We start from the raw sequence: 72,089 nt of genomic DNA, 5'->3' as shown, positions 1-72,089 counted from the left end.
TCATCATCTGAGGAAAGTGATTCCTTGGATTCTATTAGTGCAAAAGAATGTATATGACCTCTGCAAACTTCACAGGAGTCTCTGGAAACTTCCTGATCTCCTCAATATCAGCCAACTTCCCCAACTACAGAAGATACTACACACTCTTCCAAATATGCACAAAGTGTTGCCAGTCCTTCTTTATACCCACAAGCAGACCCAGAACATCTGCAAAATACCTCGACGGCTCTGGATTTTACCTTATCTTCTGAAGGGGCCTTGGAACCTGTTTTGTCTATCAAGCAGGCTAGGGAATCTGACACTTCTATTCGAGAGTCTCTTTCCATTTTTCCAGCAGATGAAATTTTTCTTGGAACTTCCCCAATTACACAACGATATCTAGAAACATCCTTATCTGCTCATGAGGCTCTCAGACATCTCACATATATCCATGATGCTCTAGGAGAGGTCACATCTTCAGTGGTAGCTCTAATACCTGACCCCCATTCTGATGTCAGTCAGGATTTCTACACATATACATGGTACATTAAGTCCTTCCTCATCTGACAAGGATGTCTTACAAAACATTTTTTTTTATATTTCCAAAGGTATGAAGGAAAGTCCACATCAAAAAAAAAATCATTTAGACTTTGTACCATTAGCCCAAGTATATCATAAAAATCCCTTGTCTTCTACAGTGTTTAAAAATCAATCTGACTCTAGCACTCTTCCTGGGAAACATTTACCATGAGCCATACAATCCCCAGACAATTGAAATCTAAAAAGGGGTATCTAGAAACTTTACCATCTGACAAAAGGTCTTTAGAATGTTCAGCAACTTCTCCATGAGCACAGTTAACCCATAAAAAAAGAGAACTAAAGCCAACTGCACAGGGTGTTTTCCCAAAATCCACATATTTCTTCTTTTTTTTTTTATGCCAAGACAGAAGGCCTGCTTCCTTCTCCCCATCTCTGATATCTTCATCCTCTTTGTTCTCCCTCCCAAATGGCTGTTTACTCTGAATAGAAGGCCTATTAGTAAACCCCAGTGGTACTAAAGGAATATCTGAGGTGCAGTTGCAGATATAACAACACTTGTGATATCACAGAAGAAGTTAGGGTTCTCCAGGATGCAAAAGATTTTTCAGGGAGGGCTTAATGATGATGTCACTGAGAATTGCCATGGACTACCTGCTGAACAGTTTTACTAACATTCAGGGGTGCAATTTACAGGAGTGTCTCCTGTGACACAGTGGAAAACTTACATACTACAACTCTCTAAAGCTAGGGAACTCTCTCTGCTTCATTAGTGATTACATGCTCTGAATGAACAAAGTTAGTCAGGGGCTTGTCATGGGTAGAAAAGACCTAGGAACAAGGAATGTAGGAGATTATTCTGGCTATTTATTTTATTCCCAGGTCCAATCCTGTGAAATACATTTCAAATCCCTAGGTTTTCTAAGTTTCCCATGTGGCGGTATTTTCCCGACAGACCTTTAATTGAGTGAATATTGTGTTACATTTTCTGATAGTACATTCATTGATAGGGGACATTATATATATTCCTGGATGTTTACACAAATATTTCATTTTCCAAAATCCATTTTTTGCAATGAATTCGGCAATAAACTTGGCCTAGCTATAGAGTGAATATAACAGTGTAAATATTGTGTACATACTTCAATCGATGAACTCCCAAATCCTATTTTATTTAAAAATTACCAGACATCTGTTAAGCAAAGACAACATGGACTGTAGAATGCAGTTCTGTAGTTCTATTAGATAACAGTTCTCTAATATCTACCTTCCTGTGTTCCCAGGGAAAGACATGAGGATTTTGGATGTTTTACCATGATTCTTTCTTCAGACCAAACATCAATTTAAGGGGGATGTGCAGTGAGAGGTATGGCTTGAGATCCAGTGCAACCTCAACTTCAACAGGTTCATAAGAACAAGAGGGAATCTGTTTGGCATTGTGGATCCTATATTCTTAACCTAGTTGCTCAGAATCCATGTAAATATTCCACAAAAATTCCTAGTTGTAGGAGCCACCAAAAGGGTGTGTGTGTGTGTGTGTGTGTGTGTGTGTGTGTGTGTGTGTGTGTATGTGTGTGCGTGTTTGTGTGTGTGTGTGTATAAAATCAGGCACCAAAACTAGATAAGATTGATGAGGCTAAGATGTGCATTCTGCCAATAAACGGTTGTAGATCTTGCACTAGAGACACAGCTAGAGCATGTCAAATATAGAAGTGAATGCTAGTGGCAAACCAGAGAACTCAAAACAGAACCTTTGTTTGTAGATTTTGAGAAAGGATTGCAAGTGCTGAATGGGCTTTCAACCCCATAAGAACCACACATTCAACTAACCAGAACTTTCTGGTGATAAACCAATATTGAAAGACTATATATGGACAGACCTATGGCTCCTTGTGCATATGGGGCAGAGGATGGCGATGTCGGGCAACAATGTTAGGATTTAGCCCTTGGTTCTCCCTAGTTTTTACTGCTAGTTCAAGGGAATGTCAAGGCACAGTTAAGGGGTTATAGAAGAAGGGTAAGGGGGCCACTTACGAATCTTATAGGCAGGAAATTGGGAAAGGAAATTATATTTGAAATGTAAATATAGAAATATCGAATTAAAAAAGCTATAAAATTTGCTAAAAAAAAGTAAAGAAAGAAAAGAAAAGAAAATTAGCAGCTAATCAGACCTATTGACTCAATAATCCAAAGGGTCCCTGTCAGCGAATTATAGTCGGAATAATACTAGTGAAAAAACTGAGATGATGAAGTCCAAATTTGAAACACTTCTCTCTCCCAGATATAAGTGTCAGACACAAACTCCATTATAGATATCCAAAGCATGGAAAAGTTTACTCAGAGATAGGGATACAATACTTGTCCTTCCTGTCTTCTTTAAGTCCTTTTTCTTCTTGTCAAAAAGAATAAAGGCCATGCACCCTCAGGAAAACAACTGTTCCCTTCCCATCACTTGGCTTTTGGAATAAAGAAATGAATGATATAAACTCTCTGACATCCAGGAAGCATAATATCGGGGAAGTCCAGATGCTTCTGAGAGGTTCCCAGCTCCTGATACCCATATGTGGAAGGCTCAGATCAATGCTATCAGTTCAATGATATCACTCAACCCTACCAAGGCCTCACTGAGATTTCCCAAGGACCACGAATTTTTTTTCCAATTTAAATACCAAACAGAAGGGAAGCTTCCTTATACCAATCTCTGATCTCTTCATTATCTTTGTTCTCTCTCAAAAATGGCTGTTTCCTCTGAATTAGATGCCAATTAGTAAACCTTCGAGGTACTGAAGGAATATCTGAGAGGGAGTTCCAGTCATTACAACACTTGTGACATCACAGAAGAAGCTAGGAATCTCCGGGTTACATGAGATCTTTCAGGGAGGGCTAAATGATGATGTCACTGAGACCTGCCATGGCCTACCTGCTGAACAGCTTTCCTTACATTGACCAGATTTGAGGGTGCCCTTTCCTGTATGTCTCCTGTGATTCAATGGAAACCTTTATGTACTCCATCTCTCTAAAGCTACAGACTTCTCTTTGCTCCATTAGTGGTTACATGCTTTGAATTGAAAAATGTATTCAAGGAATTGGAATGGGTAGAAAAGATCTTGTAACATGGAGTAGAGGAGAATAATTCTGGATAATAATTTTACTCTCAGGTACATTTCATGAAATACAGTTCAATTTTGTAGATTTTCTCTGTTTCCCAAAGGCCAGTATTTTCCCTACAGACCTTAAATTGAATGAATATTGTACTTCACTTTCTTACTGTAAATTTCATGATACAGGACATTATAAATCTTGCTGAATGAGTACTCAAAAATTCTGTTTTCAAATTTCATTTTCTGCAATGATTTTGGCAACAAATGTGGCCCAGCTATAGAGTGAATATAACAGTGTAAATATTGTGTACCTACTTGAAAATATAAAGTCTCAAATACATATTTTAGGTAAAAATTGCCATTCATCAGCAAAGCAAAGGACAGCATGGACTATAGAATTCAGTTCTTTTGTCCCATTTGATATCAGTTCTGCATTATCTACCTCACTGTGTTCCCAGGGCCAGACATAAGGGTTTTGGGTGTTTTACCATGATTCTTTATTTATGGAATAATAAGATATGAGAAAGGGCAGGGAGAGGAATTGCTTGAGGTGCAGTGAAACCTCACCTTCAGTATGTTCATAAGAACAGGAGGGAATCTTTGGCATGGTCATTTGTGGATTCTCCATTCTTGAATTTGTTCACAGAAACCATGTGAAAATTCCACCTATCCTCATTCCTCATAGCGGTAGGAGCCACCCGTGTGTGTGTGTTTGTGTGTGTGTGTGTGTGTGTGTGTGTGTGTGTGTGTGTGTATACATCACTCACCAAAACTATATAAGATTGATGAAGCTACGAAGAGCATTCTGTCAGGAACAAGGATATAGATATTTCTTGAGATACACAGCTAGAGCATATCAAATACAGAAGTGAATGTGTCATTGTAAAAATATAAAAAATAAAAAAGTAAAGTTGTCTTTTACCCTGCTAACTCTGGCACTGAAGTGTCTGAATTTCTCTGCTAGATATATTGGCAGAAACACATTCCCACTCCTCGGCTACCCAATGTTTCCTGTCGACCACCATTTCCTATACACAACCCTCACATAAAGAATGCACAACACAATAATCTTTGATACAGTTTATTAGATATAAAAGCCCACTTAAACATATAAAGCCTGGTACCATCTATCCCTTAGGAACATTAATAATGACATGTAAATACACAGAGCAGAATCTTAAATTCACCTACCATGGCTTCTCACTCTGTCATATTCCTTTCTCTCTTTTTTCCTCTAGTTTCCCCCTCTTCCTTCAAACTTCTCTCCCGCCCATTCTTCCTTCCCCTCCCATGCTAACCCTCCTTCTATCCTGTTCCTGCCACTCACATAAAGTTTACAAATTCAATAGTGAGGTGGTACTGGTGATGTCAACTGAGTTCTGAGTACAGTACTATGCAGCTGACCTTGGGGCAGTAGAATTAGCATCAAACACAGATAACTTCAGGGCAAACCACAACAAGAACTCTAGTGGAAAACCAGTGAACTGAAAAAGGGACTTCTTCTTGGAAGATTTTGAGAAAGGATTAGAAGAGGTGAAGGTGCTTTCAACCCCATAAGAACAACAATGCCAATGAAAGAGAGCTTCCTGGTAGTAGACCAATATTCAAAGACTGTACATGAATAGACCTATGGCTCCAACTGCATATGTTGAAGAGGATGGCCTTGTTGGTTAACAATGGAAGGAGAACCCTTGGTACAGCCTAGGTTTGACTCCCAGTTCAAATGAATGTCCAGGGACAGTAAGGGGTGTTGTAAGAGTAGTGTAAGGGGACTGGTAAGAGATCATATAGTCAGAAAAATGGGAAAGGAAATAATATTTTAAATGTAAATTTAGAAATTTCCAATTTAAAAAGCAATAATTTGTTAAAATTTTAAAAAAATGAAAGAAAGAAAAGAAAAGAAATCTGCCAGCTAATCACACCTATTGACTCAGAATTTAAGAGGTTACTATCGGGGAATAATAGTCAGAGTAATACTAGTGGAAAGACTGATATGATGAAGTCTCATCTAGAAGCACTTGTCCCTCCCAGATATCAGTGCCAGACACAAACTGCATTATTAGAATCCAATGCATGGAGGAGTTTATTCTGTGCTGATGACACAATACTTGCCTTTCTTTCTTCCTTAGGACCTTTTCCTTCTTGACAAAAGGATAAAAGCTATGAGCTCTCAGGAAAAACTATAGTGACCTTCCCAATACCTGGCTAATGGAATAAAGAAATGGATTTTATAAACTAACTTATTTCCAAGAAAAATAACAAGCAGGGAAGTGAGATACTACTGAGAGAATCACAGAAACTGATTCCCATATGTGGAAGGCTCAGATCAAGGCTATCACTTCAGTGAATCTACACAATCCCTACCCAAGACTCAAGGAGCTTTCCCATTGTCCACGTATTTCTTCCTTTTTTTATACCAAGACAGAAGACTAGCTTCCCACTCCCCATGTGTGATCTCTTCATCCTCTGTGTTCTCCCTCCCAAATGGCTGTTTACAATGCATTAGAGGCCAATTAGTAAACCCTAGAGGTACTGAAGGAATATCTGAGAGGCAGTTGCAGTCAGGTCAACACTTGTGACATCACAGAAGAATCTAGGGATCTCCAGGATACAACATATTTTTCAGGGATGCCTAATGATGATTTCACTGCCAACTGCCATTGCCTAACTGCTAAACAGCTTTCCTTACATTGACCAGATTTGAGGGTGCCCTTTCCAGGAGTGTCTCCTGTGACACAGTTTACACCTTTACACAGTACATCTCTCTAAAGCAAGAGACTTCACTTTTTTTCTTTTCTTGTTTTTTTTTTAAGTAAAATTTTTACTTCTTCTTTTCTGATCTGTGTCCCCTTGACCTCCTTTTGTTGTCTGATTGCTCTGGCTATAACTTTAAGTACTATATTGAATAAGTAGGGAGAGAGTGGGAAGCCTTGTCTAGTACCTGATTTTAGTGGGATTGCTTCAAATTTCTCCCCATTTAGTTTAATGTTAGCAACTAGCAAACTGCCATTTCTATGTGTGTGTGAAGATTTGAGTCTGAATATTGATGGGGATTGCATTGAATCTGAAGGTTGCTTTTTGCAAAATGGCCGTTTTTACAATATTAATTCTGCCAATACATGAACATTGGAGATCTTTCTAATTTCTAAGATCTTCAATTTATTTCTTCAGAGACTTGTGTTCTTTTCATATATATTTTCACTTGCTTGGTTAGAGTCACACTGAGGTATTTTATATGGTTTTCACTATTGTCAAGGGTGTCATTTCTGTAATTTCTTTCTCAGCCTGTTTCTCTTTTGTGTAGAGGAAGGCTACTGATTTTTTGAATTAATTTTATACTCTGCCATTCTGCTAAAGTGGTTTATCAGGCTTAGAAGCTCACTGGTGGAATTTGTCAGGTCACATCCTTTGCATATAGTGACATTTTGAATACTTCCTTTGCAATATGTATCCCTTTACCGCCAATTGTTTCTAATTAATTGGGCTACGACTTCGAATACTATATTGAAAAGGTAGGGAAGAGTGGGTATCCATTTCTACTTACTGATTTTAGTGGGAGTGCATTAAATTTCTCTCTATTTAGTCTGATGTTGGCTACTGGTTTGCTGTATATTGTTTTTACTGAGTTCAGTATGGTCCTTGAATTTATGATATTTCCAAGACTTTTAACATGAAGGGGTAGGTTCTATATAATGCTTTCTCAGCATCTAATGAGATGATTGGTTGTTTTGTTTTCTTTGAATTTGCTTTTATAATGGGCTTAGGTTGATTAATGATCAGGTTCTATGTATTGAACCATCCCTGTATCTCCAGAATGAAGCCAACTTGTTCATGATGGATCATTGTTTTGATGTGTCCTTGGATTTGGCTTGCAACAAATTTACTGAGAGTTTTTGCAGGGATATTCATGAATAAATTGGTCTGAAATACTCTTTCTTTGTTGGATCTTTGTTTGCTTTAGTTATAAGCATAACTGTGGCTTCAGAGAAGAAATTGTGTAGTGTTCCTTCTATTTCTAGTTTTTGGAATAATTTGGAGAATATTGGTACTAGGTATTCTATGAACATCTGAGAGAATTCTGTACTAAACCTTTCTGGTCCTGGGATCTTTTGGTTGGGAGACATTTAATGACTGCTTCTACTTCTTTAGGTTTTATGGGAGTATTTAGATGGTTTATCTGATCGTGATTCAACTTTGGAACCTTGTATCTGTCTAGAAACTTATCCATTTAATCCTTACTTTCCCATTTTGTTAAGTATAGGCTTTTATAGTAGGATCTGATAATTTTTGAGTTTCCTCATTTTCTATGGATATATCTCTATTTTACTTCTGATTTTTTTTTTAATTTGAATACTAAGAATTTACCTACCTTCTGGATTTTTCAAAGAACCAGCCAGCCCCTGGTTTTGTTGATTCTTTATATATTTCCTTTTGTTTCTACTTGGTTGATTTCAGTCCTGAGTTTGATTATATCATGTTGTCTAGCCATCTTGGTGTATTTGGATTTTAATGGTTCTAAGATTTCAGGTGTTCTGTCAAAGTACTAAGTACTAGTGTATCATAGCTCCAATTTCTCTGTGGAGGCTCTCAGAGCTATGAGTTTTCCTCTTAGCATTGCTTTTTTGTGTTCCCAAGTTATGCCTTCCTTTTCATTAAATTCTAAAAAGTCTTTAATTTTTTCCTTTATTTCATCTTTGAACAAGTTCTCATTGAGTAAATCATTCTTCAGCTACCATGTACATATGGGACTTTGGTTGTTCTTGTTGTTATTGAAGACCATTCTTAGTCTATAGTGATCATAGGATGCATGGGATTAATTCAATCTTCTTGTATCTCTTGAGGCCTGTTTTGTGATGGATAATATTGTCATTTTTGGAGAAGGTACCATGTGGGCCTGAGAAGAAAGTGTCAGGAGCCACAACAGGACAAGCTAATAACTAGCAGGTGATCATCCTCAGATGGACTGCCAAGGATTGTTGGGCCCTAAGTGGTTGTTACCCTGCCCCCTCATTGAGCCTTTTAGCCTGCTCTAGCAAGAAATTGTTTACACCCTTGGGAGCTGCTCTTAGTCCCTGATTTGGGGCTGGAATTTTCCATGGCAACCTTCCTCCCCACTGAGCCTTCCTGTTTGTTGTTGTCAAGAAGTTGTTTATGTACCTGATTGGGCCTGATCTTTAACCACATAGACTTTTCCTGTTTTCCTCTTTGGGGATTTTCACCTACCTTGTTGTTTTCCTTGGCTTTTGCCTGGGATATTGAAGGAGATCTCTGTAAATCCTTGGTGGCACTCGCTGAAATCGGATGACCTGTGTACATGATTTATTTCAATCCTGCAGACGTACGCCCGATATTCACATTCTGTTGATGCAGGCATCGACATCGGATTATTTTATAATCCACAAATGGTTCGCCCTTATTAAACAAGGCTGTAAGAGATTCATTTTCGGAAAGTTTCCTGCTATTGAAATGCTATTCTTGTTGTTAATATTAGACATATATAACAATTATTGAGTAATATCACACCCCTTTGGAGCAGACCTCTGCAGGCCTAAAAAGTTGTAGTGTCCTGTAGTGATGCTATACAGACAAATAGATGGATTCTTTAGTCTTAATAATGATCCTACAATAATTCCTAAAATTATATGAATGGTTAGTAAGATCTTTTATAGTGGGACTGCTATAAGTCTCTTCATAATAATCAAAATTGCAGCCTCCCACCAGTCTCCCAGGTGGCACCAGATAATTGTTCTGAGATAGTAAACAGACTTTCTCCTACTCAGAACACATTCCAAGATGTTGTAAAACAGTTATCAAGAGTCATAAAAAGAGAGCAAACAATTTGTAACAGGTGCAAGGACAGAGGATAAGATATTGATTGGGTTTGTCTATATATAACTTCACTAACAACTATGGTTTTGGATCTTCAGTCAACCTGTGGAGATGACACTGGTGATGAATGTTGAGCCAGATAATTATTCCTGATGGATATTCATGTAAACATTCTTGGTTGTAAATTATATTTCAGTTTATTATTTGATCTTTCATATGAACTTGTGATGAGCATTGTAACATGTGATCATGTATTCTGAAATATGTTTAAGTGCTGAGGAGAAAGAGAAGGCACATAGAAGGACTGAGAGAGAAGGACTGAACTGGAAGGACAGACACAGATGGACTGGGCTGGAGAGGGGCTGAGCTGAAAAGTCAGCTTTGAGGTATGGAGAACTGAGTTTAGTAGAACTGAGCCAAAAAGATCGGAGCTGAGAAGAAATGTAGAGGAGGAATAACTTAGACAGTATACGTAACATAAGAGGCAAATCTGTAGAATGCAGAGGAGAAGGGGAAAAGAGAAAAAGCTTGAAAGAACAGAAAGTGCAGGCAGATTTCTCCTTACCATGGGTCAGAAAAGGTCATTTCTTTTTTTTTTTTTTTTTTGTTCTTTTTTTCGGAGCTGGGGACCGAACCCAGGGCCTTGCGCTTCCTAGGCAAGCGCTCTACCACTGAGCTAAATCCCCAACCCCTAGAAAAGGTCATTTCTTAATAGCAGTGCAGGCTTAGGCTCGTTTAGAGGAACAAGCCTTTTCTTTTACAAACAGTCAGTTAGTGTGTGCTTTTTATGTAGAATTGAGTCCTTTGATGTTCAGTGATATTTGGGACCAATTGTTGCTTTTTTCTATTACATTTTTTGTTAGATGTCAAATTATGTTTCTGTGGCTATCTTCTTTAACTTCTTTTGTGTTTTTTCAAAGTAGATTACTTTCTTGCTTTGTGTGGGGAGTGGTTTCCCTCCTTGTGCTGGAATTTTAGATCTATTATCTTTGGAAGGACTGGATTTGTGGAAATATATTTTGTAAATTTGCTATTGTCGTGACATATCTTGGTATCTCCATCTATGTAGTTCTGAATTTTTATAGTAGCATAGGTTGACATTTTTGTTCCTTCTCTCCATCTCGTTTTCTTTGGGGTTAGCTGGTTTTACTGTCTCTGACAATACATTGATCCTCCTGTAAGCCGGTGTGTCAGCATTCCAGGAGACCAGCTGTCTCCTGAAGGATCTTGTGTACCAAGAGCTGTGGATCAGGTTCAGCTGCAAGGAACCAAGAGAGAAACCAAGAATATCCTGTAACAGACTGCCCATCTGTTCCTGGGTTCTGACGGCTCCAGGCAGTTCCCTCTAAAGAGTGGTAGTCTCTCCAGTGACCTTGAGTGTGTCAGCACTCCTGGAAGTCCAGCCATTTCCTGGTGGGACATGGAGACAGAGAGATGAGGTACAGGTTCAGGAAACACAGCTTTGGTTCCTCTTTGTTTTTAATCTTTTCCTGAAACAGCTCACAAATGAAATTTGACTCCACGACCAGTAAGTCCCTAGGAATGATCATCTCTTTGTATCTTCAGAGATGGGACCACAGATGAATGGCACCTGGTCCTTTTACATGGGTCCTATGAATTAAAATTAGGTATCTTATTCTTTCATGTCAAATGTATTCCTAGCTGAGATAATTGCTCAGTCAACAAAGCATTGCTGTTGAATATGAAACAGACTATCGTTGACAAATAAAAATGTTTAGGCAATGTCATCTAAGTCATTGAATTGTAATATATTTATGAACTCACATAATTACTTCATGATGGTTTAACCAATGCATGCAATGCATATTCATTAAAACGAAGAATAGTATAAAGTTTATTTTTACAACTTACTGAATCATGTAATAAATAATAAATCTCCATTAATGTACCAGGCTACATAATAGTGGTATAGATTAGGAATGAATAAAAAGTATTATGAGCTTTCTTTTATAAAATTGCATTAAGATATAAGAAAAAAGAAAGAAATGAATGCATAAATCAGTGTGTTGGAGTTGATTGTATGCAACTAGTTGAAGAACCTATTTTAGAAATAAGGTCATGGAGATTGTCCTAAGGAAGTGACATTTAAGTGAAAATAGATGAAATATAATTGAACTATATTTGTGCAAAATCACAGTAAATACAAGGTCGATAAAAGGACAAAGACCTAGACATATCCAAAAAGTAAATATGAGAGTTGTTTGTATTGATTAAGAGAAAGAAGAGTGGTCCAAATAAAGCTGAAACTTAGACAATGTCACATATGGGAATATAGAAACAATATTAGACATATAATTTTTGTTTACTGAAAATGTCTTAGAAATCATTGAATAGTTTTAAATAAGTTTTTTAAACTCACTATGTATATAGTAAGGGACTCTGGTTACTTATGTATTGTGAAATAATACAGAGAATGATTTGAAGGATGTTTTTGAAGTCAATCTGGAAGTAGTGTCAGTGATAATGAAAAAGATATGAATCAGAGAGCTATGCTGGAAATTTATGAGTTTGGTAGTAGACTGATTATGGGGAGGGCAGGAAGAAAAGAAAGACAATGTCTTGTTTTGAGCAAATGAAAATTTTTGGAGTTATTTACTCTGATGTGGAAATTTTATGATAAGTGTATTTAGGAGAATTTTAAAGGAATATATTTTGGATCGATTTACTTGAAGATGCTTGAGAGAACCTCTAACTCAATAAAATCCCTACTTACTGTTCAAGGTTTGGTGATTAAAGCCATTAATCAGACCATGAATTAATATAACAAAAAATTATTTAATAGATGTATTTTTCACATAATATCTGGTAATTCTTATTTCATTAAGAGCAAACCTATGCTTCCATTACATGCTTGTTTAATACATGCAGTCAAATAATTTTCCCATTTACTTACTACAAACATTTTGGATTACAATTAGCATTTAATCCAACTTCATGAGAGCTGACACAGCAGTTTGATTAGAATATAAAGCTCATGAATACGAATTTCACAGAAAGAATTGATTTACTCATATTTTGTAAAGTTGCAAACTCTAGAAGAGTAAAAATATATAATAAATACCTAGCACTTCTATGTTTTCCCTTTAGCTTTTAGTGTGTTATGATATTCAGTCAAAAATTCCTTATTCAGATGATTTTTATCTATAATATACAGTACTAGTAAGCATATGCACAGCATTTTACAACTATGAACAACATATGCTTTCAGAAAATTTTCATCAAATGAGCCAGAAATTCTTCATGACTTCAACACAACATAGCCATTGGGAACAGAGTAAACCACAAATAAGGAAATGCAGAAAGTGATTGACACATGCAAAATTCTTGGTTTTAAATTTAACAATCAGGCTAGTTATGGGATAGAGCTTTGAAAGTAGGGTCAATGACAGGATGAAAAATACTGAAGGAGAGAATTTAAATTGAATTTTACTGGGTTGGGGATTTATCTCAGCGGATTTAGCAAGGCCTTGGGTTCGGTCCCCAGCTCCGAAAAAAAGAAAAGAAAAAAAAATTGAATTTTTACTAAATAAAAGAAAGCAGTGGATCTGAAGGTAAACTACATTTAATAAAATGGCCCTGGTCTTCTGCCACTATTTATTCAATGCTTTCGGTATTTTTTTTCCTATATTATGTTCCAGAAACATCTCAATGATTCTCCCTATTCTTAAATAAATGAACATGCACTTCAGATGATTTAATATTCCACATTATATTAATGTTCTTTTGTATCTTTGGATATTAAAATTATAGAGAATTATTTTGATTAGAGTAAAATTTTATTGTTTGTTTATCATTTGAGAGAAGAAATTATTAACAAAGAATGGATACCTGATATTTTCTAAAAAATGTCAATAGAGGTTTAAACCGTATATTTAAGCACAATCACTTATACCTTCTCCAAATGAAACTCATTGAAATGTCACTACATATATAGTACATAAAGGGGGAGATATATAGGAATCAAAATATCCTCTATGCATCCAGAACTATCTATTATCACCATGATGAAAGCCAATATTAGGAAGAGAAGATGGTACAGACACATTGCAGGATAAATCAGCTTCATTCAAAATGAAGATTGACCTGGAAACTGATTTGAACTAAGTATAGTTTAGAATAAAGTAAATGCCCAAAAATTGCAATCTCACGAGGTGGTATGTCCTTGTTGCAGGAGGTATGTAGTTAGGGGTAGGCTTTGAGGTTTCAAAGGACTGAAGCTATTTCAATCTAGTTTTCTCCACCTTCCTGTTGTGGTTTGAGATGTAATCTTTCAGCAACCTCTGCCTGTGTATCTTTGCTTTGATATCATCCATCACTGACTCTGATATTCTTGAATGTAAGCCCAAATAAATTATTTCTTTTATAAAGGAAAAAATAATATAAATGTGTTAAATGTTATGAGAAGCAGACCTGGTTTACCTGATATGGTTGCCTTTTCCCTTCTTAGCTTGGGCCGTCAAACTTCTGCTATGTTGAATGAGACGTCTCCACCTTCTCTACTCTCACATATTGCAGTTTGTCACTTGGTCCTCAGGACCTCCTTATACCTGGGGCTGTATTTTTGTTCTTGGAAGTTAGAAAATTTGGAGCTTCCTGACTTTGGGGGCAGGGTTAAATGTAAACGGGAAGTGAGGGACATACATACCATAACTCTTCTGTTTTAGTCCCTAAATGGGGGTTATTGGAGGATGGGATTACTGAGGTGAGCATACAGGAAAGGTGCTGCTTTATTTGAAATGTTCTCGTACCTCATTCTGTGCCCCTGTAAAGGACCAGCCTTATCTCTCAGGCCTGGCCATGTTCCTGTCACTGCTCACCTGACTATCTCTTGCAGCTCTTAATTCTAGTTCCTGCTTGGCACTCTAGGTTTCATCTTGAACAGATTTAGCTCATTTACCAGTGTTCCTGCTATGAAACATACACAAGTTCTTTTTTTTTTTTGTTTGTTTGTTTTATTTTCAAACTTTTAATGTTTATGTTGGTTTTTGTTTTACCTCTTTTATGGAAGCCTTACGGAAAAAATATTCATGGATCTCTGTTTCGATTGGAATGAGAAAATAATGAAAAAAAAACTCTTTTTAAAATTACAGGACATTTTCATGTCTAAGTTTTTCTCTTACATACACCCGCCATGCTAGTTTATCTCCCTGTCTTGCCTGAGTTATTTCCTCTCATTGCTACTTGGATACTGCCTCTTAGGACTTAAAGCAGAACCATAGATGCTGCATACAGAAGGAAGGAGTTGATTCTTCACCACATTTCTAACCTTTTTTTCTAACTTCTGTCTTGAGCTATTTGAATTAATTTGGATCAATGTACTCAATAGTATAGTGCTATAATGATTGGTCCTTGACAATATCTGTTATTATTGCCTTGTTATAGTTTTACAGCTCAGGGTTGGACCTAGTTACACTTTGGAATCTTAGTCCAAGAAGTTTGAGAATGTTAATAAAACCATGTAAGTAGCTAAAAATACTTTTAAATGATTCCTTAATACATGAGGCCTATAAAACCCTTTAATAAATCATGGAAAAAGCAGTCTGAGATTATTGTTTCTGTAAAGAACTTGAAAAATATGAAAGGGAGAAAGACCATGGCTTGCTTACTCTTAGCATTAGATAGGGCGCTCAAATATGACTTTAGTTTTCCTGCAATTTCTGGTTAGAACATAAAGATGTCTGTGGTAGTTTGCATTACAGGATTGCTTATTTTAATCCCCCCTTTTGCTATTCTTTTTGTTTTCTGTCTTCATTGTTTCCATTAGGGCCATAGCTCCCCACTCTGTGTAGATAAAAGGTGGGTTCAATCCAGGTGTTATTGTTCTGACACAAACAACTTTTTGGGTACAAATGTTCACCATGGTATAGTTGACAGTGGTTTGAAATTTTTTTCCTTTTCCTCACTTTCTTATAACAACATACTTCTTTACATCTTCTTCAATTAATTGTATTGACCACCCTGTAATCCTATTATGTATCTTTGTGTAAGGAAGAAAGTCTTTCTTTAAATTTTCTGGTTTGTGGGTTTATTCTTCCATAAACTATTTCCCAACAGCACATAACCTCAGGCCATTACTGGGCATTATTGTATGCTGGGATCATTGGGGGAGGATAGTGTGAAATTCATCACTGTCCTTTGTTTCAGAGATTTTTATTTTTTAATAAGCAATCCATACTATACAATTAGCTAACTAACTCTTGTGTTCCCCTTCCTGTATGGATGCTGTTGTAAATAATTTGCATTTTTTCATTGATAAAAAATAATAAAATCACATAAAGACACAAATATACTTAAAGACAGAAAGAATTCACAAAGAAAAATCCATTTAAAATAGCGATAAAATATAAACAAAATGAGATCAAAAGATCTATTCGGAACCATGATATTAAAAATGTCATTATCAAACTACAAATTAGTAAGATGAGATAATAATAATATATATTTAAGTAAAGAGGAAAAACATTAATTGCACTGTGTGCCCAAAGAGTTCACTCAAAATGTAGTATATAAAACAAGAATGGAATGGAGCTCTCACTCTTGCTACTATAGAGGAAAAAATGGAAGGATTATTATTAGGTTAAACCCAAAATGGATTGCACAGTTCCAAACCATCAAGAAAGATGATGTATCAAAAAATACCACATAAAGAAAATATTTATAATAAAAACAAATATAAAAATAAGAAAGTATTGAACAACAGACCTAGTCCATGGTAATCTGATAGGGTCCATGGGATTATTTCAATATTCTGGTATCTATTGAGAACTGTTTAGTGACTGAGTATATGGTTAAGTTTGGAGAAGTTACTTTGAGGTGTAGAGAAAAAGGTATAATCTCTTGTTTTAGGATGAAATGTTCTTTCAATATCTGTTAAATCCATTGAATAATACTTTCTGTTATTTTTACTGTATCAGTTTAGTTTGAGATTCCACAAATGATCCATTTATGAACATGGAGTATTGAAGTCTCCCACTATTATTTTTTGGGGGGCAATATATGCTTTGAGCTTTAGTGATGTTTCTTTTGTGAATTTAGGTGCCCTACCATTTGAAACATAGATGTTTAGAATTGATAGTTTATCTTAGTATTATTTTTTCTTTGACAATTATTTTGTCCTTCCTTATAATTTTTGATATCTTTTGGTTGAAAATCAATTTTGTTCTATGTTAGAAAGGCTATTCCGTTTTGTTTCTTGGAACCATTGGCTTGAAATTTCTCTCCAGCCTTTTACCTTGAGATAGTGACTGTCTATATAAGTAAGGTGTGATTCTTGTATGAAGCAACTTGTTCGGTCCTCTTTATGTATCCAATCCCTTAGTTTATATCTTTTTATTGGAGAAATAAGTCCATGGATGATAAGAGATATTAAATAAAATGTATTGTTGTTTCCAGTTATTTTTATTGTTAGAAAAGGAATTACGTTTGGGTGGCTATCATCTTTTGGGTTTGTTGAAAGATTAATTCCCTACTTTTTCCTACATTGTAGTTTCCTTCCTTGTGTTGGAAGCTTCCAACTATTATCCAATGTAGGGTTGGATTTGTCAAAAGATATTTTGTAAATCTGGCTTTGTCATGGAACATCTTGGTTTCTCCATTCATGGTAAGTGAAAGTTTTACCGGATATCCTAGCCTTGAAATCCAGAAATGAATGCAAACACCTATGGTCACTTAGTTGCTGACAAAAATGAAAACAATCAATACGTCTTCATGTTAAAAGATTTGGTACATATCATAAATTCAAGGTCATACATAAAAATAATAAAAGCAATATTAAAAAAACGAGTAGCCAACATCAACCTAAATCAAGAGAACCTTGAAGCAATTCAACAAAAATCAGGGAATAGAAAAGGTTGCCCAATCTCAACTTACATCTTTAATATAGCACTGGAAATCTTATTCACAGAAATTAGACAACAAAAGGAGAACAAAGGGAATTCAAGAAGTCAAAATATCACGATTCGTACATGATACGATAGTATATTTTAGTGACCCCAAAAATTCAACCAGAGAACTCCTTCTGCCAATAAACAACTTCAGGAAAGTGGCTAGATATAAAATTAACTGAAACAAATCAGTACCCTTCCTCTACTTTAAGGATAAACAGGTTTAGAAGAAATTTGGGATATGACGACGGCAACATTATTTAAAAATAATAGAAAAATACTTCAGTGTGACTCTAACCAAGCAAGTAAAAGGTCTGTATGACAAGGACTTCAAGTCTGTGAAGAAAAAAATTGAAGACAATCTCAGATGGGAAGTTTTTCCATGCTCATGGATTGGTAGAGTTAATATTGCCAATATCGACAACTTGCCAAAAGCGATCAACATGTTCAAGGCAATCGCCATCAAAATTCCAACTCAATTCTTTATAGATTTAGAAAGAGCAATTTGAAAACTCATTTGGAATGACAAAAACACCATGATAGAGAAAACTATCCTCAACAATAAAAGAACTTCCTTGGGAATCACTATCCCTTACCACAAACTGTATAACAGAAAAATAATGATAAAAATTTAATGGTTATGATACAGAGACAGATACCCAGATCAATGGAATACAAGTGAAGACCCAGAAATGAAGGCAAACACCAGTAACTTGATATTTGACAAAGGAGCCAAAAGCATCCATGGATAATAGATAGCATTTTCAACAAACAGTGCTGTTTTTTTTTTTAATTTATTTTATTTATATGAGTACACCTTAGCTATCTTCAGACACACCAGAAGAGGGCATCAGATCTCATTATGGATGGTTGTAATCTGCCATGTAGTTGCTGGGATTTAAACTCAGGACCTCTGGAAGATCAGTCAGTGCTCTTAACCACGGAGCCATCTCTCCAGCCCCAACAGTGCTGTTTTGACTGGAGATTAGCATGTAGAAGAAGGGAAATCAATCAATTCTTATCACTGTGTACAAAGCTTAAGTCAAAGTGGATCAAGGATTTCCACATAAAACCATATAACCTAACACTAATAGAATAAAAATGCGAAAGAGTTCGAACACTTGGGCACTGGGGAAATTTCCTGAATATAATACCAATGGCTTATGCTCTGAGATCAAGATTTGACAAATGGAAATTCATAGAATTGTAAAACTTTTGTAAGGCAAAGGGCACTGTCATTAGGAAAAAGGAGCAACCAACAAATTAAGAAAAGATCTTTTCCAATCCTACATATGGTAGAGGGCTAAATTCAATCTATACAAAGACTCAAGGAATTATGTTACAGGGAATCAAATAGTCCTTTCAAAATGGTGTATAGAGCTAAACAATGAATTCTTTTTTTTTTTCTTTTTTTCAGACCTGTTGATCGAACACAGGGCCATTGCTTCCTAGGCAAGCGCTCTACCGCTGACCTAAATCCCCAACCCCTAAACAACGAATTTTTAACTGAGGAATATCAACATCCTTAGCCATGAGGAAAGTGGAAATCAAAAACAAAAAAACAAAAAAAAACAAACCAAAAAAAACAAACAAACAAGATAAAAAATCCTGGGATTCCACAGTACACCAACCAGAATGGTTAAGATAAAAATAAATTCAGTTGACAAATGATTCCTAAAAGGATGTGGATAAAGAGGAAGACTCCTCCAATGTTGGTGGGATTGCAAGCTGGTATAACCACTCTGGAAATCAGTCTGGAATTTTCTCACAAAATTCTTAGTACATGAGGGTCCTGCAATACCAATTCATGGGTATATACACAAAAGATGCTCCAACAAATAACAAGGACATATGATGCTGTTTGTTGGTAGCAACAATATGTATATATATATATATATATATATATATATATATGTATTATACATATTTGCCAGAAGATGAAAAGAACTCAGATATCCCTCAACAGATTAATGGATAAAGGTGATTTGGTGCATTTACACACCTGTACTTCTAAGCTATCAAAAACAATGTTTGCAGAAAATTCTAGGGATGGAACTAGAAATTATCATTCTGTGTGAGGCAAGAACACAAATACTATAAACTAATTGGAAGTGTGTATCAACCCAAAAGTGTGGAATGCATAAGAAAGATTCCACAGGTCATATGAAGCCCAGGCAGAAGGAAGTTCAAAATGTGGATGCTTCATTCTTTCTAAGAAGGGAGAACAAAATATTCATGAGAGGAAATACAATGATAAAGAGTTAAGCAGGACGAAGAAAGGGTCAACCAGAGACTGCCCCACATAGGGATCCATCCAATATGCAGCCACACAATACAGATTTTATTGGTGATGCCAACAAATCCTTGCTAATAGAAGTCAGGTATTGATGACTCCTGAGAGGCTCTGACAGATCCCTACTGATATAAATGAGGATGGTTGCAGCTAACTGTTGGATTAAACAAGGGGGTTTCAATGGAGGTTTTAGAAAAAATACTTAATGAGATGAAGGGATTTGCAAAACCCCAGGAAGAACAACAATTTCAACCAACAAGATCCCACCAGAAATTCAGGGGATTAAACAACCCACTAATGAGTACAGAATGAGGAACCCATGATACCAGCCACATGTGTGGTAGAGTAATGCACTGTCCAGCAAGATTGGAAGGAAAAGCCCTTAATCCTATGAAGACTTGTTTCCCCAGTGTAGTATGTTTATAGGAATGGTACATCAAATAATTTTTGTTAATCGCGTCAATCAGGAAATGGTTCTAATATTCATCCATTATTGTAGTTGATTATGGAAGAAACTGAATGTTCTTAGATTTCGTAATAATGTATATAAATCATTCATTATTAATGTTTGTTGACAGAAGGAAGTTATCAACGAATACATATACATATAATGTGGCACACGTTTCTAATATAAATAGAGCAAATTAAATATATAATTTGTGAACTAAAGGTGAGCAAAAGAAAGATATATCATTGATTCTACCTAAAATTGGAGTTAAGATAAGATTCATCCATCCATGTATTTCTTTCTAGACATCTAATGAGAAAAAATTAGTGTGGAAAAAGCTAAAACTGCAATTAGTATGTTTGATCTAGTATACATATTTAAAAATTGCTTTTGAAAAAATACACAAAAAATATTTTCAAGTTTATATACAGCATATACAAAAATTCACTGCGTCAATAAATTATCAATATCACTAAAGTAACTTTCTCTGGTATTATATTTGAATTATCAATATATATATATATATATATATATATATATATATATATATATATATGTATGTATGTGTACACACACAGGCACTCACACACACATACAGAAACAAACACACACCATTACCTAAAAATTTAAAACAAATTAGCAAATAAGAGTCATTCAGAGAAAACTAATGAAAAAGGATGAACTAAATTTCCAGTATAATGTACTCCCAAAAGTGTACTTTCCAACATATAAAACTTTGCCTTGTAATTTTTCGAAAAATACGTATGGAGCCAATATATGTTATCAGATCCCATTGTGACTTATTACTCAGGATTAAAGTAGAAGTTGAAATGGAGTGGGAAAAAATTAAATAACAAGATTTAGCTATATTTTTCAATTACACAAAAAAATCTGAGAAAGTGAAATGACACAACATGTAAAATGGCTTTCAATTAAGCATTGATATCTAAGTTTAGTCTTCATAGTCTATATAATAGAGAGAACTAAATCTCACAAGTTGTTTCCTGGCTTAAATACAATTTTCTTGGCTTGTGAATATACACAGAAACAATCAATACAATGAAAATGGATAGATGTTGTGTTACAACAAGTAAAAGACCTTTTGTTTATTTATTTTTATAAATTTATTTTTGTAGCATTTCTTCGCATGTTTCTGATGGATATTTTATAAATCCTCACTTTGGTGTGGTCGGTGCTTAAATTTAACTGAAAATGGCTGAATATGTCAGTATAGTAGAAATGGATTTTTGGGGCAGAGAATATGTTTGGGTTAAACCTGGTTATAATGAAATGGTGGTCACATTCTGCACAACCAAATATAAGGTAAGAATCTGGGGCTTCTGGTACCAGTCTCTTTATGAGATTTCACTTCGTATTGTTGGAAGAATTCTATCATGATATCATGAGATTGTGCAGTGAAGAGGCCTTTTCTTTATTCCTGAATGAAAGCAAATATTTGTTGTTTTCAGTTCCTTCAGAGAGCTTGCTAGGTGACTAGATGAATCAGGACCTCGGGAAGAAGAACTTAGATATGCAAAATATATTTTTGGTATTGGATTTCTTCTAGGTACTCTAGGGAACTAACTTCATAAGATTTGGAATATAATCAGACAAGAGCTTGTTAAAGATGGAGAAAAGCACGGGGTGTGGTGGCACAGGCCTTTAATATTAGCACTGGAGAGCACAAGTAGGCAGAACTCTATGTTCGAGGCCAGCTTTGTCTACAGGGAGAGAGAGAGAGAGAGAGAGAGAGAGAGAGAGAGAGAGAGAGAGAGAGAGAGACAGAGACAGAGACAGAGAGAGAGACAGAGAGAGAAAGACAGAGAGAGAGACAGAGAGAGAGAGAGAGACAGAGAGAGAGAGAGAGATCTGGTACTGCCAGGTATATAAAAGAAACACTGTCTCAAAAAGTTCAAGAATAAGTTGTGTATTATACAAAGAAAAAAATTCTCATTTTAGTAAGATGTTAATAATTTTATCTTGATTCTAATGAAATGTCTTAGGTATAAAATAATGTGAAGGCACCAAAAATGTATCAAAAGATGTTTTCCATCACTATTCCCCTTAAAATATAACCTGAATGTGTACTAAATAAACCTATGTACAAACACTATGAAGGATTTTCTGTGATTAGCTAAAGGGTTTTTACATTGTGAATTAAGAATGGTGGATTTCAGGCTAGTGTTGAATGGTCATAACTAAGGTGTAGAAGCATATTAAGCATACAAAATCAAATATAAAATTGTGCACAGTAAAGAATGAGAACCTCTAATTGGTTTTCCTCTAATGTAAACAACTTCTAGATTGTTCGGAATGAAGATCAGATGATTTGAACTAATTTTGTGAGAAATACCACCTGTTCTCAGAAGATAAGAAACAGAGAGAGATAAGCAATGACATATGCTAAGGAATAAAGAACTGGGAGAGAATATTCTATGAAATATATAGAACAAAAAATTTGACCTGCCTTTTACTGGTTAGCTGGGGACTGCATTACGCATATCTATGTACTTAAAAATGTTTTCTTTTCCTTCTTATGTTTTGTATGGTTGCTCTGAAAACCCTGGGCTTTGTGTTAAGATCTTTGCATATTTAATGATAGTTTTGAAATATTAGTGTTATAATCAAAAGCCGTGATTTGTACATACTTTTTAAGCAACAAAAAAGTGAAGTGTCTGCTTGGGATTTATGAAGTAAGTTACTATGTTAAACATGAATTTATTTTTCTGATATATACCATCTCTTCATGTACCATGCTTGTTGATGAAACCTTAGCACATAGGATTGAATAGTAACCATCTTAGTATAGTTTAAGGATTTTATTGTATCTTGTTTGACATGTGCATTTGTATTAAAATGCTATCTCTTTTCTAAGTCTCTTAATTTAACTGGAGAGATTTTCAATAACTTCTAGTCTATTGTTTATTCATATACCAGGTCTTTGGTGTTGTTATTGAATTTGAGACAGTAACTTCTTAATGTCCTTTATTTTGAAGGTAAATTTAAAAAAAAATATATATATATATATATAATGTATAATATATATAACCAAAATGTATATATAAATTATATATATATATATATATATATATATATATATCCAAAGTATTTTATAAAAAGATTACATTTTTAGTGGAAATATCACTTAGTGATGGACAATTTTATAAGCATTCTTTAAAGTATTGAATATTCTACATTTTAAGTAGTATAAAAATATTACAAATACCACATCCTTTTTAACTTTAACATACACTGCTCTAGTTAATTTAACCACATATATGTTAGTTATTTTTATCTTTGAAAATTTTTTCTTAGTTTGTCAGTAATTAATCTTGACTTCTCTATATGAGCTTTCTCATAGTTATTCACAAAGAAATCTATTGCTGTTTTATTGAGAATAGTAAGAATGTTCATTTATACATAGATACATAAGAATGTTACAATATACACAATGGTAATTCATTCTCCCCTAGGAAAAGTAAACTATGACGGTTTCAGGAAAATAGATTAAACTAGAAAATATACCGAGTAAGGTAACAAAGACTCAGAAAGGCAAGTACCATGTGTTCTTTCTCATAAAGGTCAAAGAATCTCCTTTTAATATACTTGTATTTATGTGAAGCTGTGGGTGGTTTGAGTTCATTTAACTGGTATAGGTCGCAGAGATTAGAATGTAGGGTTTAAAACGGTGTGGTATGGAAGATATTGAACATGTGGGATATGAATGTAGAAGTAAGAATAATGAAGAGAAACTAGTATAAGTGGTGAGGTACATAGGGCAGGTGGGAAAAAAGAACTGAGGAAGCGAGGATGAGGTTGAGTGTCTACAAAAATAACATAATGCAACCTGTGACTTTATAGGTTAGGTTAAAATAAATATCAAAATTTAAAACTAATACCATAATGTTTAATACATCATGTTTGAGGAAAATGCCAGCAAGTTTTATCAGAATGAAAAAATATATTTATCTTATTTGATCTTAGTCATATTATCCATAATTATTTGGTAAAAACATCTTTTGTCTGCCAAATTTTGGTAGCACTTAAAATATTGCCTGTGATATCATAATTCCTCATGATAGTAGAGAATTTTTATTATTAGATCAATTTTTAAAATCTGTGGTTTGATATATGTTTTAAACTTCTTTTTACTTAAATTTGGTCCTCCTGACATTCACTCATACTAAATTATAATTTTCATTTTAACATACTACTATAAAAATATGAATCAGCAGGGTTGTTGAAATTGTTAAATTATAAGTAATATTATCCATAAACTACAGGACATTCTCCACAAAGCTCATAGATACAAAGAAGATAAACAAGAAGAATGGCCCAAGTGCATATGATGGACTCTCATGTAGAATGGGGAATACAATATTCTAGGAGGCAGATTGAGGAAACAAACTAGATGGGAGAAGGAAGGAAGGAAGAGGAGAATGGAACCTGTGTGGGAAGGGACAGGAGATATGACCCGATAGTCATGAGAAAGAAAGGAAATCTTCAACTTTTAGAGATGAGGAGGTGGGAGAAACCTCCAGGAAGAGAAGGAGACCTTGGGTAATGGAAGTACCCACAAATCAATGGGGTGACCTAAGCTGTGACTTACACTGGTGATATGGAACATTAAGACGCCAACTCCTGTAGTCTGGAAGGACCACCAGGGGAGGGATAAACACACAAGTACATCCACAAAACTTTGTAGGCAAAATTTTTCAAGCCTAAAGAAATTCAGAACAGCATTCTAGGGTCCATGTTGTCCTTTGCTATACTGATGGCTTGTAATTTTTGTATAAAATAAGGATTTGGGAGATTATCATTAGAAGTAAGTATACAATATTTATACTGTTATATTCACGCTGGGCCCAATTTGTTGCCAATATCATTGAAAAAAATAAAATTGGAAAACAGATTTTTTGAGTACACATTCAGGAACATATATAAAGTTCCCTTTCAAAGAATGTACAACAAGAAAATGTAATACAATATTCATTCAACTAAACGTCTGGAGGGAAAATATTGGACTTTGGGAAACAGAAAAAACCTAGGAACTTGAACTGTATGTCACAGGAAAGGACCTGGGAGTAGAATTATTGTCCAGTAGAATCTCCTCCACACCATGTTCCTAGATCTTTTTTATCCATGCCAAGCCCCTGACCAACATTCTCTATTCCGAACATGTAAGTACTAATGAAGCAAAGACAAGTCTCCAGCTTTAGAGATATATAGTATGTATAGGTTTCCAGTGTGTCACAAGAGACACTCTTGCAAAGGGCATCCTCAAATCTATTCAATGTAAGGAAAGTTGTTCAACAGTTAGACGATGGCAATTCTCAGTGGAATCTTCTTAGGCCCTCCCTGAAAATTCTTTTGTATCCTGGAGAGCCCTAGCTTTTCTGTGATGTCACAAGTGTCGTGGTGACAGCAACTGCCTCTTTGATATTCTTTGAGGACCTCTAGGGTTAACTCATTGACCCCTTATTCCGGATAAACAGCCATTTTGGAGGGACATAAAGAGAAGGAAACTTCCCTTCTGTGTTTGTATAAAAAAAGGATGAAATAAATTGTCTATGGAAAGCTCAGTGATTACTGTGTAGGGGTTGAGTGATTTCGTTGAAGAGATATCCTTGACCTGAGCCTTCCACACATGGGAATCAGGAGCTGAGATCCTCACAGAATCATCTGGACTTCCCTGCTTCATATGGTTCCTGGAAGTCAGAGAGTTTATATAATCAGTTTCTTCATTCCAAAAGCCAGGTGTTGGGAAGGGCACAATTGTTCTCCTCAGAGCTCATGGCTTTTACTCTTTTTGCCCTGAAGAAAAATGTCCAAAGAAACAAAGGAAAACAAGTATTGTCTCCTCAGCTCAGTGTAAATGCCTCCATGCTTTGGATACCTATAGTGCAGTTTGTGTCTGACACTGATATCTGGGAGAGAAGAGCTTCTAGTTGAGACTTCATTATCTCAGTCTTTCCACTAGTATTACTCTGACTACCACTTCAGATTTACGAGTAAATATGTGTGATTACTTGGCAGCTTTTTCTTTTTTTATAACTTTCATTTTTTTCATTTTTTAGCAAATTTTATTGCTTTTTTAACTGGATGTTTCTTTATTTACATTTTAAATATAATTTCCTTTCCCTGTTTTCTGCCCATAAGATCCTTACCATTCCCATTTCCTTCTTCTCTCACCAGCCTTTCTCCAGGATGACATTCCCTTGAACTAAAGATATACAAGGGAGGACAAGGGTTTCTCTTTCCAATGTTTCCCAAAGGCCCTCTTCTGCCACACATGCATTTGGATCCATAGCTCAGTCCATGTACTTTCTTTGTATATTGGTATAGTACGAGAAAGCTGTGGTTCATTGGCATTGTTGATCTTAAGGGGTTGAAAGTACCTTAAGCTCTTGTAATCCTTTTTCAAAGTTTACCAAAAACAGGTCTGTTTTCAGTTCACTGATTTGCTACTAGCATTCACTTCTGTATTTTATATGCTGTATCTGTGTCTCTCAGGAAATATCTTTTTCCGGTTCCTGCCAGAATGCACTTCTTACCGTCATAAATCTTATTTAGGTTTGTTGGCCGAGGTATACACATAATTTTGGTGACTCCTACACCTATGTAGTTAAGTGCAATGTTAACATGGATTCTGCCCAACTATGTCAAGAATGTAGAATTCACAAATGACAATTTCAAATAGACTTCATCTTTTTTTTTTCTATGAACCTATTGAAGTAGATGTTTAATTGCTCCTCAAGCCATTGTTCTCCCTGCCCATCATCTAGTATCTTAGATTTGGCCTGAAAAAAGAATCATGTTAAAACATCCTAAACCCTCAAGTCTGGCCATAGGAACACTGGAAGCATCATAGTGTAGTACTGATATCAAATGGGACAAGAAACCAAATTCAATAGTCCATGTTGTCCTTTGTTTTCCTGATGTCTGGTAATTTTTTGATAAAATAAGCATTTGGGAGTTTATCATTTGAAGTAGGTACACAGTATTTACACTGTTAATACTCACTCTATAGCTAGACTCACTTGTGACCAAAATCATTGAAGAAAATGGAATTGGAGAACAAAATTTATGAGTACACATCGAGGAATATTTACAACGTCCCTTATCAAGGAATTTACAATAAGAAATTGAAATACAATATTCATTCTATTCAAGGTCTGTAGGGAAAATACTGATCTTTGAGAAACCCTAGAAAATTGAACTTTATGTCACAAGAATGAACCTGTGACATATAGAATAAAAATATTATCTAGAAGAATCACCTATACTCCATGTTCCTAAATTTTTTTTCCCATGCCATGCCCCCCTTAATAACTTTCTGCATTCAGAGCATGTAACCACTAGTGAAGCAGAGAGAAATCTCTACCTTTAGAGAGATGGAGTACATAAAGGTTTCCACTGTGTCAGAGGAAACATAACTGGAAAGTGCAAACTCGAATCTGGTCAGTATAAGGAAAGGTCTTCAGCAGGTAGGCCATGGCAGTTCTCAGTGACATCAACATTAAGCCTCCCTGAAAACTCTCTTGTAACCTGGAGAGCATTATCTTCTTCTATGATGTCACAAGTGTTGTCCTGACTGCAACTGCCTCTTAGATATTCCTTTAGTAACTCTAGGGTTTACTAATTGGCCTCTAATTCAGAGCAAATTGGGGAGTGATAACAAAGAGGATGAAGAGATCAGAATTAGGGAGAAAGAAGCTGGCCCTCTGTCTTGGTATAAAAAACAAGGAATAAATATATGGTCCTATGGAAAGCTCAGTGAGACATTTATAGGTAGGGGTTGAGTGCTATCGATGAAGAGATAGCCTTGATCTGAACCTACCACGTAAGGGAATCAGAAGTTGAGAGACTCTCAGAAGCATCTGGACTTCCCTGTTCTTACGGTTCCTGGAGAATTCATATCATTCACTTCTTACTTCCAAAAGCCAAGTGTTGTGAAGGACACAGTTGTTTTCCTGAGAGTTCATGACCTTTACTCTTTTGTCAAGAAGAAAAAGTCCTAAGGAAGAAGTAAAAAACAACTATTGTGTCCCTAGCTCCGAGTAAACTCCTCCATGCTTTGGATATCTATAGTGCAGTTTGTGTCTGACACTGATATTTGGGAGAAACAAGTGCTTCTAGTTGAAACTTCATCATCTCAGACTTTCCACTAGTATTACTCTATCACTTCAGATTTCTGAGTCAATATGTGTGATTACTTGGCAGCTTTCTTTTCCTTTATGTCATTAATTTTTTTTTTATTTTTCAGCGAAATTTATTGACTTTTTAATTGGATGTCTCTATATTTACATTTAAAATATTATTTCCTTTCCCAGTTTCCGGCCCATAAGATCCCTAACCGTTCCATTTCTTTCTTCTCTAACCAGCCTGTCTGCTGCATGACATTCCCTTAAACTGGGAGACAAACTAGGGATGACAAGGGCTTCTCTCTCCAATGTTGCTCAAAAACTCATTTTCTGCCACATATGCATTTGGAGCCATAGGTTCAATGTACGTTCTTTGTATATTGGTCTAGTATGAGAAAGTGGTGGTTCATTGGCATTGTTGTTTCTATAGGGTTGAAAGCACCTTCAGCTCTTCTAATCTTTTTTCAAAATTTACCAAAAAGTGGTCCCTTTTCAGTTCACTACTTTGCTACTACCATTCACTTCTGTACTTGACATGCTGTATCTGTGTCTCTCAGGAAATACCTATATCCAGGTCCTGGTAGAATGCACTTCTTACCTTCATCAATCTTATCAACTTTTTATTGGCTGATGTATACATAGATACTTTTGGTGGATCATACAGCTATGGAAGTTAGGAAGAATGTTAACATGGATTCTACCCACTATTTCAAGAATGTAGAGTTCACAAATGACAATTTCTAAAAGACTCCTTCCTGTTTTTATAATCTATTGAAGTAGACCTATAACTGGTCCTCAAGCCATTCTTCTCCCTGCATATCATCCGGTATCTTACTTTTGGTCTTCACAACACTGGAAGCTAGAGAGTGTAGTACTGACATCAAATGGGACAAGAAACTTATCTCAATAGTCCATGTTGTCCTTTGCTTTTCTGATGTCTGGTAATTTTTCAATAAAATAATAATTTGGGAGTTTACCATTTGAAGTAGGTACACAGTATTTACACTTTTATACTCACTCTTTACCTGGTCCCATTTTGTGACCCATAAAATCATCGCAGAAAATGGAATTAGAAAGCAGAATTTTCGAGTACACATTGTGGAATATTTCCAAAGTCCCCTATCAATGAATTTCAATAAGAAATTGAAATACAGTATTCATACAATTAAACGTCTGTAGGGAAAATACTGGCCTTTGGGAAACAGAGATTTCCTAGAATATTGAACTGAGTCACAGGAATGAACCTGGGAATATAAGTATTATCCAGAAGAATCTCCTACACTCCATGTTCCTAAATCTTTACAACCCATGCCAAGTCCCTGTCAAAATTTCTCCATTCAGAACATGTAAACACTAGTGAAGCAGAGAGAAGTCTCTAGCTTTAGAGTGATTGGTTATGTACAGGTTTCCACTGTGTCACAGGAGACATACCTAGAAATTGCAAACTCGAATCTGGTCAATGTAAGGAAAGGTGTTCAGCAGGTAGGTCACAGCAGTTCTCAGTGACATCATCATTATGCCCTCCCTGAAAACTCTCTTGTAACTTGGAGAGTCCTGGCTTCTTCTGTGATGTCACAACTATTGTCGTGACTGCAACTGCCTCTCAGATATTCCTTCAGTACCAAAAGGTTTTACTAATATCCTCCAATTCAGAGCAAATTGGGGTGTGATAACAAAGAGGATGAAGACATCAGAAATGGGAAGAAGGAAGCTGGCCTTCTGTCTTGGTATAAAAAATAAGGAAGAAATATGTGGTTTTTGAGAAAGCTCAGTGAATGGTAGGAGTTGAGTGGTCGCTGAAGAGATAGCCTTAATCTGAGCCTTCTACATAAGGTTATCAGGACCTGGGAGACTCTCAGAAGCTTCTGGACTTCCCTGTTCTTATGGTTCCTGAGGGATTATATCCTTCATTTCTTTATTCCAAAAGCCAACTATTGTGAAAGGCACAGTTGATTTCCTGAGAGCTCATGACTTTTACTTTTTTCGTCAAGAAGAAAAGGTCCTAAGGAAGAAGGGAAAACAAGTATTGTGTCCCTAATCAACTTAATAGCCTCCGTGCTTCGGACACGTATGGTGCAGTTTGGCTCTGACACTGAAATTTGGGAGAGAGATGTTCTTCTAGTTGAGACTTAATCAACTCAGTATTTGCAGTAGTATTACTATGACTACAACTTCAGCTTTCTGAGTCAATAATTGTGATGACTCTGCAGCTTTATTTTCTTTTTTATCCTTCAGTTTTATTTATACTTTAGCAAAATTAATTAATTTTTAACTATCTGTTTCTATATATACATTTAAAATACTACTTCCTTTCCCAGTTTCCTGAACATAAGTGCCTTACCCATTCCATTTGCTTCTTTAACCACCCTTTCCTTCCCATGACATTACCTTGAACTGGAACACAAACTAGGGAGGACAAGTGCCTCTCTCTCCAGTGTTGCCCAAAAAGGCCATCCTCAGCCACATATGCATTTGGAGCCATAGTTCCGTCCATATACTTTTATTTTATATTGGTCTAGTACAAAAAGCTCTGGTTCATTAGCATAGTTTTTCTTATGGGGTTGAAAGCACCCTCTGGTCTTCTAATCCTTTTTCAAAATTTACCAAATAGAGGTCCGTTTTCAGTTCACTGCTTTGCTACAAGCATTCACTTCTGTATTTGACATGCTATATTTGTGTCTCTCAGTAAATATCTATATCCAGTTCCTAGCAGAATGTACTTCTTACATCAAATCTTACCTAGATTTGTTGGCTGACATATACATATATACTTTTGGTGACTCCTACACCAAAGTGTTTTAGTGGAATGTTATCCTGGATTCTGGCCAAATACATCAATACTGTAGAATTCACAAGTGACAATTTCAAATAGACTCTCTCCTGTTTTTATGAATCAATTGAAGTAGATGTTTAACTGGTCCTCAAGACATTTTTCTCCCTATCCATCACTGGGTATTTTGTATTTGGCCTTAAGAAGAATCATGGTACATCATCTTAGCTCAAGTCTGGGCATGCAAACACTGGAAGGGAGATAGAGTGTATTGATATCAAATGGGTCTAGAGAACTGAATTCAGTACTCCATGTTGTCCTTTTCTCTCCTAATGTCTGGTAATTTTTTGTTAAAATAAGGATTTGGGTGTTTCTTATTTGAAGTAGGTATACAGTATTTATGCTGTTATCCTCACTCTATAGCTGGGCCCCCTTTGTGACCGAAATCATTGCAGAAAATGGAATTGGAAAACAGAATTTTTTTATTATGAAAATGTATTTTTATTTCTTCTTACTACTTCAAAGTATTCAGCCACATAATTTTGTACGTATAATACTTTTTTTGACAATATTATTAGAACGTATACTGGTTTTACAAGGATTCATGATATAAGGAATCTTTTTTTGTTTGATTTTATTTTTTTATTTTTTTTTAATTTAGAGAATACTTTATTAGTTTTTGTAATCAAACCCACGTAGATAAGACCTTACATATTTAATACAGTGCGTTACCCCTGTACGAATGGAAAAAACTTAAGTTCAACATTTCTAGACCAATATGGCTGTTAATTTCTGTACAGTGCCAACTCAACACAGTAAATGGGGACACTTTTTTCCAAAGTTGCCAGCACAGCTAAAGTTTCCAAAAATTCAAATTATATATCTGTATATATATATATATATTTGTATTTATATAAAAAGACCAATAATAGCAGTGTGTTATGCATCAACAGCAGCAACAGCTTTTCCAGGTTCTGCAGTCATCTGAACAAAACTGTAGAGACATCCAGCAAACTCCATTAAAAAAAGAAAAAAAAAAGTGAGAAAACAGACCAGTTCTATTACTCTTGTGGTACCTGGCACCATTTTTTTTATATTAGCTTCTCAATTATCATCTGGAAAGAAAACATTCTGAGCAACATCATTAAAAACAGCTCTGATAAAGCACGGTCACTACTACGTATCATAAAGCAGGTACAAGCTATTTTACATCCACAGAGGTATGATACAGTACTATCCTACATCTATAATACTAGAGGATACAATTTAAAAGGCATTATTTGAGACTTGATTCTACTTTTCCAGCAGAGGACCCAAAGGATGGTGTGACACAGCTTTGTAAAGAAACATACTCGAGACAGGATTTCCTTTCACTAGTGGCACAGTTCTAAGGATTCATCCTCTCCATGAATGTCAGCTAAAACCGTTATTGAAAAAATGAAATATCCCTAAAACAAAACCGTATAACCACCCGATTCACTTGAAGATGACCTAGTGGAGACAAGCTGGACCTAACCTTACCAACAAGCTATCAAATCTGTTATGTTTAAATAGTGAGACCTCCAAGGAAGGAGATGCCAAGTAGTGCTTCAAAGCTTCAGACCACAATCAAACACAGCATCCTTTTCAACAGAAGCAGAAGCTCATCTGAATATGCTGAAGGATGCTGACATCAACATTTAATCATCACCTCACTCATCCAGGAAGAAGGGGAGATCAGTTACTACTGTAATTTATTGTGTTCAACCAAATTACCATGTTACAAAAATAGCAAGCTGCCATATTAAAAAATAAGGCTCCTCTATCCAGCACCAGATAGCATCATTTTACTTTCAAGCCTAGAAATTGCACACTTGTATATAAACCAACCGAAGATGAGGATTGAGAGTTTACCTTGGTGGATTTTTCCTTTGATGAATATGAAGTGTCCTTCCTTATCTTTTTTGATGACTTTTAGTTGAAAATTGATTTTATTTGATATTAGAATGGCTACTCCAGCTTGCTTCTTCTGACCATTTGTTTGGAAAGTTGTTTTCCAGCCTTTCACTCTGAGGTAGTGTCTGTCTTTGCCTCTGAGGTGTGTTTCCTGTAGGCAGCAGAAGGCAGGGTCCTCGTTGCGTTGAGTACACATTCAAGAATATTTATAAAGTCCCTTAACTAGGACAGTACAATGAGAATATGAAATACAATATTTATTCAATTAAGGTCTGTAGGGAAAATACAGGTCTTTGGGAAACAGAGAAAACCAAGAAAATTGTACTGTATGTCACAGGAATGAACCTGGGAATAAAAATATTATCTAGAAGTATCTACTCCCGTCCTTGTTCCTAAATCATTTCTACCCATGCCAAACCCCTGAGTATCTTTCCCCATCCAGATATGTTACCACTAATGAAGCAAAGAGAAGTCTTTAGCTTTAGAGAGATGTAGTACATCAATGTTTCCACTGTGTCACAGGAGACACTCCTGGAAAGGCCACCTTTGAATCTGGTCATTGGGAGGAATGTTTAGCAGGTAGGCCATGACAGTTCTCAATGACATCATCATTAGGCCCTCCCTGAAAAATCTCTTGTACCCTGGAAAGCCCTACCTTCTTCCATGATATCACAAGTGTTGTGCTGAAAGCAACTGCCTCTTAGATATTGCTTCAATACCTTTAGTGTTTACTATTTTGCCTCTAATGCAGAGTAAATAGCCATTTGGGAGTGAGAACAAGGTGGAGGAAGAGATCAGAGATGGAAAGAAGAAAGCTGGTTTTGTCTTGGTATAAAAAATGCTAGAAATATGTCGTCCATGGGAAAGCTCAGTGTTTCATGGTTAGATGTTGACTGAGTTCATTGAAGAGATATCCTTGATCTGAGCCTTCCACATCTGAGATTCACGAGATGAGAGCCTCTCATCTGGTCTTCCCTTTTGGTTATGGTTCCCGGAAATCAAAGAGTTTATATCATTTATTTCCTTATTCCAAAGCCAGGTGTTGGGAAAGGCCGAGTTGTTTTCCTGAGAGGTCATCACTTTTATTCATTTGCCCAGAAGAAAATTGTCCTAAGGTAGAAGGGAAAGTCAAATATTGTGTCCTCATCTCAGAGTAAACTATTCCATACTTTGCATTCCTATAGTGCATTTTGTGTCTGACACTGATATCTGGGAGAGAGCAGAGGTCTAGAGGTTCTAATATTACTCTGACTACCATTCCCTGAGAGTGACCCTGTATATTTCTGAGTGAATAGGTGTGATTAGCTGGCAATTCTCTTTTCTTTTATTTCTTTAATTTTTTTTAAATTTTTATAGCAAATATTATTGCTTTTTTGAATGGGTTATTTCTATATTTACATTTCAAGTATTGTTTCCAATGCCAGTTTTCTGTTGGTTAGGTACCTAACCTGTCCGCCTCCAATTATTCTATAATCGCTCTTACTGCCCTTTGACATTCCCTTGAAATGGCAGTCAAACCAAGGGAGGACAAAGGGCTTCTGCATCCATTGGTGCCCAAAAAGTCCATCCTCTGCTACCTGTGTATTTTGAACCATAGGTCTCTCCATGTACAGTCTTTTAATACTGGTTTAGTACCAGAATGCTCTGGTTCCTTGGCATTGTTGTTCTTATGGGGCTAAAAGTCCCTATTACTCTTGTAATCCTTTCTTATAATCTACTAACAAGAGGTCTATTTTCAGGTCTTTGGTTTGCCACTAACATTCACATCTGTATTTACCATGCTCTGGCTGTGTTTGTCAGGAACCTGTCAGCATGTACTTCTTAGCTTCAAAAATCTTTTCTAGTTTTGGTGGCTGATATGTTTATCTATCTATATCTGTATCTGTATCTGTATCTGTATCTGTATCTGTATCTGTATCTCTATCTGTATATCTATATCTATATCTACATCTATATCTTCAGCTACATCCACATCTGCATATATATCTACATCTATGTCTATATCTACATCTATCTACATATATAAATCTATCTATCTATCTAAATATATATCTAAATATATATATACACACACACACACACACACACACACACACATATATATATATATATATATATATATATATATATATATATATATATATACACACACACAACTATGAAGTTAGGTGGAATTTTTACATGAAATCTGCACAACTATGTCAAGATTGTAGAATTCACAAATGCCAAATAGACTTCCTCCTGTTCTTATGAAACTATTGAAGTTGAGGTTTCCCTGAACTTCCAGCCATTCCTCTCCCTGTCCTTCCTCCTGAATCTTATATTTTCCTTCAAGAGAGAAACATGGTAAAACATCCAAAACCCACAAGTATAGACCTGGGAAAACAGGAAGGTAGATATTACAGAACTGAAATTTAATGGGACTGCAGAACCGCATTCTATACTCCATGTTGTCCTTTGCTTTACTGATGTCTGGTAATTTTTGTTTAAAATAAGGATTTTTGAGTTTATCATTTGAAGTAGGTACACAATATATACACTGTTATATTCACTCTATAGGTGGGCCTTCTTTGTTTCAAAAACCATTGCAAAAACTTGAATTCGTAAACAGAATTTTTGAGTATACATTCAGGAATATATATAAAGTTCCCTATCAAGGAATGTACAATAAGAAAATGTAATACAGGGTTGGGGATTTAGCTCAGTGGTAGAGCGCTTGCCTAGCCAGTTCAAGGCCTTGGGTTCGTTCAGTCCCCAGCTCCGAAAAATAAGAGAAAAAAAGAAAAAAAAAAGAAAATATAATAGAATATTCACTCAATTAAATGTCTCTAGGGAAAATATTGGGCATTGGGAAAAAGAGAAAACCTAAGAAATTGAACTTTATGTCACAGGAATGGACCTGGGAATAAAATTATTATCCAGAAGAATCTCCTCCACTCCATGTTACTAGATCTTTTCTACCAATTCCAAGTCCCTGACTAACTTTCTCCATTCAGAGCAGGCAACCACTAATGAAGCACAGAGAACTCTCTAATTTTAGAGTGATGTAGTAAGTAAAGGTTTCCACAGCATCACAGGAGCGTAATCTGGAAAGAGCACTGCCAAATCTGGTCAATGTAAAGATAGCTCTCCAGCAGGTAAGTCATGGCCGTTCTCAGTGACATTTTCATTTGTCGCTCCCTGAAAAAATCTCTTGTATCCTGGAGAGCCCTAGTTTCTTCAGTGGTGTCACAAGTGTTATCCTGTCTGCATATGGCTCTCTGATATCCCTTCAGTACCTCTAGGGTTTACTAATTGGCCTATAATTCAGAGTAAACAGCCTTTGGGGAGGAGAAAAAAAAGGATGAACAGATCAGAGATGGGGATAAGTTACCTGGCCTTCTGACTAGGTATAAAAAAAGGAAGAAATACTTGGTCCATGGGAAATCTACATGAGTCCTGGGTAGGGGCTGTGTGGGTTAGCTGAAGAGATAGCCTGAATCTGAGCCGTCCACATATGCAAATCTGGAGCTGGGTTTCTCTTAGAATTATTTGGACTTCCCTGCTTTTTATGGTTCCTGGAATCAGAGAGTTTATATCACTAATTTCTTTATTCCAAAAGCCAAATGGTGGGAAGGGCGCTGTTTTCCTGAGAGCTCATTAATTTTATTCTATTTGCCCAGTAGAAAAAATTCCTAAGGGAAAAGGGAATGGCAATTATCGTATCCTCAGCTCAGTGTAAACTACTCCATGCTTTGGATTCCTACAGTGTGCATGTTGTGTCTGACACTGATATCTGGGAGAGGAAAGTGCTTCTAGTTGAGACTTCATCATCTCAGTCTTTCAACTAGGATTACTCTGACTACCATTCATTGACAGCGACTCTTTATATTTCTGAGTCAATAGGGGTGACTAACAGAATAGCAGGCAGTTCTCTTCTATAATTTCTTTCATTTTTAACATTTTTTGTTTGCTTTTTTAAATGGATACTTCTATATTTTCATTAGAAATGTTATGTCCTTTTTCCAGTTTCTTTTCCATAAGATCCCTAAGCAGTCCCCATCCAGTTCTTCTAAAACCACACTTATTGGCCCTTGACATTCCCATAAACTGGGAGTTAAAACTAGTGATGAAACCAAAGGGCTTCCCCTTCCTATGGTGCCATCCTCTGCTACATATGCAGTTGGAGTCTTGGGTCTGTCCATGTACAGTCTTTGAATATTGGTTTAGTATGTGAAATATCTGGTTCATTGGCATTGTTGTTCTAATGGTGTTGAACTCTCCTTCAGCTCTTGTAATCCTATTTCAAAATATACCAGCAGGAGGTCCGCTCTCAGTTCACTGGTTTGCCACTAGCTTTCATTTCTGTATTGGACCTGCTCTAGCTGTGTCTCTCAGGAAAGATCTATAATCTGTTCCTTGAGGCATGCACTTCTTTTTTTTTTATTAACTTGAGTATTTCTTATTTACATTTCGAGTGTTATTCCCTTTCCCGGTTTCCAGGCAAACATCCCCAAATCCCTCCCCCTCCCCTCCTTTATGTGTGTTCCCCTCCCCAACCTCCCCCCATTGCCATCCTCCCCCCGACAATCTAGTTCACTGGGGTTTCAGTCTTAGCAGGTCCCAGGGCTTCCCCTTCCACTGGTGCTCTTACTAGCATATTCATTGCTACCAATGAGGTCAGAGTCCAGGGTCAGTCCATGCGTAATCTTAAGGTATTGGCTTAGTCCCTGGAAGCTCTGGTTGCTTGACATTGTTGTACATATGGGGTTTAGAGCCCCTTCAAGCTCTTCAAGTTCTTTCACTGATTCCTTCAACGGGGGTCCTATTCTCAGTTCAGTGGTTTGCTGCTGTCATTCGTCTATGTATATGCTGTATTCTGGCTGTTTCTCTCAGGAGCGATCTACATCCGGCTCATGGCGGCCTGCACTTCTTCGCAGCATCCATCTTGTCTAATTGGATGGCTGTATATATATGGGCCACATATGGGGCAGGTGCTGAATGGGTGTTCCTTCTGTGTCTGTTTTAATCGTTGCCTCTCTATTTCATGCTAAGGGTATTCTTGTTCCCATTTTAAAGAAGGAGTGAAGCATTCACATTTTGATCATCTGTCTTGAGTTTCATTTGTTCTAGGTTTCTAGGGTAGTTCAAAAATTTGAGCTAATAGCCACTTATTAAGGAGTGCATACCATGTGTGTTTTTCTGTGATTGGTTTACCTCACTCAGGATGATATTTTCCAATTCCAACCATTTGCCTATGAATTTCATAAAGTCATTGTTTTTGATACCTGAGTAATATTCCATTGTGTAGATGTACCACATTTTCTGAATCCATTCCTCTTTTGAAGGGCATCTGGGTTCTTTCCAGCTTCTGGCTATTATAAATAAATCTGCGATGAACATAGTGGAGCACATGTTGGAGCATCTTTTGGGTATACGCCAAAGAGAGGTATAGCTGGATCTTCAGGCAGTTCAATGTACAATTTTCTGAGGAACCTCCAGACTGATTTCCAGAATGGTTGTACCAGTTTGCAATCCCACCAACAATGGAGGAGTGTTCTTCTTTCTCTGCATCCTTGCCAGTATCTGCTGTCACCTCAGTTTTTGAACTTAGCCATTCTCACTGGTGTGAGGTGAAATCTCAGGATTGTTTTGATTTACATTTCTCTTATAACTTAAGATGTTTAAGATTTCTTTAGGTGTTTCTCAGCCATTCGGTATTCCTCAGCTGTGAATTCTTTGTTTAGCTCTGAACCCCATTTTTAATAGGGTTATTTGACTCCCTTCGGTCTAACTTCAAGAGTTCTTTGTATATTTTGGATATAAAACCTCTATCTGTTATAGGATTGGTAAAGAACTTTTCCCAATCTGTTGGTTGCCATTTTGTCCTAACCACAGTGTCCTTTGCCTTACAGAAGCTTTGCAGTTTTATTAGATCCCATTTGTCGGTTCTTGATCTTAGAGCATAAGCCATTGGTGTTTTTTTCAGGAAATTTTTTCCAGTTTCCATGTGTTCCAGATGCTTCCCTAGTGTTTCTTCTATTAGTTTGAGTGTATCTGGTTTGATGTGGAGGTCCTTGATCCACTTGAACTTAAGCTTTGTACAGGGTGAAAGGCATGGATCTATCTGCCTTCTTCTAGATGTTGACCTCCAGTTGATCCAGCACCATTTGCTGAAAATGATATCTTTTTTTCCATTTGATGATTTTGGCTCCTTTGTCAAAATCAAGTACCCATAGGTGTGTGGGTTCATTTCTGGGTCTTCAATTCTGTTCCATTGGTCTATCTGTCTGTCTCAGTACCAATACTATGCAGTTTTTTATCACTATTGCTCTGTATCCTGCTTGAGTTGAAGGATAGTGATTCCCCCTGAAGTCCTTTTATTGTTGAGGATAGTTTTAGCTATCCTGGTTTTTTTTTTTTTTTTTTTTTTGTTATTTCAGATGAATTTGAAAATTATTCTGTCTTACACTTTGAAGAATTGGATTGGTATTTTGATGGGGATTGCATTGAATCTGTAGATCGCTTTTGGTAAAATGTCCATTTTTACTATATTAATCCAGCCATTCCATGAGCATGGGAGATCTTTCCATTCATTTCTATTCTTTCCAGGACTTTTATCATGAAGGGGTGTTGAATTTTTTCAAATGCTTTCTCCGCATCTAATGAAATGATCATGTGGTTATGTTCTTTCAGTTTCTTTGTATAATGGATCACGTTGATGGTTTTCCGTATATTAAACCATCTTTACATGACTGGGATGATGTCAACTTGATCATGGTGGACGATTGTTTTGATGTGCTCTTGGATTCGATTTGCCAGAATTGTAATGACTATTTTTGCGTCGATATTTGTAAGAGAAATTGGTCTGAAATTCTCTTTCATTTTGGGTCTTTGTGCGGTTTAGGTATAAGAGTAATTGTGGCTTCATAGAAGGAATTCGATAGTTCTTCATTTTTTTTTTCAATTTTGTGGAGTAGTTTGGATAGTATTGGCATGAGGTCTTCTATGAAGGTCTGATAGAATTCTGCACTAAACCCATCTGGATCTGAGCTCTTTTTCGTTGGGAGACCTTCAATGACTGCTTGTATTTCCTTAGGAGTTATGGGGCTGTTTAACTAGTTTATCTCTTCCTGATTTAACTTCGGTTCTTGGTATCTTTCTAGGAAATTGTCCATTTCCTGCAATTTTCAAATTTTGTTGAATATAGGCTTTTATAGTAAGATCTGATGATTTTTGAATGTCCTCTGAATCTGTAGTTATGTCTCTCTTTTCATTTCTGATTTTGTTAATTTATTACAATCTCTGTGACCTCTAGTAATTCTGGCTAAGGGTTTATCTATCTTGTTGATTTTTCTCAAAGAACCAACTTTTGGTTCTGCTGATTCTTTCTATGGTCCTTTTTGTTTCTACCTGGCTGTTTTCACGTCTGAGTTTGATTATTTCCTGTCTTCTACTCCTCCTGTGTGTATTTGCTTCTTTTTGTTCTAGAGCTTTTAGGTGTGCTGTCACGCTGGCTACATATGCTATCTTGTTTCTTTTTGAAGGCACTCAGAGCTATAAGTTTTCCTCTGAGGACAGCTTTCATTGTGTCCCATAAGTTTGGGTATGTTGTATGCTAATTTTCATTAAATTCTAAGAAGTCTTTAAATTCTTTATTTCTTCCTTGACCAGGTTATCGTTGAGTAAAGCAATGTTCAACTTCCACGTATATGTGGGCATTCTTCCCTTATTGTTATTGAAGACCGGCTTTAGGTTGTGGGGGTTTGATAGCATGCATGTGATTATTTCTATCTTTCTGTACCTGTTGAGGCCCATTTTTTGACCAATTATATGGTCAATTTTGTAGAAAGTACCATGAGGAGCTGAGAGGAATGTGTATCCTTTTGCTTTAGGATAGAATGCTCTATAAATATCAGTTAAGTACATTTGGTTCATGACTTCTCTTAGTCTGTCTATGTCTCTGTTTATTTCTGTTTCCATGATCTGTCCATTGATGAGAGTGGGGTGATGAAATCTCCTACTATTATTGTGTGAGGTGCAATGTGTGTTTTGAGCTTTAGTTAGGTTTCCTTTACGTTTGTAGGTGCCCTTGTATTAGGGTCATACATATGTAGGATTGAGAGTTCATCTTCGTGGATTTTTCCTTTGATGGATATGAAGTGTCCTTCCTTATCTTTTTTGATGACTTTTAGTTGAAAATTGATTTGATTTGATATTAGAATGGCAATTCCAGCTTGCTTCTTCCAACCATTTGCTTGGAAAATTGATTTCCAGCCTTTCACTCTAAGGTAGTGTCTGTCTATGTCTCTGGGGTGTGTTTCCTGTAGTCAGAAGAAAGCAGGGTCCTCAATGCATATCCAGTTTGTTAATCTATGTCTTTTTATTGGGGAGTTGAGGCCATTTATGTTGAGAGATATTAAGGAATAGTGATTATTGATTCCTGTTATATTCATTTTTGGATATGAGGTTATGTTTGTGTACTTTACTTCTCTTTGTTTTGTTGCCAAGATTAGTTTCCTGTTTTTTCTAGGGTGTAGCTTGCCTCCTTAGGTTGGTCTTTACCATTTATTATCCTTTGTAGTGCTGGATTTGTAGAAACATATTATGTAAATTTGGTTTTGTCATGTAATGTCTTGATTTCTCCATCTATGTTAATTGAGAGTTTTGCAGGATACAGTAACCTGGGCTGGCATTTGTGTTCTCTTTACATCAGTATGGCATCTGTCCAGGATCTTCTGGCTTTCATAGTCTCTGGCAAAATGTCTGGTGTGATTCTGATAGATCTGCCTTTATATGTTACTTGACCTTTTTCCCTTACTGCTTTTAATATTCTTTCTTTATTTTGTGCACTTGGTGTTTTGACTATTATGTGTCGGGAGGTGTTTCTTTTCTGGTCCAATCTATTTGGAGTTCTGTAGGTTTCTTGTATGCCTATGGTTATCTCTGTTTTTAGATTAGGGAAGTTTTCTTCTATGATTTAGTGGATGATATTTACTGGTCCTTTGAGGTGGGAGTTTTCACTCTCTTCTATACCTATTATCCTTAGGTTTGATCTTCTCATTGAGTCCTGGATTTCCTGTATGTTTTGGAAAAGTAGCTTTTTCTGCTTTACATTACCTTTGAAAGTTGAATCAATGATTTCTATGGAATCTTCTGCTCCTGAGATTCTCTCTTCTATCTCTTGTATTCTGTTGGTGATGCTTCTATCTATGGGTACTTGTCTCTTCCTTTGGTTTTCTATAGCCAGGGTTGTTTCCCTTTGTTCTTTCTTGATTTCCTCTATTTCCATTTTTAATTCATTCAATTGTTTTATTGTGTTTTGCTGGAATTCTTTCAGAGATTTTTGTGATTCCTCTCTATAGGCTTCTACTTGTTTATTTATGTTTTCCTGGAATTCTTTCAGGGATTTTTGCTGATTCCTCTCTGTAGGCTTCTACTTGTTTATTTATGTTTCTCTAAGGTAGTTCTTCATGTATTTCTTGAAGTACTCCATCATCATGATAAAATATGATTGTGAAACTAGATCTTGCTTTTCTGGTGTGTTTGGGTATACTGTGTTTGCTTTGGTGGGAGAATTGGGCTCCAATGATGCCATGTCGTGTTAGTTTCTGTTGCTTGGGTTCCTGTGCTTGCCTCTCGCCATAAGATTATCTCTAATGTTACTTTGTTCTGCTATTTCTTACAGTGGCTAGACTCTCTTATATAAGTCTCTGTATCAGGAGTGCTGTAGGCCTGTTTTCCTGATTTCATTCAGCCAGTCATGGGGACATAGTGTTCTGCTTTCGGGCGTGTAGTTTTTCCTATCTACCGGTCTTCAGCTGTTCCTGTGGGCCTGTGTCTTGAGTTCACCAGGCAGGTCGCATGGAGCTGGAAGGTTTGTCTTACCTGAGGTTCCAAGTATCTTGTTTGCTTGTTGGGTGTTGCTTATGAGCTCTCCGTGGTGGCAGCAATCAGGAAGAACTGTGCTGCCCTTTCTGGGAGCTTTCATGCACCAGGGTTCAAGATGGGGTTTGGTGTTTTCCTCTGGAGTCAGAGATGTGGGCCGAGTGTAGACTCTTCTGGTTTCCCAGGCGTGTCTGCCTCTCTGAAGGTATAGCTCTCCCTCCCATGGGATTTGGGTGCAGAGAAATGTTTATGTGGTCAGTCCCTTCAGGATCCGGCTGTGTCTCAGATGCAGCAGATTTCCTGGTCCTGTGCCCTTATCCAAGGGAACCCATGGGCCGTATACACTTTCCTCTTGGGCCAGCGATGTGGGCAGGGGTGGGCAGTGTTGGTGGTCTCTTCTGCTCTGCAGTCTCAGGAGTGCCCACCACTCTCGGCAGTGAGCTCTCTCTCCCACGGGGTTTGGGAGCAGTGAGCTGGAGGCAGGGAGTGCGAGATAGGGACCCCTGCTCTCATTTCCCATTTTTGATACTGGCACAAATATTAGAGTTTGGCATTAATTTGTTTAGTCTCTTTTGCTGTGTTTACCCAATATGTCCCATTTTTATGACTTATTTAAACAAAACTGTATTTTACAATTTAAAGTAATATAGTATGAAAAATACTGACATCATTTGTGATTCAAAGATACTAAAATTTTACTATATTTCCCTTTATGAAAAGTTAGACAACTCCTTGAAGAAACTCTGAGAGGTAATATCAAAATATGTTCATAGGAATGGTATATCAAATACTTTTTTTAATAGCGTCAATCAGGGAATGGTTTTCATATTTATGCATTATGGTACTTGATTATGGAAGAAACTGAATGTTCTTAGATTTCGTAATAATGTATATAAATCATTAATTCTAAATGTTTGTTGACAGGAGGCAGTTATCAACGAATATATATTGTGGCACACGTTTCTAATATAAATAGAGCAAATTAAATATATAATTTATGACCTAAAGGTGAGCAAAAGAAAGATATATCATTGATTCTACCTACAGTTGGTGTTAAGATATGATTCATGAATCCATGTATTTTTTATAGACATCTGATAAGATAAAATTAGTGTGAAAAAAGCTAAAACTGCAATTAGCAGGTTTGATCTAGTATACATATTTAAAAATTGCTTTTGAAAAAATACACAGAAAATATTTTCAAGGTTATATATACACAGCATATACAAAAATACACTGCGTCCATAAATTATCAATACCATTCAAGCAACTTTCTCTGGTCTTACTAGATTTGAATTATTAAATATACATATATATGTATGTATGTATGTATACACAGGCACACTCACACACACAAAGAAACACACACAATACTTCTAAAAATTTAAAACAAATTAGTAAATAATAATCATTCAGAGAAAAATAATGAAAAAGGATGATCTAAATTTCCAGTATAATGTACTCCCAAAAGTGTAATTTCTAGCATATAAAACATTGCCTTATAATTTTTAGAAAAATACGTATGGGGCCAATATATGTAATCAGATCTCATTGTGACTTATTACTCAGAATTAAAGTAGAAATTTAAATGGTGTGGGAAAAATATTAAATAACAAGATTTAGCTATACTTTTTCAATTATACCAAAAAATCTTAGATACAGTGAAATGACACAAAATGTAAAATTGCTTTCTATTAAGCATTGATATCTAAGTTTACTCTTCATTATATATAAATAAATAAATAAATATATATATATGTATATATATATATATATATATATATATATATATATATATTAGACAGAGAGAACTAAATCTCACAAGTTGTTTCCTGATTTAAATACAATTTTCTTGGCTTGTAAATATACCCAAAACCAATCAAAACAATGAAAATGGATAGATGCTGTGTTATAACCAGTAAAAGACATTTTGTTTATTTGTTAGGCATGAATTTATTTTTGTAGTATATCTTCCCAGGTTTCTGTTGGGTATTTTATAAGTCGTAACTTTGGTATGGTCGGTGTTTAAATTTAACTGAACATCGCTGAATATGACAATATAAAGAAATGGATCCTTGGGGCAGAGAATACCTTTGGGTTCAACCTGGTTATAATGAAATGGCGTTCACAGTGTGCAAAACCAAACACAAGGTAAGGAATTATGGCTTCAGGTACAAAGCTCTTTATGAGATTTCTCTTTGTAATATTGGAAGAATTGTTACATGATATCATGAGATTGTGCAGTGAGAAGGCCTTTTCTTTATTCCTGTAATGAAAGCAAATATTTGTTGTTTTCAGTTCCCTCAGAGAGTGTGCTAGGTTACTAGATCAATCAGGAACTCGGGATGAAGGACTTAGATGTGCAAAATATTATGTCGGTATTGGTTTTCTTCTAGGTACTTCTAGGGAAGTGACTTCATAAGACTTGAATATAATCAAATAAGACCTTGTTAAAGATTTAGAAAGCACTGGGTGTTGTGGCACAGGCCTTTTCTCTTACCACTGAGGAGGCAGAAGCAGGCAGAAGAACTCTAAGTTCAAGTTCAGCTTGGCCTACAGATAAAGAGATAGAGAGAGTTCTGGTCCTGCCAGGGATATAAAAGAAACACTGTCTTTAATAAGTACAATTTTAAGTTCTGTAGTATACAAAGAAAAAAATATCATTTTATTTTAGTAAGGTGTTAATAATTTTATCTTGAGTCTAATGCAATATTTTAGCTATAAAATAATGTGAAGGCACTGAAAATGTATGAAAAGATGTTTTCCATCACTATTCTCCTTAAACTACATGTTGAATTTTTATTAAATAAACCTATGTAAATATACTTTGAAGGCTTTTCTGTGACTAACTAAAGGCCTTTTACATTGTTAATTAAGAATGGTAGATTTCAGGCCAATCTTGAAAGGTCATCACTAATGTGTAGATGTATATTAAGCATACAAAATCTAATCTAAAATGTTGCACAATAAAGAATGAGAACCTTTAATTGGTTTTCCTCTAAAGTATACAGCTTCTTTTTGTTGAAGTGTAGATCTGATGATTTGAACAAATTTTGTGAGAAATACAACCTGCTCTGAGAAGATAAGAAACAGAGAAAGATAAGGAAAAAGCCTGCTATGGGACAACGAACTGGGAGAGAGTATTCTATGGAATATATAGGACAATAAATTTGACTCTTCTGGTTTTGTTTAGCTGGGGACTTCATTATGCATATCTATGTACCTAGAAAATTTTTCTTTTACATCTTAAGATTTTATGGTTGCTCTGAAACCTCTGTCTTTTGTATTAAGGTCTTAGCATGTTTACATGATAATTTTGAAATATTAGTGTTATTATCAAAACCCGTACTTTGTACATACTTTTTAAGCAACAAAATAGATACATGTCTGCTTGGCTTTATGAAGAAAGTTACAATGATATATATGAATATATATTTCTCATATATACATTCTATTCATGTACCATGTGTGTGATGAAACCTTAGCAGATAGGAATGCATAGTAACCATCTTGCTAGAGTTTGAGGATTTTATTGTATCTCGTTCGACATGTGTATTTCTATTTAAATGCTAACTCTTTTCTAAGTCTCTTAGTTTAACTGGAGAGGTTTTCAATAACTCCTAGTCTGCTGTTTATTCATATAACAGGTCTTTGGTTTTCTTATTGAATTTTATTCCAGCAACTTCTTAATGTGCTTTATTTTGAAGAAAAATTAAATATTTTTTAAATATCAAATTTTTTATAAAAAGATTAAATTTTAAAATTTTACAGGAAATATCACTTTCTAATATTCTCATTTTTAATTATTATAAAATATTATGATTACAATAACCTTTATCATCATACACATCTCTTGTTAATATAAACACAAATATGTTATTATTTTTATCTTTGAAATTTTCTTTTAATTTGTCAGTAATAAATCTTGACTTCTGTATCTGAGCTTTCTCATCGTTATTCATAAAGAAATATATTGCTTTTTTATTGAGAATAATAAGGAATGTTCATTGATAGGTAGATAGGCAAGATTAACACAATATACACAATGGTATTTCATTCACCCCTAGGAAAACTAAACTATGATGGTTTCAGGAAAATAGATGTAACTAGAAAATATAGCGAGTAAGGTAACAAAGACTGAGAACGGCAAATACCATGTATTCTTTCTCATGTTGATAATAGAATCTAATTTTCATATACTTGTATTTATGTGAAGCTGTTAGTGGTTTGCGTTCATTAAATGCTATGGGTCTCATGAAATTAGAAAGTAGGGTTTTAAACAGTATTGGTTGGACGATATTGAACATGTGGGATACGAATGTAAAGTAAGAATAACACAGAATAGTGCAAGTGTTAGGGACATAGTGGGGTTGGGAAAAAGGACTGAGGAAGGAAGGATGAAGTTGAATATCTACAAACATGACATAAGGCAACCTGTTACTTTATAGGCTAGGTTAAAATAAATAGTATAATTTAAAACTGATACCTTAATTTTTTTTCTTTTTCTTTTTTTTTCAGGGCTGGGATAATACCTTAATGTTTAATGCAATATACAACACGTTTGAGGACAAATGCCAGCCAGTGATATCAAAACAATATATTTATCTTAATTGATCTTAGTCAAACTATCCATAATTATTTGTTAAAATCATCACATAACTGCCAAATTTGGTGTCATTTAAATAATAGCCTGTGAGGTAATAATTATGTAAGGTAGTAGAGTATTATTATTATAAGCATATCAACTGGTAAAATCTGTTATGTGATCTATGTTTTAAGTTGCTTTTTGCTTAATTTTTGCCCATCCTGACATTCACTCATACTGAACTATAATTTTCAATGTTGATATACTAATATAAAAATATGGTTCTGCAGGGTGGTTGAAATTGGTCAATTATAAGTTCATAATTTCCATAAACTACAGGATACCCTCCACAAAGCTCATAGATCCAAAGAAGATAAACAAGAAAAAAGGCTCAAGTGCAGACACTTGACTCTCATTTAGAATGGGGAATAAAATAGTCTTGGAGGGAGATTGAGGGAAGGAACTGGATAGGAGATGGAAGAGAGAAGAGAATGGATTCCGTGTGGGAAGGGACAGGATATATGGCCAGATAGTCATGAGAAGGAAAGGAAATCTTGAACTTATAGAGATGAGGATGTAGGGGAAATCTCCAGGATGAGAAAGAGTCCTGGGATAATGGAGGTAACCACGAATTAATGGAGGTTTCCTAAGCGGTGACTTACATTGGTGATATGGAACATGAGGAGGTCAACTCCTGTAGCCAGGAAGGACCACCAGTGGAGGATTAAAGAAACAATTACACCCACAAAGCATTCTACGCAAAATTTGTCAAGTCTAAAAGAAAATAAGGGACTGAGTGAATTGCCAGTGCAAATTGAGATCCATCCCATGGGCAAGCACCAATTCATGACATTATTAATGTTGCTCTGTTACATTCAAAGATAGGAGCATGTTGTACTGAGAGACTCCACCCAGCAGCTGATTCAGGCAGATACCGACACCTACAGCCAAACAGTGGATGGAGCTTGAGGACAGTTTGGTGGCAAAAAAAAGCAATACGAACTGCAAAGGAAGACCAACAATGTCAACAAACCTAGACCCCAGGGAACTCTTAGAGACTGAGTGCCCAACCAAAGATCATGCACAGGCTGAATCTAAGCCCTAGTGCATATGTAGCAGACATGTAGATCAATCTTCATGTGGGTTCCGCAAAAATTTGAGTGTGTGATGTCCTGTTGTAGTCAAGTTGTAGCCTGACTGAGGAATCTGTTCCCAAACAGAGTTACCTTATCTGGCTGCAGTTGGAGAGGATGTGCCTAATCCTGAAGAGACTTGATGTTTCAGAGTTGGGGCCATATCTAGGCATGTCATCATCTTGGGAGAGAAGAGGATTGGGTCAGAGAGTCTGGGAGAAAGGGGCAATAGAGGGGGCAACATTTGGTATGTAAATTAAAAAACCTAATTAGTAAATTTGCTATTTCTTTAACAGTAATCTACTTGATTACAGTCTCACTGTACATTATTACTGTGCTCTTAAGTCCAATCTCTAATTGTGGACTTCTATTTGGATAGATGTTTAGCTTCACTCTCCTTACCACCTGATTTCAAAAATAAGTGGTTGGGAATTCAATTTTCTTCAGAAGACAGGCATAGATGTATCATAAACTAGGAGAGTAGGCAATTGAAATATGACTGAGTATTGAGTATTGAGCTATAGTAGGGAACATAAAAGTAATTTCCGATTTAATAACATGCTTCTTGTCCTGAACAAATACAGGAACAGATGATTCCATATATTTAACATATATCATAGTTTTGGTCTTATATTTTCCTATCCTTCAACTCCATATGTGTGTGTGTATATATATATATATATATATATATATATATATATATATGTATATATATGTATATATACACACACATATATATATATATATAGATATAGATATACATATAGGTATGGATATATATATATATAGATAGATAGATAGATATAGATATATATAGATATATATGCATGAACATCGCTTGAAACTTATGAGAAGAATCAATGCAATGATGTTGCAATTTACCTTATCATAAAAGAATGTGTTTTGCAAACCTTTATCTGACATAGGGATCATATCCATAACATAAGACCCAACATATCTTATTCTTCAGAAATATGTTACATATTTGAATAAATGCTTAAATAATTGCACAATAATTATCAAAAAGTACATGAAAAATACTAAACCCACAAACCATTGTTAAAGTTTAAATGCAAGTGTCAATACTTATACTGTGTTGCTCGAATAAAGGACCCCTGGTATACAGTTGCGTGGACTAAATTTTAATATCGCTCTTATAGAAATTGATTTAGAAATTAAAAACTGAAATCACTTGTGATTCAATAGTTCCATTGAAGGAATATGTACCTGAAGGAATCTACCTGTATATTCCTGTGATACCTTCATTAAATGAGTTTATCTTCTAACTTTTCACAAGATCCATGTTACAAAATTGGATGAATAACATATACGGACACTAGATCTTTATTTATAAACGAAAGAGTAAAATTACATCATTGGGGCAGATATTGATGAAGCTAGATATCATTGTCCCAATTTAAAAAACAGAACTGTGAGGACAAATATCTAAATCTTATGAAAATAGGCAACTACTATTTGTTTGATTTTTAAGCCTCTTCTACAGAAGGAAAGTCAGATGTCATATTATAAACACAGTCAAATTTTCCCATGGCTCCGATGGCCATAGAGAAGATCCTACTATTCCTGTTTTGCTAAATGGCCATTTTGTCAAACTGCCTTCCAATTCTTACTATTTTTGTCCATACTTTACTGCTTTCATGAGCTGTGGTCAGAGAAATGTATAGTTCCACTGTGCAGCAATTACAGTAGATCTGTGTAACTGGTATAAGTGCTAAGACCATGAGAAGAAGAATGCTGAGCATAAGGCTGGGGAAACATTGCAGAAAAGGTGAAGGCAGAATATGAGTAGAGGGAGGATGCAATCATGACTTCTGGACATGACACAGTTATTGGATGTACGGACTCACTGCCTCTACACTCATATGCACAAGTCCTGTACATGATTAAGACAACAAGATTAGGGAACTTCCCAGTAGGCAGTACTCAGTGAAGCAATGGATTATAAAGAAAAGAGAAAAGGAAAATAAAAAGAACATGAAACTGGAAAGAGAATGTATCTGGAAAGAGAAGAACAGAGTACAGTATAGGTGTGATCAAGGTACATTGTATGTATGTATGAAGAATAAATAAAAATTCTAAAATAAGAAAAATTATGAAAATCTATTAAGAATATTTGTGTCCTCTGCAAGTCACTTTTCCCCCCTAAAGGTAGAATAGAGTATCCTAACTTTTGGTAAGTTGCAGGAAAGTCAATGAAAAAGGTAGTTACATTAGTTCAGTGCATGATGTCTTCATTATGGAAATATCAACTGAGGGTCATTAATCTGTACAGTTAAATTATATCACCTGTTCCAATAAAGTAAAATTAAACACTGAGTAATGATCCTCCAAAATGAAACTGCACACTAGAGAGTTAAATGCAGCCTGAAAACTGCCCTCTTCTTAACCTCAACCATTATAATCTTTGAAACTCTGAATACATATGAATGAAAAAGGTCTAACCTGATACACAGCATTTACTATGGTGTCTTTGTGACTTATATGGCAAGACATTCAGGTTTGCACATTGCCTTCAATATGTCAATCATTTTAAAAATCCTAGGACACCAAGATCTAAAATCCATGGGCTTTGGTCCTGACAGCCATGGATTGCACTCTGTCCATGATAACTTTATGTATATTAGTTAAACTCTGACAAGCAATCTGCTGCCTCACAAAATTAAATTGAATCATAGCTTTGATTATGATAATGATTTCTTGTAGAATAGTTATAATTTTCTCGTGAAAAAATTTGCTTTCTCTTCTGGTGCTTTGTGGGCTATTGATGAGCTTAAACCTCTTCCTTCCTAACATAGCACTTACTATAGATTATTTTTCACTGTTGATCTTAGATATACTAAAGATAGGAAAAACACTGAAAATAGTATGGACTTTGTTTTCTGTCCCAATATTTCTTTTTTGACTTCATCATCTTCATCACCACCACCTACAGCACCATCATCAATGCCATCATCTAATTTACATGAAACTGAATTTGAAATTTTGTTACACCAACAATGAAATGAGAAGTATTCTGCTTGAAGAAGAGATATTGATGAAGATGACCTCCTGTGCAGTAATTTTAGTGTTATACAGACATTGCCAAAATTGCTTCAGATGATTGATTGAAATGCTAGCACTCTTTACAACAGTTTTTGAGGGTCCCTTAGTGAGAGAATGGTCATTTACAGCAAGATGTTCATTAACAGGGTTTGATTTGACCCATCTAACAACAAAGTGAAATTGTTCCAGAAATAAAATAGTGCCTCTCCAGAAACAGCTTTTAACCACTAATACACATCTACTTCTATTTCTTAATTGTCATGTTGACATGTTCTTAGGATACAATATATTCTGATGTATTAATGGTATTTTAGTATTATTTGAGTTAATTGTGAAAATTTCAATGGAACATACCTGTTCCATGATTGTATCACATACAAGTTTTAATTGGATCCTGAAGAGTTTCATGATAACTAAAGTATGAAAAAACTATATCTTTCCAATGAAAATTTGTAACATCCATCATGTGAAATACCCACTGTACCTCATTGGCTTGATGTCTCTGAAAGCATTTAAAGACTCTCCTACTGCATTACTTTAAGCGTGCAGAAGGTTCACTCACGTAGTTGCAATTCCATGTTGGCAGTAAGCAAATCACTTTCTGTGAGTTGGAAGGTGATTAAAACTTTTGATAGGAAACTAGTTAGGACTTTGAGGAAAGGGAGCAGACAGGCCATAGAAAGTATCGATTTAAAATTCTTTTCTTAAAATTATAGACTTTTTTATGCAATATATTTTATTACGGTTTCTCTTCCCTCTATTTCTCCCCCTTATTTTATACCTCGCTTGCCACCTGTATCTACACTCCTTCTGACTCTCAGTAGAAAACAACAGTCATCTAAGCAATAAAAATAACATAAAAATTAATGAACTGGAAAGAACAGAACAAGCAGATAGAAAAGAGCCAGTAAAAGGCACAAGAATCAGGTACAGACACAGAGACCCAGAGTTCCATTCACATACTGGAGAATTCCATGGAAACATAAAACATAAACCAGGAAACAATATATACAAAATATATACAAAAACATACCGAATAGCAATTAATAGGTAATTAAACAAATTAAAAAAGGAAATAGAAATTGTGAAGAAAAAGTCCTATCCATTATGAGACAAGGATTCTCCAAAGATGATGAGTTCCTTTAGTGCTTTATATGCATTATACCCTTAAAATTAGTTTGTGTATGCAGTGAGAGTCCCTTGGAGAAAAGTAAGTTTTCATTTTCAAATGATTACCCATTGGAGATAATTTCTGGTTTAGAGAATAAGTTGATGTTCAGGGCTTGGCTTCTTTCAAGGGCTAATTAATAGGTAACAAGATCTGTGAGGTGCTGTCTTCTGAGCATTATTCAGTTTTGACTCAGGGAGCCGCAATAGTTACATCTATGTGAACAGACCCTAAATTATATTGACCCTGCTTCTAAAAAGTAACTAAGGGCAGTGCTGGAAAATAAAAAAAAGATGTAGCCTTTGGTGTCTTACTAGTGGGTTAAATGTATAGCTTCACACCCATGTTCACCGAAAAGGCTCAGTTATATCCAGGGGGTCATGAAACAAAATATAAAGAGAGGCACCTGGGGAGGATGAGGTTGAGCGTGTAGAGGGCTTCCATACATGTGTTGTACATGTATGGAATTGTCAAAGAATAACTTGCTTCTTAAAACTTCTAAATGTAACCTCCAAGAAAATTTGGGAGATATTCTGTCAAGACTGCTCTATTTGTTTTAAAAATTGGGTCTCATTGTGTAGCTCAAATTACCCTAGAACTCCCAGTGTTCTGTCTCCTGCATCCCCTGCACTTGTAGGAGGTTTACTCAACATTGAAAAAATTATATAATATATGTAAATCTTCTGTTTTTGAAGTTTGATTACATAATGCAATATTCTGTCATTTGTTTTTCATTTTACAGTATATCTTGAATACATGTGCATGGGGAATTTCTTCATGGAATATCATGCATTTAATAAACGGTAGTATACTCATTTCTTTAAATAATAACCTAATTGTGCCATTCAGATTATTTTCATTTTCATTAACTAAAGTTCGCTACAGAAAATCAGCATGGACACTTACTCAGGCACTGTACTCAAAGGTGATTATTTACATTATATTTTGTATAAATTACAAAACACATAGTTGGAATGATGTCAAGGCTGTTAAGTAATGTAATACTTGTATAAATACTGCCAAATTTCCATCTCAGAAGGCTATAATAAATATATATTGCCATCAATTTTATATGAGAACCCATACTATGCCATTCAAAATTAAATGGTACATGTATTTTAAAAAGGTATAAGTCTCTGACTTCTGTCAATTCTTTAACTAGGGGAAGGATTGAATAAGTTGAAGGGGTGGGCAACCTCTATAGGAAGACCAGCAGTCTCAACTAATCTGGACCTCTGAGATCTCCCAGACACTGTGCCAGCAACCAGGCCGCAAACACAAGCAGATCTGATGCCCTGACACATGTAGAAAAGAAGACTGCCTTGTCTGGCCTAATCCTTGAGAGACTTTAGGCCCCAGGGATTATGGTGCCTGGCAGGGTCTGGGGAGAATCCTCCCCGGGTCAGTGGAGGAAGAGGAGCAATGGGATGAGAAATTGTGGGAGTGGACATGGCACAATGCCAGGAATGTAAATAAATAAAATAACATTTAAAATAGTTTCACTCATAAATTCAAATGCTGGTTTCTTTTTAACATCTACATTGAAATTCAATCGTGAAGTTTAGCGTTTTTTCTTACTGAAATCTGTAAGCATTAATCCTTAATTGACTCTTCATATTATTTGAGATTTTCTCCATGCTTATTACTTTGCATCAATTGTGTTTGTATATGTAGACTGCTTAGTATTCATAATATGTGCAGAAAACACATTCTTGAATTTTTTTTATTTTAATGATCTGTTATGTGTTAATGTCTATGTATAGATTTGTGCACATGAACACAGGCACTTGGGGAGACCAGAAGAGGTCAGATCCCCTGTAGCTGCTTTTACATCTGGTTGCAAGTGGCTTCATGGATGTTGGAAAGTGAACTTGTTTGCTCTTAAGAGCAGTAAGTGCTCTTAACCGCTAAGCTAATACTACAATACTTATTCCATAGTAAAATAAACCTATTTATGATTTTCTCATGTATTTCAGGGTATCTTTGAACTTCAGAAATCTTGCCACATTTTAAGTGCTATGACTACATTCAGGCATTATTTTTTCCAGCTTTCTTTTCTTTATCATCGTAAGATGTGTTGGATTAAATATGTTAATATTGTGCACTAAATCCTTAGAAATTCCCTGTTGGTTGGTACCTCTGCAATGACTATATTAATTTTATAGATTGCAGTTCTCTCTTTCTTTACACAATCCATCTGATGTCTTTTTGCTTTACTATAGAATGAAGTAAAAGCCTTTTAGTTTTTCTTTGAATAGTTAATGTTCTAAGAAAATGTGTTGAATTTTCTATTTTTAGGCCAATACATTATTTCTTTAAAATGTCCTAGAGTTTTGTTTTTTTCTTTTTCTTATTATTACTGTTCTCAGTAGTCTCATTATTAATATTCTGTGTAAGCTTTTATGTGTTCTGGTCATGTAGTGATATAGAAGTCTTCCAAATATATATGTGTAGGTATCCTATTTAGGTCCTTGGTCTTTCATGGCATGAAATTTATCTACCTAACCACCTCACTGGAACACACTGTAACACATTAAGGTGACATACAGCTCCAGGCTGCATTTATATATACAATGTTTTCATCATTTGGCTTTTAATAAATATTTTTGATAATTCTAATATATTTTATTTTCCATGTCCACTTAGTAACTCTAGTACATAAAACAGAGAATATTTCATCGACAAAATCCTGATGCCAATTTTACACAGTGTGACAGCTACCACCTATCATTGACTTTTAATCACTCAAAAGGAGTTAGTATTATATTGTTAAATGATATTTCCCCAACATCAAGTAAATAGATTTTATTTTGCTTCAATTAATTAAAAGTGCTATAGCGGGAAAATTTTAATTTCCTTTTTTTAGTTAAGAATAAATAACTTTTACATTCACCTGCCTATCAGAATGTCCCTATTCTTATACAGGAAGATGTGTCAGGCACAGGTCTATTTTCAAGTATAACATGTAATTACTATCATCAGTCTTGTCAGTTTCAAGTGATTGTTCACATCATGCTTGTAAAACACAATGATCAAATGGCAGGATAACCATAAGGGCACTGCAGTGGTATAAATAGCTTTGTGATAGCCAACATCTCTCTAATTTTGCTTAAGTGCTGTTCAATGAACTTGGATGGTATTGGTAATTTAGACACATATATAAGGCTATTGAAGCTGTGGTTTTGGGGGCGAATGTACAGCCCTTTACTTACTTAAGCCGGTATCATAATTAACAACAATCAAGCCATGTGTCCTTATATACAGAATTAATTACATTCTCTGTACAAAAGATCACAGTAAATATCCCAGTTATACAAAATTCATGATAGAAATTTCAAGTCCAGCCTCAATGGCTCTATCTACAAAATGACACTTGATTCAAGGCTGAGGAACATTACAGAAGAGGGTGTGAGAAGATTATAAAAGACTAAAGTCTAATGTGAGATGGTTTCTCAAAGTATTAGAAGAATTACACTCATAACCTCTCACTAACATGAATACCTAAACAAAAGCTGAGGAAGAGAGGGAATGGGGAAGAATTAGTTTAGTTTTCCTTCTGTTTCATTTCTTCTCCTACTTCTTCTTCTTCTTCTTCTTCTTCTTCTTCTTCTTCTTCTTCTTCTTCTTCTTCTTCTTCTTCTTCTTCTTCTTCTTCTTCTTCTCCTCCTCCTCCTCCTCCTCCTCCTCCTCCTCCTCCTCCTCCTGCTACTCGTCTTCCTCTTCTTCTTCGTCTTCGTCTTCTTCTTCTTCTTCTTCTTCTTCTTCTTCTTCTTCTTCTTCTTCTTCTTCTTCTTCTTCTTCTTCTTTTATCTCTTACTCTCTGTCTCTCTCTCACTCTGCCTCTGTCTCTGTATCTCTGTCTCTGTCTCTCTCTCTCTGTATCTCTGTCTTTCTCTGTCTCTGTCTCTGTCTCTGTCTCTGTCTCTCTCTCTCTCTCTCTCTCTCTCTCTCTCTCTCTCTCTCTCTCTCTCTCTCTCTGTCATTGTTGGGTATTTCCTCTTTACATTTCGAATGATATTCCTTTTCCAGGTTTCCAGTCCATAAGACCCTTAACCCTTCCCCCTATTCTTCTATAAAGGAGTTCACAGCCCCACCCATGCCCTCCCCATGCCTCCCCACATTCCCCTACACTGTGGGTCCAATTTTGGCAGAAACAAGAGTTTCTAATTAAATTGTTTCAACCAAGGCCATCCTTTGCTACATCAGTCCATGTATAGTCTTTCTGTTGTGGTTTAGTTATTGGAAGATCTTGTTGGTTGGCATTGTTATTATTATGGGTTTGCTAATCCCTTCAGCGCTTTCAATCCTTTTTCTAATTCCTCCAACAGGGTTCTGGTTCTTGGTTCAGTGGTTTGCTGATGGCATTTCCTTCTGTATTTGACATATTCTGGCTGTGTCTCTCAGGAGGGATCAATATCCAGTTATTCTCTGCCTGCACTTCTTAGCCTCATCCATCTTATCTAGTTTTGGTGTCTGTATACATATGGGCAACATGTGGTCTAAGCTCTGAAAGGCCGGTCCTTCAGTCTCTGAACTAAACTTTGCTTCTTTACCCACATCTATGGGTATTTTTGTTGCTCTTTTAAAGAAGGAGCGAAGCATCTGCATTTTGGTCATCCTTCTTGTGTTTCATGTGATCTGTGCATTGCATTGCATGAAGGATAATCTGAGCTTTTCGTCTAAAATCCGTTTATCAATGAGTGCATATCAAGTGTGTTTTTCTGTGATTGAGGAACCTCACTCCTGATGATAATTTCTAGTTCATTCATTTGCCTATGTTTTTCGTAAAGTTATTGTTTTTGGTAGCTGAGTAATATTCCATTGTGTAGATGTACCACATTTTCTGTATCCATTCCTCTGTTGAAGGGCATCTGGGTTCTTTCCCGATTCTGGCTATTATAAATAAGGCTGATGTGAACATAGTGGAACATGTGTCTTTGTTATATGTTTGGGGGATCTTTTGGGTATATGCCCAAGAGAGGTATAGCTGGATCCTCAGGCAGTTCAATGTCCAATATTCTGAGGAACCTCCAGACTGATTTCCAGAATGGTTGTACAAGTCTGCAATCCCACCAACAATGGAGGAGTGTTCCTCTTTCTCCACATCCTCGCCAGCATCTGCTGTCCCCTAAGTTTTTGATCTTAGCCATTCTCACTGGTGTGAGGTGAAATCTCAGGGTTGTTTTGATTTGCATTTCCCTTATGACTAAAGATGTTGAACATTTCTTTAGGTGTTTCTCAGCCATTCGGCATTACTCAGCTGTGAATTCTTTGTTTAGCTCTGAACCCCATTTTTAATAGGGTTATTTGACTCCCTGCGGTTGAACTTCTTGAGTTCTTTGTATATTTTGGATATAAGGCCTCTATCTGTTGTAGGATTGGTAAAGATCTTTTGCCAATCTGTTGGTTGCCGTTTTGTCCTAACCACAGTGTCCTTTGCCTTACAGAAGCTTTGCAGTTTTATGAGATCCCATTTGTTGATTCTTGATCTTAGAACATAAGCCATTGGTTTTTTGTTCAGGAAATTTTTTCCAGTACCTATGTGTTCCAGATTCTTCCCTAGTTTTTCTTCTATTAATTTGAGTGTGTCTGGTTTGATGTGGAGGTCCTTGATCCACTTGGACTTAAGCTTTGTACAGGGTGATAAGCATGGATCGATCTGCATTCTTCTACATGTTGACCTTCAGTTGAACCAGCACCATTTGCTGAAAATGATATCTTTTTTGGCTTATTTGATGGTTTTGGCTCCTTTATCAAAAGTCAAGTGCCCATAGGTGTGTGGGTTCATTTCTGGGTCTTCAATTCTGTTCCATTAGTATATCTGTCTGTCTCTGTACCAATACCATGCAGTTTTTATCACTATTGCTCTGTAATACTGCTTGAGTTCAGGGATAGTGATTCCCCCTGAAGTCCTTTTATTGTTGAGGATAGCTTTAGCTATCCTGGGTTTTTCGTTTTCCAGATGAATTTGAAAATTGTTCTGTCTAACTCTTTGAAGAAATGGATTGGTATTTTAATGGGGATTGCTTTGAAATTGTAGATCACTTTTGGTAAAATGACCATTTTTACTATATTAATCCTGCCAATCCATGAGCATGGGAGATCTTTCCATCTTCTGAGGTCTTCTTCAATTTCTTTCTTCAGAGCCTTGAAGTTCTTATTGTACAGATCTTTTACTTGCTTGGATAAAGTCACACCGAGGTACTTTATATTATTTGGGTCTATTATGAAGGGTGTCGTTTCTCTAATTTCTTTATCGGCTTGTTTCTCTTTTGTGTAGAGGAAGGCAACTGGTTTATTTGAGTTAATTTTATACCCAGCCACTTTGCTGAAGTTGTTTATCAGCTTTAGTAGTTCTCTGGTGGAACTTTTAGGATCAATTAAATATACTATTATATCATCTGCAAAAAGTGATACTTTGACTTCTTCTTTTCCGATCTGGATCCCCTTGACCTGCTTTTGTTGTCTGATTGCTCTGGGTAGAACTTCAAGAACTATATTGAATAAGTAGGGAGAGAGTGGGCAGCCTTGTCTAGTCCCTGATTTTAGTGGGATTGCTTCAAGTTTCTCTCCATTTAGTTTAATGTTAGCAACTGGTTTGCTGTATATGGCTTTTACTATGTTTAGGTATGGGCCTTGAATTCCTGTTCTTTCCAGGACTTTTATCAATAAGGGTATTTGAATTTTGTCAAATGCTTTCTCAGCATCTAACGAAATGATCATGTTGTTTTGATCTTTCAGTTTGTTTATATAATGGATCACTTTGATGGTTTTCCGTATATTAAACCATCCCTGCATGCCTGGGATGAAGCCTACTTGATCATGGTGGATGATTGATTTCATGTGCTCTTGGATTCAGTTTGCCAGAATTTATTGAGAATTTTTGCGTCGGTATTCATAAAAGAAATTGTTCTGAAGTTCTCTTTCTTTGTTGGGTCTTTGTTTTTGGTATAAGAGTAATTGTGGCTTCATAGAAGGAATTCAGTATTGCTCTATCCATTTCAATTTTGTGGAAGAGTTTGGATAATATTGGTATGAGGTCTTCTATGAAGGTCTGATAGAATTCTGCACTAAACCTGTATGGAGCTGTGTTCTTTTTCGTTGGGAGACATTTTATAGTAGAATCTGATGGGTTTTTTTTTGTTTTTTGTTTTTTTTTTTTTAATTTCTTCAGATTCTGTTGATATGTCTCCTTTACATTTCTGATTTTGTTAACTTGGATACAGTCTGTGTGACCTCTATTCTGGCTAAGGGTTTATCTATCTTGTTGTTTTTCTCAATGAAACAGCTCCTGCTTTTGTTGATTCATTGTATAGACCTTTTCATTTCTACTTGGTTGATTTCATCCCTGAGTTTGATTATTTCCTGCCTTCTACCCCTCTTGAGTTTACTTATTTCTTTTGGTACTAGAGTTTTTACATGTGATCTCAAGCTGCTTACATATTCTCTCTGCTGTTTCTTTTCGCAAGCACACAGAGCTTAAAGTTATCCTCATTGCTTCTCTTTCATTGTGTCACATATGTTGGGGATGTTGTATCTTCATTTTCTTTAAGTTCTAAGAAGTCTTTAATTTCTTTCTTATTTCTTTCTTGGCCAAGTTGTCATGGAGTAGAGCATTTTTAAACATCCATGTATATGTGGTCTTTCTGAGATTATTTTTATTGTTGAAGACCCATCCAATATGTTGTGATCTGATAGAATGCATGGGATTATTTCTCTCTTTCTGTATCTATTAAAGCCTGTCGAGTGACCGATTATATGGTCAGTTTTGAAGAAGGTTCCATGAGGTTCTGAGAAGAAGTTATATCCTTTTGTTTTAGAATGGAACTTTCTATAAATATCTATTAAATCCATTTGGCTCACGACTTCTATTACTTTCTCTACATCTCCGTTTAATTTATTTTTCCGTGATCTCTCCACTGATGAGAGTGGGGTTTTGAAATCTCCTACTATTATCATGTTGGGTGCAATGTGTGCTTTGAGATTTAGTATGGTTTCTTTTATGAATTTAGGTTTCCATGCATTTGGAGCATAGATACCTTTGATTGAGCGTTCAGCTTTGTGGATTTTTCCTTTGATGAATATGAAGTGTCCTTCCTTATCTTTTTTAATGACTTTTGGTTGAAAGTCAATTTTATTTGATATAAGAATGGCAACTTCTAATTTTTACTTCATGCAATTTGCTTGGAAATTTGTTTTCCATACATGTACTCTGAGGAAGCATCCATCTTTGTCTTTGATGTATGTTCCTGCATGTAGTAAAATACTGGACCCTCTTTATGTATTCATTCTGTTAGTCTGTGTCTTTTCACTTGGGTTTGAGTCCATAAATGTTGAGAGATATTAAGGAATAATGTTGGTCACTTCCTGTAATTTCTGCTGATAGAGATAGATATATGTTTATCTTTCTTTTTTTTTTCATTGCAGGGAAATTATATTCTTGCTTTCAGTATGGTATATTTTCTCCCCTTGTGTTGGAATTTTCCATCTATTATCTTTTGTAGGCGTAGAGTTGCTGAAAGATATTGCACAAATTGGTTTTGTCATGGAATATCTTGGTTTCTCCGTTAATTGAATGTTTTGCTGGATACAATACCCTGGGCTGGCATTTGTGTTCTCTTAGGGTCTGTTTGACATCTGTCCAGGATCGTGTGACTTTCACAGTCTTTGGTGAGATGTCTCGTGTAATTCTTATAGTCTGCCTATATATGTCACTTGACATTTTTACCTTACTGCTTTTAATATTCTTTCTTTTGTGCATTTGTTGTTTTAACTATCTTGTGATGGGCAGAATGTCTGTTCTGGCCCAATTAATTTGGTGTTCTGTAGGCTTCTTGTTTGTTTATGGGCATCTCTTTCTTTAGGTTAGGGTAGTTTTCTTTATAATTTTGTTGAAGATATTTACTGGCCCGTTATGTTGGGAGAGTCATCTCTTTCTTCTATACCTATTATCTTTAGGTTTGGTCATTTCATTGTGTCTTGAATTTCCTCTATGTTTTAGGTCAGGAGCATTTAGTTTTACATTATATTCATTAGTGCTATATTTTCTTTGGTATCTTATGCCACTGGGATTCTCTCTTCTGTCTCTTGTATGCTCTTGGTGATGCTTGTTTCTGCATTTCCTTGTCTCTTCACTGGGTTTTTTTCTCCATAGATATTTATGTTTTGTTTCTATTTTTGTTTCTATTTCTTTATTGTTATTTTTTTTTAAATTGTTCACCTCTTTGATCATGTTTTCCTGTAATTCTTTCATGGATTTTTGTGTATCCTCTCTAAGGACTTCTACTTGTTTAATTGTGTTTTCATACATTTTTCAAAGTAGGTCTTCATGTTTTCTTAAAATCCTCCATCATTATCAATAAATGTTATTTTAAATCTAAATCTTGCTTTTCTGGTGTGTTTAAATATCCAGTATTTTCTTTAACTGGGCTCTGTCGATGCCAAGTAGTATTAGTTTCTGTTGCTTAGGTTTCTACACTTGCCTCTAGTCATTGGGTTGTCTCTGCTGCTTGCTTGTCATGCTGCTTCTGAGAGTGACTTGACCCTGCTTTGGCCTCCGTATCAACACCTTTGTAGAACTGTTTTCCTGTTTTCTTTCAGTCTTTCCTGAGAACAGGTGGTCTGATTTCATGTGTGTAGGCACTCCTGGAGATTATTTTCCACACCTAGGTGCAGGCAGGAACCAAAGTGTCTTCCTCCTGATTGCTCCTCTATGTCCTTGCACACCATGCACTGTCTGATTACCTCTTGGGTCTGTACTGTGGGAAGGTATGTACTCTCCTTGGTCTTCTTAGGAATATCCACACTCCTGAGGTCCAGCTCTCTCCCCCATGAGATTTGGGTACAGGGAACTGTTTGGTAATTCACTGAAGTCTTGGGTACAGGCCAGAACCGTTGGTATCGATGGATGACTGTTCCTATATCCCAGTGTCTAGAGGCACTGTTCAATTTCTCCTGGCACCAGGGAAGTGGGCTGAAATGTGCCGATCTGTCGATCTATCCTGCGGCCTCAGGACTTCTCGTAAATCATTTTTATGGGACAAATATAAATATAAATATAACATTCCGGTTCTTGAGTTGATTTTCTGGAAATTTAACTGGGAGAGAAAAGGCCTCACTCTCAAACTAGAGAGCTACCTATACAAATACAGACCTACTAATGAACAGGAAGTTGCTTTCAAAATATTTCAAATTTAAAAAAGTAATCATTTTCTGTGTTGTCTGTCCAGCTTACACGTTCAAAAACACATTGTTATCACATTTTTTCAAAACTAACTGTATTTAATTTCATACAAGAGTAAGAATAAGTCACTACTATTGAGGTGGTTGCTGTACCATTACAGCTCATAATTTGTGTTTTTAAACTTTTTATATTGGAAACATTGTTAAAGCATCTACACTGTATTGATTTTTCTCATCTGATCACATATTGGATTACCCATTTCAACATTATCTGCAATAGGTATAAATGATTGGAATAGTCTCTATCCCCCTGAAGAGAAAATGATGTACAGGATTACTCAGTTACAGTAATATGTTTATAGCAGCAGGAAACCTTTCAAACATCTTGTATTTTTCCAAGGGAAATCTGGCTATACAGACTGTGACAAACAAATAAAGCATCATCAAGAATGTTTGTGCATCTTGAGTCTCTGCTGATCTTCAATTCCCTGAGAGAAGGACAACATAGAACTTTTCTCTATCCAGACTACTGACAGAAGCCTAGCTGTTCTACTATGTTGTGCTACTGCTGCTGTTTCCTGTTTGCTATGACAACTCTACAGAACTGAACTACTAGTGTATTCATGAAATGTTTGCTAATGGAACTACCTGCCTATTCCAACTTGAGAACAGAAATTCTGCTTCCCAGACAACACAGTTGGGAGTTGCTCCAATGAACCTTTCTAAACAGGGCCACCAACCTCAACCCCAATGCTCGCCATACTTTCTGTTACCTCTGGTGCCTGGAGGGCTACAGGGAGGTTAATGCTTTTAAGAGTCATCAGCAAATATGGATATTTGGAATAAACAAAATTTTAGTTTGAAGAGTCATCAGCTGTGGACTCTCCTAGGGGAGTAATATCACTCAGGCATTTGACGTATGCTGCATGGCAAGACCCTGAAGATGCCAAGTTAACAGCAAAATATATGTATTTTCTGGTCCTGAATATATCAGTGTATATAAAGCTTTGATCAAAAATAGTAAGAAGCAGGAGGTTTGCGATCTGGGGGGAGAGACAAGGAAGATGGTTACTATGTGTAAAATGCATAGTATCTCAGCTCCATGAATTCAAAGAAATCTGGGTCAGAGAGGGAGTTACCAGCACACAACAGTGATGCTGAGCACTATACCAAAAATAGTACAGTGCTAAGTTTTGTGCAGCATATATTATGATACCAAACCAAACAAAAGAAAACAAGAAACAAATAATAACCATGAGTGTGTATAAAGATCTGCTGGAAGAACTTTGTCTGAGTCTCTCAATATTCAACACTACATAAATAATCTAAAATAAATGATGACCCACTCACTCATGGAGTTGGCCACCAAGTAATATTGGCAATTGTGAAACAGCATTGAATCCCATGGCAAGTGTTCATTAAACAGTACGTTGTAAATATTTACATGCTTTTTTTTCCAGTGGGAACCAAGCTCTGGTTGCATGTGTTCATGCATTTGTGTGAATATTCACCTTCCTGAGGTCCGGGATCACTGACCATTGTTTTCCTGCTGCAAGGACAGCACTGACGGCAGTGAATCATATTAAGCTGTTGTCCAGTGAATGAAGAAGGAAGTGAGGGACTAAATATCAATCAAAGAGTACACATGGAGGCATCCATGGCTTCAGCCTCATGTATAGAACAGGATGGCATTGTCTGGCATCAATAGGCTGAAATTCGTTGGTCTTCTGAAGTCAGGTTTCCCTAGTGTAGGGAATGCCATAGAGTTGAGGTGTAAGTGGGCAGGCAGGGTTGGTAGCAAACTCACAGAAGCATGGGAAGGGTGGATGGAAGAGACCAGGAAAGGGTATAACATTTGAAATGTAAATACATAAAATATCCAATTAAAAAAGGAGGAAATGAGTGAGAAAGGAACAGGAGGCTTACCTGAAAGAAATCAGAGAGCTTCTAGATGCTGGTTTAAGTTAAAAGATTCAAGAATCTTTGTTATATATGAAAGACAAGGGTCAGCAGACTATAGCCTTTCATGTTTTTTTTAAAGTAATTGAAATAATAGTTCTCTTTTCATATATGAACACACAGAATCATTGGAAAGAAAAATAGACAGCTGGTTTTTTTGGTTTTATTGGTTAAAGAATCATTGGCATATCTTCCAACATAGCTTAACACACTCTCCGAAAGATTTTTGGGATAAGACCACAATGGAGAATATTGGGTCAGCGTTGGGACACAGGTATCTTCCATGTATTCTCAGTCACATACAAACATCCTTTTAAACTGTGAAAACATAAAATTATTAATTGATTGAATGAAATCCTAAGAATATAATTCCTTACATAAAGCAATACTGTCTGTGTGTATGACTTTCACACTTAGAATAATATCAGGAGATGAATTCACTTAAAAAGTTGTTAAAAGTGCTGTGGTATAGTGTAAAAATACAGCATCTACAGTCTTACTGTCTGGGATGGAATCGTGGCTCTCCACTATCTAATCACAAAGCAAATAAGAATGTAAAGAGACAAGTGCGTCTGAGAAAACACTCACTATAAAATATAAAATGCCCTTATACATTCAAAAGAATAATATAAATATTTTAGATCTTCTAAAAGGACATAAGGATGAACATATTAGAATGGATTCATATTGCCATACAATATATTTTATTTAAAATTTAAAGCTCACACGTGTGAAATTTGTTTAGTCAGAACTGTTTTCCAGCTAGTATGCATTAATCTTGTACCTGACTTAACACTTTAATTCTAGTTGACTCATTTATTGCAACCTTTTCAATTGCCAAATTTTTGTCTGCATTGTGATACCAACAACCATTTGTGTGCAGGTGTATTTGTCAAATATATAGAGCCAGAATAACTCTGATGTGCCGTGGTGAATGGAGTTGCGACAATAGCTAATGTTTACACGATATATTTTTATATTAAGTATAGGAATAAAGGAAACACTGTAGTACATATATGTTTGCAAAATATATTTCTAAATATTTTGGGATAAAAATGCAAAAGCATGTTATTTCACAAAATGTGAATACCTGATTGCTAAAATGCCAGAAAGTATTGGATATTTATTCTGAATTGCAAGGGAATGCAAAATCAAAATTAAGAAAAGTAATTTGATGGGATGGCTATGGTATATGCAATATTTCTACTTCACAGAATTATACCCTTACATTATACTCCTTGATACTTTAAAAAGCAAAGTGATCTAACTGCATTTTATTTCTGGTAAGACAGCTGATAAAGAACCCAAAAGCTGTCCTTTAAATCTATTAAACTTGTTTTTCATTAGCTAAATACCTCCTTTCATAAGAGTAGAAGGGCATTTTTATGAAGTACTTTTGCTAATTTGAGGCATATAAAAATGAATTTTGCTTTCTTTTTTCAAAAGATAATACCAACGTACATGAAGAAAGTCCATCAGTAGTGAAAAAGATAATTGCTGCAGTTCTTCAATAATCATTTCATTTGTTAAGTGGAACTTTATCCAGTTGTTTCAGAAGTAATCTAAATATTTCATTTCCATCAGTTAATGTGGAAGAATCCATGATATAATCAAATGAAATTCACTGCTATGGTAAAATCTCATTAAAGTAAAACAATATCTGCCAGCTACAGGAATTTTCCAAGCAATTCCAATTGACATTCTTTCCCAATTTATGTTTAGATAACAAAAAACTCCCATACAAACCGTAATATTTTTGGAGTTAAGTTCACATTAAATTCAAATTTTTCACTAGATATAGAGTCTTTTTAATTAACCTATCCTTTATTTGTAAAGAAAAAATAACAGAATATGGATTGTGATGTGTAGCAGATCACAATTAGAAGCATCACCCACTTTGTGATAATCTAATATATATGACTTTAATTTCTTCCAAAAATGTTTAAACAAGATTCTCTCCTTTTGATATTACCAGTCTCTTGATTTCTTTCTGGATATCACAGATCCTGTAACAGTTGGGTTAAGAAGAATTCACTATGTAATGATAATAAACTTAGTCTTAGAAATTCCCTGATGTTTGCTACCTCTGAATAAGGAAGTTTGAATCAGATAAAGTAAATTGACTCCACAGAGATGTCATCCTTTTCTAATTAGCATTTGCACACTTTTGTCCATAATACCGTGTCTTAGACAGAGTTTCTATTGCTGTGCTCAAATACCATGACCAAGGGGGGAAAAGAAAGTTGGAGAAGAAAGTGTTTATTTAAGTTTAAATTTTCTCTTTTTTTAATTTTATTTAATATAATTCTACAATCCAGATTTCATCCATCTCCCAGCCTATACTCTGACAGTTCTACATCCCATACCCACTCCCCACGTGTCCATCTGAATGAAACTGTATCCCACTCCAGCCCCAGTCTACCGGACCTCTCCACTCCCTGGGGACTCAAGTCTCTTGAGGGTTAAGTTCATCTTCTCTAGTCGTGTCCAGACTCTGCACAACAGTCTTAGGGGCTTCATATTAGCTGGTGCATGATGCCACATTGGTGGCTCAGTGTCTGAAAAATCACTGAGGTCCAGGTTAGTTAACACTGCTGGTCCTCCTTCAGGGTTGCTCCACTCCTCAGCTTCCTCCAGCTTTTTCATATTTCAACCACAGGTTTAGCAGCTTCTGTTCATGTGCTGAGTATAAATGTCTGCATCTGACTCCTTGATCTTGTTGTTGGGTCTTTTTGAAGGCAGTCATGACAGGTCCGTTTTGTGAACATGACAAAGGATGAGTAATATTGTCAGGCTTTTGGGGCCTCTACTTAGTCTGGTTCTCAGATATGGTGTGTCACTGAAACTCCTTTTCCTCAGGCTCTTCTCTGAGGTTTTTTCTCTGAAGTTCTTTCAGACAGGAACAAATATCGGTCAGAGTTTGGATTTGTGGATTGCAAACTTATCCCTCAATTAATGCTCTCTCTTCCTACTGAGGTAGACCCCACCAGTTCCCTCTCCTCCTGGGCATTTCACTGATTCCTGATAGTATCTTATCTGTCAGGTATCTGAAATATTCTAGAGCCGCACTCCACGCAATTCCAACATGTTAGCTCCTGAGGTTGCCTGTTTCCATTTATTCTGCTGGCACTCAGAGCTTCAGTCTCATTACCCATACCTGACCATGTTCCCTTCTTCCCTTCACTATCTCCTTTCTCATTCAGGTCCCTCACTCTCCCCTCCTGTGCTTCCTTTTTTCTCCCTCAACAGTGGGATTGAGGCATCCTCACTTTGGCTGTTCATCTGGTTAAGCTTTTATTTTTCCTTTCTTCAGAATTGGATATTTTTTGCTTACATTTCCAATATCATTCACTTTCCCAGTTTTCCAGTCATAAGACTCTTATCCCTTCCCCCCAGCTCTAAATGATGTTCCCCCTCGTCATCCACCCCCTTTCTGCCAACACTGTCATTCCCCTACATTGTGGTTCTAGCTATAGTAGGCCCAAGACCTCCACCTCCCATTGATGCCCAACAAGGCCATCCTCTGCTATATATCCAGTTGGAGCCATGTGTTGGTCCATGTGTACCTTTGAATGGTGGTTTACCCCCTGGGAGCTCTCATTTGTTGGTGTTGTTGTTCTTATGAGGTTTCAAGCTCCTTCCTCTCCTTCAATCCTTTCTCTTATTCCTCCAACTGGGACTCTGTTCTCAGTTCGGTGGTTGGAAGCCCGCATTCACCTCTCTATTTGACAGGCTCTGGCTGTGCCTCTCAGAAGACTCCTGTCAGCATGCACTTCTGAGCTTCATCGATCTTACCTTGTTTTGGTGGAGATATACATATACATATACATATACATCATATACATATACATATACATATACATCATATACATATACATATACATATACATATACATATACATATACATATACATATACACATACACATACACATACATATACATATACATATACATATACATATACACATACACATACACATACACATACACATACACATACACATACACATACACATACACATACACATATACATATACATATACATACATATTGGATCCACAGATGGGTCAGGCTCTGAATGGTCATTCATTCACTTTCGGTTCCAAACTTTGTCCCATATACCCTCCTATATATATTTCCCACTTTTGATAAGGACTGATTCATATGCATATTGATTATCCTTCTTCTTTAGCTTCAAATGGTCTGTGAATTGTATCTTGGATAATTGGAGCTTTTGGGATAATATCCACTATCAGTGAGTGCATTCCATGTGTATTTTTGTGATTGGGTAACCTCATTCAGGATGATATTTTCTACTTCCATCCATTTGCCTATAAGGAAAACTATAGCAACCAACTAGAGCTCCCACAGTCTAAACCACCATCCAAAGGGTTCACATGGATACACCAATGACTCCAACTTCATAGGAAGCAGAGAATGGCATTGTTGGTCAACAATGGGAGGAGAAGCCCTAAGTCCTGCCAAGGCTTGATCAACTATGGTACAGATATGTCAGGGCAGGTAGGCAGGAAGGGTGGGTAGATGATAGGGGCATCACACTCATAGAAACAAGTGGAGGGGAATGGGATAGGGTGCTCATGGATGGGAAAAATGGGAATAGGCAATCATTTGAAAGATAAACACATATGCAGTAAAATGAATTTGATAGGTTCTGGGAGAAGGAAAGACAATTTTCTTGTTAGTTAAAAATTACTTCACTTGTTATCATATGTATATCTGTATCATATATTTGTGAATATGTGCTGTGTGTAGGTGACAATGGACCCAGAGGCACTGGAACCCCTGGAGCTGGATTTAGAGGCAGTAATGTGTCCATGACATGGGTACTGGGAATCCATCTTGGGTCACCTGGAAGAGTAAAGTATGCTCTTAAACACCAAGTATTTCCAACACACAAAGATTATTAGTTGTTTTCATCAGTGTGACTATCTCTTAGGGTAATCACAATCTAGGCCAAATCCAATTCTAAACAGTTGTTGAGAAATACAAATTGAACATGATGTTTGTTTTTTAAATAAATAAAAAAAAACTCAAAAGTAGAAAACATTAGTTACATAACTTAAAAATGAATACTCAATTGAGGAATGTTGAATGGCCTAAAAGCACCAAAATAAGCGTTCAACAACCATAGTCATCAGGGAAATTAATATCAAAATGGTCTTGAGATTCCACCTTACAAAATCAGAATGGCTAAGAAAATAAATTCAAGTGACAGCAGATGCTGGTGAGGATATGGAGAAAGAGAAACTATCCTCAATTGTTGGTGGAATTGGAAGCTGGTACCACTCCTCTGAAAATCACTCTTGTGCTTCCTCAGAAATTTTGGAATAATTCTATCTGAGGACACAACTATAACAGATCTGGACATATATCTAAAAGATGCTCAAAAATACAAGTAGGACAAACGCTCCACTATGCTTATAGCAGCCTTATTTATAAGAGCCAGGAGCTGGAGAGATCCCAAATGTCTCTCAACAAAGGATTGTATACAGAAAATATGATACATTTACACACTGGTCTACTACTTAGCTATTTCAAAAATAACTTCGTGAAAGGATTAGGCAAATGGATGGAACTAGAAAATATCTTCCTGTGTGACGTAACCCAAATACAACAGGACACACGTGGTACACACTCACTTATAAGTAGATATTGGTCCAAAAGCTCGTAATACCTTAGAAAAAATTAACAGACCATATGAAGCTCAGAAGAAGGACAAACAAAGTGTAGATGCTTCATTCCTTCTGAGAAGGGTTGGCAAACTATTTACAGGATGAAATATGGACAAAAAGTATGGAGCTTGGACTACAGAAAAGGTCATACAGAGACTGCCCCTCCTGGGGATTCAACCCATAAGCAGTTACCAAACCCAGACACTATTGTTGATGCCAAGAGATGCACGCTGACAGGAGCCTGATATGGGATTCTCCTGAGAGGCTTTACCAGCAGTTTACCGATACAGACGAGGTTCTTCACATATAACCAACAGATTGAACACAGGGACTCCAATCGAGGAGTTAGAGAAAAGAGAGAAGGAGCTTAAGAGTTTTGTCGTCCTATAGGAAGAACAATATCGACCAAACAGACCACCTCCCCCATCGAGAACTCCCAGAGATTAAAACACCAACCAATGTGTACACATGGCTCCACCCGCATACCTAGCTGAGGATGGTCTTCACAGGCATCAATTGAAGAAGACTCCCTTTAACTAGTGAAGGCTGCTTCCCCAGTGTAGGGAAATATCAGGGCGTTGAAGTGGGTGTGGGTGTGTGGAAGGGGGAGCAGCTTCATTGAAGTTGGGGGATGGGGTAAGGAAAATTGAAGAGGGGTGACCCAAGAAAATGGATAATATTTGAAACATAAGTACATAATGTATCCAATTAAAAAAACTTTAAAAAATTGAAAAAAAAACTTTCAACTTAACACATTTTTTTTTCTTTTTTAAACGTTTTTGGTTATGTTCTTCTTTACACTTCAAATATTATTCCCATTTCGGGTTTCGCACCAATAAACCCCCAATCCCATCCCCCTTATACCTTCTTTTATGAGGGTATTCCGTGCAACATCTACCCCTTCTGCCTCTCCACCTTGGCATTCCCCTATGCTGGTGGGCTCTAGCCTTTTCAGGACCAAGGGCTTCTTTCTCTCTGGTGCACAAAAAGGCCATTCTCTGCATACCTATATGCAGCTTGAGCCATGGGTCTGTCCACGTGCAATTTATGGGTATTGATCAATGTTTTTATTATTTATTTACTTTTACACTCCAGATTTTATTCCCTCCCTGTTTACTCCCTGACATTTCCACATCCCATCATTCCTCTCAACCTAATGGTTAGCTGCTTCTTTTCTAACTGAAACCAGAAACAGGAGTCCTCTCCTGTATGTGTGCTGGAGGCCTTATCTCAGCTGTTAAATGTGGCCTGGTTGGTGTGCCTGTGTCTGAGAGATGTAAAGGGTCTAGGTGCTCCTCTTGGAGGGATGCCCTCCTCCTCACATGCCTCCATCTTTTCCCTCATTCAAGAAGAAGACTCAGCAGCTTCTGTTCATTGGTTGGGTACACTATGTGCATCTGATTCTTACAGCTGCTTGTTGGATTTTTTTGTGGAGGAGCACTCATGATAGTTCCTTTAATTGAATGCCCAATAGCATCAGTCCTGGTGTTTGGTGT

This window comes from Rattus norvegicus, chromosome Y, assembly GCF_021556685.1.
Source record: "Rattus norvegicus strain SHRSP/BbbUtx chromosome Y, alternate assembly SHRSP_T2T, whole genome shotgun sequence".
NCBI lineage: Eukaryota > Metazoa > Chordata > Mammalia > Rodentia > Muridae > Rattus > Rattus norvegicus.
Note: the sequence above shows the minus strand (reverse complement) of the source record.